This window comes from Pinus tabuliformis, chromosome 4_1 (genome assembly GCF_031772625.1).
Source record: "Pinus tabuliformis cultivar Carrire ecotype Pingquan chromosome 4_1, CPIR1, whole genome shotgun sequence".
NCBI lineage: Eukaryota > Viridiplantae > Streptophyta > Pinopsida > Pinales > Pinaceae > Pinus > Pinus tabuliformis.
In genome coordinates, this window is record NC_142303.1 from 657,884,042 (window position 1) to 657,956,130 (window position 72,089).

The window sequence follows — 72,089 nt, forward strand, 5'->3', positions numbered from 1 at the left end:
CAATTATTGGTAGCCAGTCTTGAGCGGGACTAAAAGCCGCAAACATATATTCATATACATGCCTGGAAATGCCGACAACAGGGTCATGCAAGTTCCCCAGACAATTTTCTTTACCGAAAACAGTAAGGAAGGTTTTGCCAATCAATTATCCATAGCCATATGTCAATATAAGAGACTGTGCAAACTAAATTAAGAGATGATGAGAAACTGCTAAGAAAAAAGAAGAAACCATAAAATCTGGGGCTATTATTGCCAGAAAACACGCAACCATCACTGTTAACATTTTATTCAGAGGAATAGAAACAGTACTCTGATATAATACTTAGCAAAGCCGCGAGGGCTACAAATATCATATTATTAGAAGAAGTAAGTATTAAGATTGTGTTTAAACATTGCAATCTGGTGAGAGATATACACCGAAGCTTTACCCATACATATTCTAGAATAATAAAGTCAAAATTACAACAACTCAGAAAAGCTGAGAGCATGCCCTCATAAATTAATATTGTGCAGCTCTGAAATCTTGGTTTGGTTGGGCTCCACCTGGAGCCTCAACACTTGCAACCAGGAAGGCGTAGGACAGGTCAGGTGTGAACATCCTGTCGCTATCTGCGACCAGCAATGGAAAAGAGGTAAGGCTGTGGGTCGTTGGGCTGTGTCAAGGGTACGAGGGAGAGAAACCCCCTCTATTACCTAACATGAAAGGAAACCATCAACACCGAAAACTGTTCAAGGAGCGATTGAAAAAGAATGTACTTGTAGGAAAGTCGGATGAGTCGAAATATTGGAAGGAGACGTCCTTTTTCTAGGAGCAGGCTTGGAAGGCTGGGTAGCACCACGCTCCATGAAACCAAAACAAACATAGTGTTCATTAGTCGAAAACAAACCAAAAACTCCTTAAAAGAAAATTACAGGAGCTGAGAGTGATGAATTCAAAAACATAGAAGGATAGCATATGTAAATTTTACCAGAAAATCTTCTAAACTATATAGGTGATGCCTCTGGATGGTTGCTCGGCGGTCTGAGGGACCCAAGACGATCCTCTGGTAGCATTGAGTTGGAACGGGTTAGGGCAGGCTCGCCAAAGCCTTTGCGGAAACCTCGAGAAGACTGAACTGAGTCTTGTGTCATAGGATAACCTGTGGTGGAAACGCCCGGGGCAGCACAGCCCTCAGATGACCATCAAACCATCCCGACCGTCGAGCAAGGCGGTGATAACCGAGGGCGCGAACTCCAGAAAACCCCGGACCTCATCCCTTCACGTGGATGAGCCGGCGAAATTAAATGCCATAGCCGGGTGTTAAGCGCTGGCACTGCCAGCAGTGAGCCCTCTGTACAGTGCATACGACAGATAATTGATTCCGGCAACGGAAAAGCGGAGAGATGTTAACCAAAATCTTTTCCGGTGGACCATAAGATCGGAGAGATTAAATTGAAAACATTCTTCGTACAGGGAATTAACGCCAGCTTTATGGCAATGTAAATAAAAAGAATTCAGTCCCAGGATGTGTGACAAATTGGTATCAGAGCCAAGTTTCTATATTTTCACCTCTGGGATAATTCCGAACAAGTTAAACATGTGGTAATAAACACAGCAAAAAAAAAAAATATAGCTGTTGTAGTCACAATTTATTTATGTTAAAATAAAATAGTTAATATTGCTAACTACTCTTCTAGTTCCATTTTAGGCTAATACAAAGGAAAACAGCAGAGAGACAACAGTCAGTAAGTATGCAAAGAACTGGCAGTGCTCCACATAGATCTATAGCAAGTCAAGGACCTGCCATAAACCCTGGGGATAACCCAAAGTTATGGGTACAACTCGGCGAGGAGACACGTAGCACGAACCTTGCAATATTAGAGACGGTACAGGAACTGAAGAATGAAATGGCTCGACTACGGGAGGATAACGCAGGTCTATCGATGGAACAAGAAAGGATTTTAAAAGTCTATCTGACAGACATAACCCGCCACCAGCCAATCCCAGTATAGAACAACAGAGGATGTCAGAGGAACAAAACCATCATACAGAGCTTGAAAGGTCAGAAGAGAGGGAGGAACGATCTGATAATGCGTCTAAACAGCAGACCTCAAAACAGCAACGGATAGAGATGCAGGGAGAATTTCGTAAGATTAAACCTCCGCACTTTGATGGGGAACAGGAGGAAGCAGCTAAAGCATGGTTAATAAACATGAACAAATATTTTCAGCTGTATGAATATGATCTTAACCTGAAGGCACGATTGGCCATCTTTCAATTACAGGGAAAAGCGACCCTGTGGTGGGAAGAAGTTAAGATCGTAAAGGGGGTAAGCGAACAGACCATAACTTGGGAGAAATTTCAAAAGTACTTCAAAGAAATATATCTGACCGAGCGTTTCTACGACGAAAAGGTAAGGGAATTTCACGACTTGAGGTTGGGACAGTAGACTATGGACGAATTTATCACCCGTTTTACTTCCCTGCTTCACTATGTGCCTTACATTAGAGAAGAAAAAGCGAAGGTTCAAAGATTTGTTAGTAGTTTACCCCTGTACATACGAGAAAGGATTGAGTTTGACAATCCCAGGACGATGGACGAAGCTATCCGCAAAGCCAGGATTTGCTACCAGCAGAATAAATAGAAAGGAGAAGCTCCGAATAAAAGATGGAATGAGAAAAGAGGTAATAAGACAGCTGGGAATAGTAAAGGAAATCGCAGTGGTGGAGGTAAGGGAATTGGCAAGGGACAGAACAACAGAACCATATAGAGGGGCTCATTCAAATCCAAGCCAACCGGTGAGTCCAGAGTGAGTGAACAGTCTGCCAGATTGGATGGTGAAGGGGCAGCCAGACCCTTAGTACAATGTTGGGGTTGTGGAGGACCTCACTACGTCAAAAACTGTCCGCAGCGGAAGGGAACCGAGCAGGTATCCCAAATCCATGAAGCATCAACAGTTGGCGATGTGGGACGTAGCGTGCCAAGGATTAATGCAGCCCTGGATGATCGTCAAGCGGAGTACCAGCCGACCATGGTGGAATTCGAAGGTAAAATTTCAGACCTTTCTGTAGTTGTTTTAATTGATTCGGGAGCCACATTAAGTTATATTAGTCCAAAGGTAGTGGAGTATTGTAAACTGTAGCCTGTTAAATTCAAGAATCCATGGCTAGTACAACTAGCTACGGGGGCCAAGAGGTGAGTGCTGGAAAAAGTTAATAACTGCCCTTTAACAATAGCAGGGCAGCTAGTAGTGGCAGATTTAAACGTGCTCCCCCTTGGCTCATACGATGTTTTAATTAGTATGGACTGGTTAGAAAAGCACTGGTCATTAGTGAACTGCAAGACAAAAACCATTTATTATAGGAATGAACTTGGTGAAAGGCAGGAGATGCAAGGAATTAAATGATCAGTGCAGGTTCGGCCAATAACAGCATCCCAGTTGGCAAAATGTCTCAGGAAGGGATGTCAAATTTATGCCATCCAGGTGGGCTATGCTGATTCAAAGGATAAAACAGCCACGCTGGATAACATCCCTGTAATACAAGAATTTGCGGATGTATTTCCAGAGGAGATTCCCGGACTGCCACCTAAGAGGGATATAGACTTTACCATTGAATTAATACCACGGGCAGCACCGGTATCGCGAGCACCCTATAGAATGAGCGTACCTGGGTTAATAGAATTAAAAATGCAGCTACAAGAAATACTGGACAAGCATTATATTCGTCCCAGTGTATCTCCATGGGGAGCCCCAGTGTTATTTGTCAAGAAAAAAGACGGAACTCTTTGAATGTGTATAGATTATCATCAGCTGAACAAGCTAACAATCAAAAACAAATATCCTCTACCCCGGATCGATGAACTTTTCAATCAAGTGAAAGGTGCAACAGTGTTCTCCAAGATTTATTTGCGCTTAGGTTACCACCAGATTAGGATTAAGGAGGAAGACATCGCTAAAACAGCTTTCAGAACGAGGTATGGGCACTACGAGTTTGTGATGCTACCTTTTGGGTTATCCAATGCCCCTGCCACTTTCATGTGTTTAATGAACAGCGTGTTTCATCAATTTTTGGACAAATTTGTGCTGATATTCATCGATGACATACTGATATACTTCCGCTCTAGGGAAGAGCAGAAGGAACACCTTAGACTGGTACTACAAACCCTCCGGGAACACCAACTATATGGTAAGTTCAGCAAGTGCGATTTCTTCAAGGAGGAAATACAATATTTAGGCCATATAATCACCAAAGAGAGGATTGCAGTGGACCCTGAAAAGATAAGGACCATAATGGAATGGCCCGTACCAAAAGATGTAGCGGATATCAGATCCTTTATGGGATTAGCCGGTTATTACAGACGATTCGTGGAAGGTTTTTCTAGAGTAGCGTACCCTATCACCTCCTTACAGAAAAAGGGAAGAGCCTTCAAATGGACCCCGGAATGTCAAAAAAGCTTTGAGCAGCTTAAGCATCTGCTCACCATAGCACCCATTCTGAGTATAGCTGATCCTAATAACGACTATGTGGTGTGCACTGATGCAAGCAAGGAGGGTGTGGGAGGTGTGTTAATGCAGGAAGGAAAAGTGATTGCTTATGAATCAAGGAAGCTAAAGGAGAACGTGCAAAAGTATTCTGCTTATGACTTAGAGTTGGCAGCCGTCATACACAGAGTGAAGATGTGGCGACATTATCTCATGGGGAGGAAATTTTTATTACTAACAGATCACCACAATCTGACCAGTTATTTCAGCCAACCCACTCTAAATGCGAGACAAGCACGCTGGGCAAATTTCCTAAGTGGGTTTGACTTTGACATTAAACACTTGAAGGGGAGAGAAAACCGGGTGGCTGACGCCTTAAGTCGGCAGGTACAATGTCTGTTCGAAATCTCCTCCAGTGAATGGAAAAATCCCTTCAAGGAAATGATAAAAAAAGCAGCAGAACAAGATGCTGAATACCAGCAAATAAAATAGCAAGTACAGTAGTCTACCAGCGAGGGAAATCAGCAAGAATATGAAGTAGATGATGATGGAATGCTGCATTATAAAAAGAGGCTGTACGTACCTAGTCAAAACAGTCTTAAAAATCTGATTTTAGATGAATTTCACATCAGCCACTATGCTGGACACCCAGGGTATCAAAAAATGATCACTGCACTTCGAAAAGAGTACCATTGGCCAGGGATGAAAAAGAATGTAGCTGAGTATTTAGCGCGGTGTTTGGAATGTCAACAAATTAAAGCAGAGCATCAACACCCGGCAGGGTTATTACAACCCTTACCCATTCCGAAATGGAAATGGGAAACCATATCTATGGATTTCATAACAGGGCTGCCTCGGACAAAGAAGAACAATGATTCTATTATGGTGGTGGTAGACAAGTTGAGTAAAGCAGCATATTTTATACCTGTGCAATCCACATACAGGGTTGTCCAAATTGCCCACATCTTCATGCAGAATGTGTTCAAATTGCATGGACTCCCGAAGACAATAATTTCTGATCGTGACGTGAAATTCACGTCTGCCTTTTGGAGGACATTATTTGCAGAATTAGGGACACAGCTGAATTTCAGTACAGCTTACCACCCCCAGACCGACGGTCAAACAGAGCGAGTGACCCAGGTGGTAGAAGACATGTTAAGAGCCTATGTAATGCAGAAACCAACACAGTGGGAGGAGTATTTACACTTGGTTGAATTTGCATACAATAATGGGTATCATACTTCGTTACAAATAAGTCCCTTTGAGGTTCTGTACAGGCGGAAATGCCGGACACCCTCAAGCTGGGGTGGACCTGAGGACAAATTAAGGTTAGGACCAAAGATGCTCAAGGAAATGGAAGATATGGTAAAAAGGGTACACGCTAATTTAAAAGCCACACAAGATAGACAAAAGAGTTTTGCTGACCGGAAGAGGAGGTTCAAAGAATACCAAGTCGGTGACCATGTTTATGTGAGGATCCAAGTCAGGAAAAGTACATTGCAATGGAGCGGGTGTGCCAAGTTGGCACCCCGATATTATGCACCATTCCAAATCTTGGCAAGAATTGAGCCAGTAGCTTACCGGCTCGCCCTGCCAAGTCACATCCGGATCCACAATGTCTTTCATGTCTCGATATTAAAAAATACGTTTATGACCCTAAACATGTGATCAGATGGCAGGACATACAGGTAAAGATTAACTTAAGTAGACCAGGCTAAAAGTTTACGTTAGAGGAAACTGATTGGAATATTGCTGGATGCAGGTCGAATCGGAAGGAGAAGTCTTGGTCGAGCCGCTGAGCATCCTCGACCGAAGAGAAGTACAGCTGCGCAAGCGAGCTATTACCCAAATTAAAGTGCGGTGGCAGCACTTTGGGCCTGACGAGGCCACTTGGGAAGATGAAGAGCTCATGAAAAAGGCTTACCCAGAGCTTTTTATGAACATTAGACATCGGGACGATGTCCAATCGCAGGAGGGGGAGATGTGATGTCCTCGGAGAATGTAAATATTTGATTTTTCACTGTGCTAAAAGACAGAACTAAGTATGACATTGTTAACTGTTTTAAAAATTAATAGTATTATTATTATTATTGTGTGCTTTAAAATATATATATATATATATATATATATATATATATATATATATAAGAAATATTTCTTGAAACGCTGGCAACTTCTGAGAGGGAAGTTGGGAAAAAAACAGTTGTTGAAACTGCAATCAAACCACCTTCCCTAACTGGAAAGGCTTCCAGAGAAAAGAGGGAAGGGAGGCAAAAAAACCTGCGCTGTAGGGACAGGTAGAAGAAAAGTGAAGAATTGGAAGGCTAAGTCTGGTAAGGACCAGATAGCCAAGCACTGAGTGCAATCTTGCTGAGGATAGTGATCCGGCAAGCGAAAGCTAGGGGGGAGACTCTGGTCTTGAAAGACGAGTCTCACGGTTGGGTGGTCAAACAGAGAAGCAACAGGAATTCCAGGTGAACCACTGAGGAATTTATCCGCCAGGCAGCGACCAGGTAAGTAGGAAAAATCCCTTGGACATCTGTTAAATTATCTGCTAAGTTTCTTGGTAGGAAATATGCTCAATACTTTATATATTTTTGCATAGGAATTGACTGAGGAGTCGGGTTTATTTGAGTTATTAATAGATAACTGAATATAGACAGTGTTCTTTGCCTCAATCAAATGCAAAAACAAAAAAAAACAAAAAAACAAAAAAAAACAGAGAAACATGTGCGGCGGCAAAAATACCTTGAGCGAGGAAATTCAAGCACAGAGATTAGGGTCTGAGGACTAATCACACAAACTTTTCTGAGCAGTGAATAGCCCTGAGCCGTAAAAGCTTCAGTTTCACTATAACCAGACAAGAGCAAAACTATAAAACTGGAAATTATTAAGGGTTACTTATAGACTTGCACAATGGGTATTTTACCCCTAGGAGAAACCCTTGCCAGAACTAAATGAAAAGGTATCATGCAGCGGAATGAAATAACAATAGGATTAAACATAGTATGGAGGATCAATGTTTAAAATCCTGGGAAAGTAGTTGAGTTTTGGTTGCGATTAAGGCAAGATAAGCAATCAGACACGCTATAGCAAAATACCGAAGGGTAGAAATAAATTGGAATTGTATTAAAAAGTAAACACACCGAGCCTGATAATTCACCATTGAACAAAAACTAATTTCCAATGAAACTGTAACAGAAGCAGACATTAAGCATTTAACGATTGATAGAAGTGAAATAACATCTTCCAGCAAACCGCAAACCTTGAAACAAAATTATTTACATTACTGCGACAGAACAGTAAATCAAAGATTTCTGGTAGAGTTATTAGATTCTGAAAAGAATTAATTCGAAATGTAAAACCAATTATTGGTGGCCAGTCTTGAGCAGGACTAAAAGCCGCAAACATATATTCACCACAACACATATATTCATATTCATGCCTGGAAATGCTGACAACAGGGTCATGTAAGTTCCCCAAACAATTTTCTTTACCGTAATAGTAAGGAAGGTTTTGACAATCAATTATCCATAGCCATATGTCAATATAAGAGACTGTGCAAACTAAATTAAGAGATGACGAGAAACTGCTAAGAAAAAAAAAAGAAACCATAAAATCTGGGGCTATTATTGCCAGAAAACACGCAACCATTACTGTTAACATTTTGTTCAGAGGAGTAGAAACAATATTCTAATATAATACTTAGCAAAGCCACGAGGGCTACAAATATCCTATTAACAGAAGAAGTAATGTATTAAGATTGTGGTTAAATGTTGCAATCTGGTGAGAGATATACACCGAAGCTTTACCCATACATATTCTGGAATAATAAAGTCAAAATTACAACAACTCAGAAAAGCCGAGAGCATGCCCTCATAAATTAATATTGCTCAACCCTGAAATCTTGGTTTGGTTTGGCTCCACCTGGAACCAAAACCCTTGCAACCAGAGAGGCGCAGGACAGGTCAGGTGTGAACATCCTGTCGCTATCTGCGACCAGCAATGGAAAAGAGGTAAGGCTGTGGGTCATTGGGCTGTGTCAAGGGGTACGAGGGAGAGAAACCCCCTCTGTTACCAGACATGAAATGAAACCATCAACACCGGAAACTGTTCATGGAGCGATTGAAAATGAACATACCTGTAGGGAAGTCGGATGAGTCGAAATGTTGGAAGGAGACGTCCTTTTTCTAGGAGCAGGCTCGGAAGGCTGGACAACACCGCGCTCCATGAAACCAAAACAAACATAGCGTTCATTAGTCGAAACAAACCAAAAACTCCTTAAAAAATTACAGGAGCCGAGAGTGATGAATTCAAAACATAGAAGGACAGCATAATGTAAATTTTACCAGGAAATCATCTAAACTGTGTATGTGATGCCTCTGGATGGTTGCTTGGCGGTCTGAGGGACCCAAGACGATCCTCTGGCAGCATAGAGTCGGAACGGGTTGGAGCTGGCTCGCCAGAGCCTTTGCGGAAACCTCGAGAAGACTGAGCTGAGTCTTGTGTCATCGGATAACCTGTGGTGGAAACGCCCGGGGCAGCACAGCCCTTGGATGACCATCAAACCATCCCGACCGTCGAGCAAGGCGGTGATAACCGAGGGCGCGAACTCCAGAAAACCCCGACCTCATCCCTTCACGTGGACGAGCCGACGAAATTAAATGCCATAGCCGGGTGTTAAGCACTGGCACTGCCAGCAGTGAGCCTTCTGTACAGTGCATACGATAGATAATTGATTCCGGCAACGGAAAAGCGGAGAGATGTTAACCAAAATCTTTTCCGGTGGACCATAAGATCAGAGAGATTAAACTGAAAAACATTCTTTGTATAGGGAATTAACGCTAGCTTTATGGCAATGTAAATGAAAAAAATTTAGTTCTGGGATGTGTGACAGCAATGACTCGAGATCTAAAGTCTGAGGTATTGTCAATAACGAATCCTCAAACCCTCCATTCCTTTGTCATGTCAAGCAAGCCAATTACTCATTCATCATGTTTGTTCAATTGTCCGTATATATTGTTATGCCTTTCCCCATCGACTTTTGTGAAGGTTAAAGTACAAGGACTTCAAAGGCCTTGCATGCTGTGACAAAGGCATGTAGCATAGAGACAGCATATGCCCCAATAGTGTGGAAAACAACAACAGAGTTGTGAACCCATTCTGTACTAAATACATCGCTAATGTAGGCCAGAGAGGCACGGGGAGCATCGAAACACTCAGCATTGTGCAACCATTCTGCAACAAGTTTGATACACATATATGTATGGATAGTGCATTGTAAAAAAGAAAAAAAATTGTTCTCAAATCATTTTTCTTTTATGGACATTGCAAGCATCTGCTGTGGCAGATTTGGCATCTGCAAACTCTTTACAACAGAAAAAAATTCGCACCACGTGCTTGATAAACAAACTTGGAATGCAAGTTCATTGGAAAATTGCATGTCGTTCTCTAAAATTGTGAGTTTTGTTGCCATATGTTGAGCATGTTTTATGTGACACAAATTTGGGTGCTTTGAGAGAATGATTAAATCACTGAGCACGTTCCTTTGTTGTGCCAAAATTGTTGTGTGCATGGGTCTGAACACCACCGTTGGCGAGAAGGTGTCAAAGTAAATATCCGGAAGATAAAGTAAATTATTTGGCTTTCGAAGGGATTGAATGCCTTCGAAATATATTTACTAGTGTGCATAGGAGAAATGGAGGTTCTGGTCATTTTAATATGCCTTCTCCATACATACTCTCACATTCCTCAGAAGGGGATAGGTAGCGCTACAATAATCAATGTAAGTTGTTTTCTATTCAATTTGTATCGCACCAAAATTATGTATTGAAGCAACACATATCTGCTTTCAAGTAAGTAGTGAGCTCTTGGAAATGTATAATTTTATTCCAACGTTAACTTGGGTATTGGTAAGGTTTTTGGGGCATGTAACACTTCATTAAGCACACTCACCTCCTTTAGTTTATAATCCTCTGTTCCCAAGACGAAACGTTGTTACTTGTGGCGCATAATCTATGAAATCAGATTTTTTGTTTGACCTCTCAGTCAACCCAATTTTATTTTGAATAGAGGTGTTATATCGATGTCATAGGCTTAGGTTTTGATAATGGCCAGGATAGATAAGAAGAAAGGGGTGACTTGGTAGGGAACATTGTTTGAACCTTGGTTTCCTAGGGATAGCTCCTGGCTAGGAGGGATTAGCAGAGATACCAAGTAGATGTTCAAATTCGAATTTTGTACTTGAGGCTAGAGGTCTTGGGCATCCCATTAAGTTGTTATATATAAACTGCGAGGCCAAGTGTGGCCAGAAGCTTGCCCAATTCTAGAAACGGAATTAAATGGCTTTCCAAACTATCTGGGACAAGCACTACATCGGGTTTTCTTTCTACCATTAGTAGCAGAAGTACAATAATACTAATAATGAGGTTGTGCAATAATACTAGTAATTAACAAAAATGCTTTGAATTTTGTCAAGTCTTGGGATATTCCTATATTCTGTAGCAATCCTTCTTTTATGGTGGTAAATATAGTTTACTTTTTGGTTACAACTGTTGCTAAAAGTTCTGAGGTTAAAACAATTTCCAAAACAAATCGAGATTCTTGACTTGACTTTAATATTTAATATTATTAAATATTTTTAGGCCGATAGGCCTTCCTTTGAGACAGACTTTCATCGTCCTTTTCATTCTCAGGTCTAAAGGTGGCGTGAAATTTGGATCCAGCGAAATGCGATTTGTAGAGGAAGGTCGGGCATTCAGGTTGACACGTGGCGTGAAATTTGGGTTCCGCCCCCTTGCCTCTGGAAGTTGCGTCACTGGCCAGACTCCGGTACCTCCACCTCGGCGGAAATTATTTCTAGGGTTCGGTTCATGCTTGCTACGGAAACCTGATGAGTCTCCACTACCTGGGCCTCAACGGAAATGGCCTCACCGGTAACTTGCCGCCGGAGCTCGGCAAACTCGCCGAGCTGCGATACCTCCTCATCGGCCACTACAACAATTATTCCTGCGAGATCCCGCCTCAGTTTGGGAACTTCAAGAAGCTCATCCGACTGGACATGTCTAACTGCGGGCTCACGGGTTCGATTCCCGCGGAGCTAGGCAATCTGAGCTCGCTCGACTCGCTCTTCCTCTTCTTGAACGTCCTGTCAGGCCCCATTCCTCCCCAGCTTGACAATCTGAGAAACCTCAAGTCGTTGGATCTTTCATTCAATGAGCTGACTAGACAAATCCCGGAAGAATTCAAGAACCTGGTCTCGCTCACGCTCCTGAATCTGTTCCATAACAGGCTCCATGGTGGAATCCCCGATTCCATCGGCGACCTGTCAAACCTCAAGGTGCTGAATCTCTGGAGCAACCTTGGGGTCCTGCAAATCTCGTCATTATTTAATATCATCTTCGAACAATAATAATTTGCAGAAGAATGCTGTAAGTCATCACCGTATTATCTGCTTTCTTACTATTTTCTTGTATTTTTCGTGTCTTTATTTATATCTATTGATGCTTCTGCAGGTTGATGAAGGTGGAGAGTGCACTACTGAACAGAAGAGAAGTAGCGATCAAGCCGGGCTTTCCAATGCGGCTTTCAAGAAGCCTAGAACAGAATCTTTTTCGGGCCCTCCGATGAAGGTCACAAGCTCCATTCCCACCCGGTGTAGTAATAACCTTAAATTTTACTAATTAAAGAGGCTTCTGCCCAAGGTTTTCTTAATATGCTCAGCGGACCCCTACCTCGGACTATAGGTAAGTTCGTTGGTTTAACAAAGATTTTGCTTAATGGAAATGAATTCACTGGACCTATTCCTACTGAGATTAATGAACTGAGACAACTGAGCAAGTTGGATTTCAGTAACAATAGATTCTCGGGGAAAATCCCAGATGGGATAAGCTAATGCAAGCTTTTATCATATATAGATTTGAGTAGGAATAATCTGAGTGGCCCAATTCCTTCCACAATCACCAGTCTGGGCATCCTTAATTATCTGAATATCTCGCGGAATCATTTCTCTGGAAGCATTCCTAATGAATTAGAGCAGATGCAGAGCTTGACTTCTGTGGATTTCTCCTACAATAATCTGTCTGCTGTTGTACCAAATGGTGGCCAGTTCACTTTCTTCAATGCAACTTCCTTCGTTGGGAACCCTGGATTGTGTGGGCTGTATCTGGGACCTTGCACAGTTCAGCCCAATTCGCCGAATGCTCATGTTAAGGGTTCTTTGATTTCTTCCACCGTAAAGCTAGTTCTGGTCATAGGTTTGCTATTATGTTCACTGGTTTTTGCCTTTGCTGCCATCATCAAAGCCAGGGCTTTGAAGAAGAGCAATGCTTCAAGATCCTGGAAGCTAACAACATTCCAGAGGCTGGACTTCACCTGTGAAGATGTCTTGGAGTGTTTGAAAGAGGAAAATATTATTGGAAAGGGAGGAGCAGGGGTTGTGTACAAGGGTTCGATGCGGAGCGATGAGGAATTTGCAGTGAAGAGGTTGCCTGGGATTGGAAGAGGGTCTTCTCACGACCATGGTTTTGCTGTAGAGATTCAGACTTTGGGCAAGATTCGAAATCGCCATATAGTGAGACTGTTGGGGTTTTGCTCAAATCAAGAAATCAATCTGCTTGTTTACGAGTACATGCCAAACGGAAGCCTAGGAGAGTTACTGCATGGGAAGAAAGGTGGGCATTTACAATGGGCTACCAGATACAAGATTGCTGTTGAGGGAGCTAAAGGGCTCTGCTATTTACACCATGATTGCAGCCCGATTATAATACACCATGATGTAAAGTCCAACAACATTCTCTTGGATTCCAATTTTGAGGCCCATGTAGCCGATTTCGGCCTTGCAAAGTTTTTGCAGGATTCTGGGGCTTCGGAATGTATGTCTTCCATTGCAGGTTCCTATGGTTGCATTGCTCCAGGTAAACAATCAAGCTTATCTCCTTGCCTTTAATATTATTTCAATGTGAAATTTCCATGCCCTCTGTTTCTCTGAAGAGAATCAATTAGATGAAGGCTGCTGATGGATCGAATGCTTATATGTAAGTTCTCATACAGTATTTTTCTTGTGTTATTTTTTCAGAATATGCATACACGCTGAAAGTGGATGAAAAGAGTGATGTTTATAGCTTTGGAGTAGTGCTGCTGGAACTAGTCACTGGTAGAAGGCCGGTGGGGGAGTTTGGAGATGGTGTAGATATTGTTCAATGGGTAAACAAGATGACTTAACTCAACCAAGGAAGGAGTTTTAATCAGTCTGGCATGAAAGTATTCAATGTCTCTAATAACCAGCTCTATGGAAGAATACCGGCTACTACAGTTCTGGCTATGTTCAATGCTTCTTCGTTCGCAGGAAATCCTGGGCTCTGTGGGAGCCCATTGCCCAGGCCCTGCGTGCTTAATGCAGTAGTGACCCCTTCTCCAAGTCCTATTATTACAAGCTTGCCAATGGAGCAATCTTTTAGGCCAACTGTTAAGAGGCATGAAAGGCTAAATCGGGGAAAAATAGCAGGAATTGTTGCGGGATCCATTGTTGGGGTGATTGTCATGATGTTCCTTATTAGCTTTTATGGTAAGAGGTACAGACAGCAGAAGCCTGGGGATGAGGCTGAAAACGTTGCAGGTGAGAAGCTTTCGATCGAGGAAACTGGTTCTGATCTGTATTATGCTAATACTGATGCTAAGAGCCTTCAGTATGAGCAACAGCGGAGTGGGGTTCTTATGTTCTGCGGTGGGGAAGCTCAGATGTACACTTTGGAGGATCTGCTCCGCGCATCTGCTGAAATTATGGGTAGAGGCACGCTGGGGACTACTTATAAGGCTCTGATGGAGAACAAAACGACTGTAACTGTGAAGAGATTGAAGAATTCTAACAAGATGACTAGGGATGAATTTGAGAGGCATATGGAGATGGTGGGTAAGCTTCGACACCAGAATATAGTTTCTCTGAGAGCTTATTTCCAGGACAAGGAGGAGAGGCTTCTTGTCTATGATCACTTTCCTAATGGAAGCCTGTTTTCTCTCATACACGGTATGTGCATAATTCCTTCTAAATGCCTTCTCTTCAAGCTGTCAAAATAGAAGTAGAGCATTTTTATTTGGTCCATGGTTTTTGTTTCTTAGCCTGATAGTCACTCATGTCTTCCATGGGGTTTGAACATTGCTCTCATCTATTTGAACCCAAGATCTTTACTATTGCTTGCAATCCATGTATACGAGTTGCAATTGTGTTGAATATACAAGCTCGGCATTGAATAGACTAGCATACAAATAGACTCTGGATAAAAATAAGTACCTTAGGAGTCTCCCTCTGTGCTCTGAGAACCCTTAGATCATAACAAACTCAAGGTCACAATACACATCACAGATATTAACAGATTATTTGTCCTCAGGAGCTGGGGTTTGGACCTCTTTGTATCCCATTCCCTTGACCATTTGGCAATCTCTATGGCTCTCTTTCTAGGTTTCATTTATACCTGAAGGGTTCTCTATGGCTTTCTTTCTGGGTATCATTTGGACTTGCTTGTTTATTTTATTTTCTTTTCCCTTCGAAGTCTACCAGAGATATTCCAGTCCCATTAACTTAGTTTGGTTACTGGGGGTCTCTGATATCAAAATTCCAATTTCGTATATAGACAATTTAATTAAATAATACAAACTTGCAGTGAATTTAAAAAAATTGGTTTGTAACTAGTTAATCAAATAAAGCTCAAAATCATCCCCCACCCTCAGCTTGCTTGTAGTCTGAATACTGATTCTCAGGATTTAAACCGTTGCCAATATGTTGAAACCCCATATGGTTGATAAATTGTTTCCAGATCCATTGCATAGGGTTTTTCTCTTTCTTCGATGTTTCGATCATCATCAGGATGAGACACATATGTTGGTTCCAAAGGTCGAAGAAAAAAGAATAACACTAATAACACTATGCAATGGATCCCAAGACAATTTATCAACAGAACTCATCTCGCAGAAGTCTCAAATCTGAAACCCTATATGGTGTTGTCATAAGTCATCCTTTTCTAATAACATGACTTTCAGACCACATATTTAGAAAACTGATATGAAACTACAATGAATATAGGTGTTTCCAGAAAATCACCAGAAAACATAATTTGAGGTGATGAACTGAGAAGAGAGGTTTATAATGGCCCAAGATGGTTGTCTAAACTCAGCATATGCAATTCTCCAAGGAAATGGACTGCTTGTTATGTCACAATCAACCCAGAAAGTCTTCACTGGCACAACCTTAACTGGTTAAGGGGGATTAAACTTCTAGTCAGGACCAAGCCAGTAAGACTTGTCAAGGCCAACTTTTTGAAGAGTTACCCTTTCAATAAGGATTGCATGCAAAACTAACGGGGATCATTGAATTACACAGGGTTTATATAATTATATAATATCATCTAATTCAAAGAGACAACTTTGTATGTGGAATTCCATGTCTGATTTATGTAATTTGACTGGTTTCTCAGGCTCAAAATCAAAGGGGAAGCCTCTGCACTGGACGTCCTGCTTCAAGATTGCTGAAGATGTAGCCCGTGGCTTGGCCCACCTACATCAAGCATCCAGATTAATTTATGGTAACCTCAAATCTAACAATGTTCTACTAGGAGGGGATTTTGAAGCTTGTATTACAGACTATGGCCTTACCATGTTTGACACTGTTGGGTCCCTATAACACTAGTGATTACCCCATTACTATTGTAGTTATACCCCTTATTTATATTGTTGTGCCCCTATTACCCCCCATATTGTTATTTCTGTGCCCCATAGAATCCCCCTATTGTTATTTGTGTGGCTTTATATTATTATTGTTAGGTCGGCTGGATTATATTGTGACTCCTTAGACTCCTATATATAGAAAGGAGGTTTTGTCATTTGTATCATCCAAGAATTGTTCATTTATGTAATGTAAAGGAGGTTGCCCCCTCGAAGAGGCTGAATTCTAAGGCGTTGATCTATCTTTTCTATCTTTTCTTGAGCTGGTTTCATAACATTTGGTATCAGAGCTTTGGATTCTAGGGTTTCGCTGCTCCAAACAGGTCATCGTGGAATTTTCACTATAACGTTTTTTCTGTGACGTTTCAAAAGTCATAAAAAAAACCCATTTGAGAATAATTGGCGCTGAACCTTGGGTCCGAATTTCAGAGCTTTTTGCGCAATATTTTCGGAGATATGATCTGAGGAAGTTGGCCTTTCTGCAGACTCCTGAATTACATTCAAAACAGGTGACCTGGGGAAAATCGTCATAACTCTCTCTTTGAGGATCGGATTGAAATTTCGTAAAAAGGTACAGAAAGAGGACGGACTGTAGTTTCTTGTATGTGTGTTTCAGATTCAAAGGTTGAAACAGTGACTCGTGGCACGTCGTACAAGTTCGCTCTACTGAACCAGTCTAAAAGCAAGTCACTGTGGGAGATTTCACATAACTCTTACTTGGAGAATCCAATTTGGCTCAGACTTGTGGCATTGGAAAGAGGACGCAGAAGGCTACTACAGGTAGCAATTTCAGAACTGGATGATCCGAAATTACAGAGATACATCAGATTCAATATCAGGCTTCTATAAAGTGAAAAAAGGTGTGTAGTTTTTTTTTTTAATTTTTATGTAAGCTTGGTTTAACGGAATTCAAAGGGCATAGTAAAGCATTATTATCGGTAACTGATGCCCCGAGGAAAGAAAATGCAAACACCTAGTAAGGAACCTGAAAGCTCTAGCATGACTCATGAAGAAGAGGAAGAAATGCTACATGATATATCAAAATTACAAGAACAAGTGCAACAAATGTCACGCTCACAAAAGCTAACAGAAGCTAAGATAAGTGGCGTGGAATCTAAGATAAATGGCATGGAATCTAAGATAAAGGGCATGGAAGCTAAGATGGAGGATTCGATGGTAAATTTGAAGATAGATTTGAAGACAGACATGGAAGAATTGAAGAACTTGCTACAAGAAAGGGTCACTAATGGTGAAAAGGTAGTAAAGGAAACTCATGATGAGAACAAAAGAAATGTTAATCATGATTCCATAGACTCTAATGTTGGATCGAAGACTCACCATGTTCCAAAAATCGATATGAGGAAGTTTGATGGCAAGGATCCCGCCACATGGATATTACAGATGGAGCAATTCTTCGATCTCAATAATGTGCAAAACACACAAAAGGTACGTATGGCAACTTTATATTTGGAACCAAATCAGTTTGTATGGTATCAATGGCTTTGTTCTCGTAAACAATTTATCACTTGGGCAATTTTTACGGAAGAATTGATAGCACATTATGAGGATACAAAAAGCAACACTTTTTTTAGCCAATTGATAAGTCTCAAACAAAAGGGTTCAATAATGGAGCACATTGAGGAGTTCCAAAAATTGAACATAAGGGTAAAAGATATTCCAGAGGAGCATAGGATTGATGTGTTCATAGGGTCTTTAAAGGATAATATCCAACATGATGTGCGCCTTTGGGAACCTGATTCATTAGAGAAGGCATTCAGGTTAGCAAGAAAAATGGAAAGCAAAATTATGGCAACTAGGAAGCATACCATTCACAACTATAAAGATGGAAGTGTTGTTGCCCATAGTCTTCCACAACCTACAAGGTTGACACCACAACAATTGGAAGAAAAAAGAGCAAAAGGGCTTTGTTACAATTGTGATAGCAAATACACAAAAGGTCATAAGTGTGCTGAGAAGAAATTATTCTACATAGATTGTGAAGAGGAAGAAGAAAAGGAGCAAGAAAGGTCAAAAGAAGAGGATATATTCCAGGAACAAAGCCTAGATGAAGAAAAAATAAATCCGACCATATCTTGTAATGCATTGGCGGGAATTACCACTCCTCAAACCATCAAGATAGAAGGACAAATCAAGAAGAAAAAGGTAATAGTGTTGATTGATTCAGGAAGCACCCACAATTTTATTCATTGTAGGGTAGCAAAAGAATTGAATTGCTTCCTATATCCAGCACCAGAGTGTCAAGTGATGATTGCAAATGGAGGAACAATAAATTGCTCTGGAAAGTGCCATAATATCAAGCTATCCATGGGAGAATATGTATTGACTAGCCCAATGCTTTCCATTCCAATGGGAGGTGCTGATGTTGTACTAGGAGTCCAATGGCTACAATCCTTGGGTACAATAGCTTTTAATTTTCAAGAACTTTTCATAAATTTTCTTCGGAAGGAAAGGAAGTTGAATTAAGGGGTATTGCAGGGAAACCAGGAAAGATAATCAGCTCTAATGGTATGACAAAGCTTCTAAAAAAGGAGCAAAGAGGTGTAATTGCACAATTATGTTCGCTAGATGTTTCCACATTGGAATCATCTATTTCTCCAGATCTCCAAAAAGTCTTGGACAATCATTCCAAGGTATTTGAGACTCCCAAAGGTCTCCCACCTATGCGTGATCATGATCATGCTATTCATCTGATTCCAGGAAGTGTTCCTCCAAACATCAGGCCGTACAGATATCCCTATGTCCAAAAAAGTGAAATTGAACGTATGGTTGCAGAAATGCTAGAGGCTGGTATAATTCAACCGAGTCAAAGTTCTTTCTCAGCTCCAGTAGTATTGGTGCACAAGAAGGATGGATCATGGCGCATGTGTCCAGATTATAGGGAGCTCAACAAGCTCACTATTAAAGATAAGTTCCCCATTCCTGTTATTGATGAATTACTGGATGAATTGCATGGATCAATTTACTTCACCAAGTTGGATCTTCGTTCGGGATATCATCAAATCAGAATGAAGATTGAAGACATTCCAAAAACGGCATTTAGAACTCATGAGGGTCATTATGAATTTTTGGTCATGCCTTTTGGCCTTACCAATGCACCTTCAACATTTCAAGGTTTGATGAATTCAATTTTCAAACCATTCCTTAGAAAATTTGTGTTAGTATTTTTTGATGATATACTAATCTACAGCAAGTCTTGGAAGGATCATGTTGAACATGTTGACAGGGTGCTACAACTATTGGAGGAGAAACAATTATATGCAAAAAGATCCAAATGTTTCTTTGGAGTCCAGGAGGTGGAATATTTGGGTCATATTGTATCTCATGAAGGAGTTAAGGTAGACCCTAGCAAAATTAAAGCCATTAAGGAATGGAAAATCCCCACATCCATAAAGCATCTGCGAGGATTTCTTGGGTTGACAGGGTATTATCGCAAGTTTGTTAAGAATTATGGGAGAATAGCAGCACCTCTAACAACATTATTGAAGAAAGATTCATTTTCATGGACTCCGGAAGCAACAAAGGCCTTTGAACATCTTAAAGAGGCAATGTGCCAAGCACCGGTCTTAGCTACACCGGACTTCACAAAAACCTTTATTGTGGAATGTGATGCTTCAGGAAATGGAATTGGTGTTGTTCTAATGCAAGATGAAAGACCCATTGCTTTTGAAAGTCGTCCAATCAAGGGAAAGTTTTTAAGCAAAGCTATTTATGAGAAGGAAATGTTGGCAATACTCCATGCACTTAAGAAATGGCGACCCTACCTAATGGGAAGACACTTCAAGGTAAAAACGGATCATGATAGCCTTAAATACTTTTTAGAACAAAGATTATCCTCTGAAGAGCAACAAAAGTGGGTCACAAAGATGTTGGGTTATGACTTTGAAATCATCTACAAAAAAGGGAAGCAAAATGTGGTGGCAGATGCACTCTCAAGAAAGGATGAGGATGTGGAAGCATTGTTGTGTGCCATTTCTATTATCCAACCAGATTGGATAAACGAAGCAAGGGAGGAATGGAAGAATGACGAAGAAGTGTGGGCACTTATTCGAAAGCTACAACAAGATTCCAGTACTTCTGATACATTTAGCTGGAAAAATGATTCGTTATGGTACAAAGATCGCTTATACCTCTGTAAGAATTCCCAGCTAAAACAAAAGATTCTTATGGAATTGCACACTTCTCCCTTAGGAGGGCACTCAGGATTTTTAAAAACTTACCACAGGGTTAAGAAGGAATTTTTTTGGGATGGCCTTAAATCAGATATTCAAAAGTTTGTGGCGGAATGTTTGGTTTGCCAGCAAAATAAAGTTGAAACAATTAAGACACCGGGTCTATTACAACCTTTATCCATTCCAAGCCAACGTTGGGAGGAGGTTTCAATGGATTTTATCACAGGTTTACCCAAGTCTGAGGGAAAGAGTGTCATCATGGTGGTAGTTGACAGACTTACCAAGTATGCACACTTTTGTGCATTATCACATCCATTTAAAGCCAGTACAGTTTCTACTGCATTTATGGAAACAATTCAAAAGCTACATGGAAACCCAAAGATTATTGTAAGTGACAGAGATCCCATTTTCACTGGAAATTTTTGGACAGAATTATTTTCTTGTCTTGGTACTCAGTTAGCTCATAGCTCATCTTATCATCCTCAATCTGATGGGCAAACTGAGATAGTAAACAAATGTTTGGAAGGATATCTTCGTTGCTTTGTATCTGATAAACAGACACAATGGGTCAAATGGTTGCCTCTGGCTGAATGGTGGTATAACACTTCCTTCCATACAGCAACAAAAATGACCCCATTTATGGCACTTTATGGGTATCAACCACCATCCATCACATCATATTTAAGAGAAAATTCTAAGGTTCAGGCAGTGGAACATCACATCGAACATCAACAACAAGTCCTCCAACTCTTAAAGGATAACCTCGTGTTGGCACAAAATAGAATGAAACAACAGGCAGATCAACATCGCAGTGAAAGAAGTTTTGATGTAGGTGATTGGGTATTCCTACGGCTACAACCATATAAGCAAATGTCCCTAAAGCAAGCTAAGAAGGATAATAAATTATCACCAAAGTATTATGGTCCGTACAAGGTGTTGCAAAAGATTGGTACTATGGCATACAAATTGGAGCTTCCTGCAGCTTCTCGATTGCACCCAGTTTTCCATGTTTCATGTTTAAAGAAGGTTATAGGTGACAAGCTCCCAATTCAAACAATATTGCCAGAACTTGACGAGGAAGGAAAAATTATATTGGAACCGGAAGCAGTCACAGAAACAAGAACTCGACAGCTACGAAATCGATCAATTTCAGAGTATCTTATCAAGTGGAAGAACTTATCCGCTGAAGATTCCACATGGGAGGATGAGAATTTTATGCAGAAGTATCCAGAACTACTCAAGCGTTGAGGACAACACTTTTTTGAAGGAGAGGGGCATGTTGGGTCCCTATAATACTAGTGATTACCCCATTACTATTGTAGTTATACCCCTTATTTATATTGTTGTGCCCCTATTACCCCCATATTGTTATTTCTGTGCCCCATAGAATCCCTCTATTGTTATTTTTGTGGCTTTATATTATTATTGTTAGGTCGGCTGGATTATATTGTGACTCCTTAGACTCCTATATATAGAAAGGAGGTTTTGTCATTTGTATCATCCAAGAATTGTTCATTTATGTAATGTAAAGGAGGTTGCCCCCTCGAAGAGGCTGAATTCTAAGGCGTTGATCTATCTTTTCTATCTTTTCTTGAGCTGGTTTCATAACTTTTTGAAGAGTTACCCTTTCAGTAAGGATTGCATGCAAAACTAACGGGGATCATTGAATTACACAGGGTTTATATAATTATATAATATCATCTAATTCAAAGAGACAACTTTGTATGTGGAATTCCATGTCTGATTTATGTAATTTGACTGGTTTCTCAGGCTCAAAATCAAAGGGGAAGCCTCTGCACTGGACGTCCTGCTTCAAGATTGCTGAAGATGTAGCCCGTGGCTTGGCCCACCTGCATCAAGCATCCAGATTAATTCATGGTAACCTCAAATCTAACAATGTTCTACTAGGAGGGGATTTTGAAGCTTGTATTACAGACTATGGCCTTACCGTGTTTGACACCGAGCAAGCTGAGGACACAGCCCTATTAGTCTACAAGGCTCCTGAATGCCTCAAATATAACAAGAGAATGGGACCCAAAGCAGATGTCTACAGTTTTGGAGTACTGTTACTTGAGCTTCTTACAGGCAAGATCCCATTGCAGTCCATCCTCAATGGAGAAGCCATGGATCTACAAAAATGGGTTCATTATGTTCGAGCAGAAGAACTTGAATCGGGTGTTATTGATGGCTCTGTCTCTTCCACTGACTGCCCTGAGGATAAGCTAATAATACTTCTAGATCTAACAGTTTCCTGTATAGCTCCAGCTCCAGAAAGAAGGCCAATAATGAGGCAGGTTTTGAAGATGATTGAGGAGGTCAAAGAAGGCCAACAATAAGGCAGGTTTTGAGGATGATTGAAGAGGTCAAGGAACATTCAGCTTCTTCATAGAGAGGTGGATCCCCAGTATATTATGTATCCATGGCTCAATGTCTTTATAGAATGCCATGTACTGAGGCTAGCTTATAGAAGTTCTATTATATCATGACTTCAGGTATTCAACTTATCCGTTGAACTCACTGAGGACAATTCATATTTCTGGTTGGAAGTATAGTGCACAGACTTCAAACTTCCATGTCTGGCTGATCAAACATGGTTATCACATCAACCACAACTTGAAATGTGGTTATATTGGTAATCACTGTATTTGGTGCAGGTTTGGCAGAAGATGATGGATATATCATCAACTTGTATTTGTGGTTTTCAGTAATTTATATTTATATAAAGCATAGTTTGATTTGCAAACAACCAGGAGCACCTTTGCTATGAAGATCATAGAGCCTACTTACCACAGGCATAGAGACTTTGATTTATAAACAAAATTAGAAATAAAATATAAATGGGATTTTCCCGTGTATCAAGTTGAAAAATGGAATTCTATATTTCCATCTAGTACAAGTCCAACAAAAGTGCAATTGCCATCGCTGTTTGTTCTCTCTCTTACCATGATTTGCGGTGCTATACAATTCCGAAGGGTTTATAACTTTATATTGGTTAGATATATGCATGTTTTTATAGTTTTTCAACATACATATATATTTTAACATGTACATATATAGTCTGTTGTTGTACCGAATGGTGGCCAATTCACTTTCTTCAATGCAACTTCCTTCGTTGGGAACCCTAGATTGTGTGGGTTGTATCTGGGACCTTGCACAGTTCAGCCCAATTCGCCGCATGCTCATGTTAAGGGTTCTTTGATTTCTTCCACTGTAAAGCTGGTTCTGGTCATAGGTTTGCTATTATGCTCACTGGTTTTTGCCTCTGCTGCCATCATCAAAGCCAGGGCTTTGAAGAAAAGCAATGCTTCAAGATCCTGGAAGCTAACAGCATTCCAGAAGCTGGACTTCACCTGTGAAGATGTCTTGGAGTTTTTGAAAGAGGAAAATATTATTGGAAAGGGAGGAGCAGGGGTTGTGTACAAGGGTTCGATGCGGAGTGGTGAGGAATTTGCAGTGAAGAGGTTGCCTGGGATTGGAAGAGGGTCTTCTCACGACCATGGTTTTGCTCAACCAAGGAAGGAGTTTCAAACATTTTGGACGAGAGGCTGTCTTCAGTTCCTTTGCACGACGTTATCCACATTTTCTGTGTGGCAATGGCATGTGTTGAAGAAAATAGCGTAGAGAGGCTACCATGAGAGAGGTTGTTCAGATGCCCAGTGAAATTCCAAAGATCAAACCTTCTGAAAATCCCCTACCTGCTTCAGAAGGAGATGAATCCCCCCAACAAGCCGGTGCTGCCCACCCTCCTGATCTCCTCTCTATTTGAATCCATTTTCAAATTTTCATTGTTAGGATACATGGTCAGTGCCAGTTAATATTGTCAAAATTCATACACAGAATATCAGTTAGCAATCGCCACCTCAAAATTCCTTTCAGGAGGGTGATTACTTTACTCAGATGCATTCTGTGAGTCCTGTTGTTTGTTGTGGGAGTGAAATTTATTCACTCATTTTCCTCTAGTGAGACACCATTTAAACCATGCCCTCTGCAGACGCCATATTCATGAAGGTAAGTCTTGAACTTGCTGAGCTGTCATGTAATTCAATTAGAATGAGCTGAGAGCACGTTTTGACTATACAATTTGTTTGTGCGATGTCATCAATGGATCATGCATGCCTGGGGCGACGAAGACTGTATCAAGACACTGAAGAGATGCAGGAAGGCGATCCCGGAGACGGGGAAGCTCATTATTGTTGACGTAGTGGCGCTGGACTCTAATCACAGAGGTGGACTCTAATCACAGAGGTGGTGATAATAATAATGGTGGCCAGAAACAGAAGCCGGTTGTGGATCCTAATTTAGTTCTAGTATTTGATCTAGGAATGGTAACGCACTGCTCTGGTGGGAAGGAAAGAACATAGAAAGAATGGAAGAAGATTTTATTAGGTGGATTCGGTCGTTATGAAATAATCATCATCCCTGATTTCCAGTTTGTGATTGAAGCATTTCCTTCTTGATTATCTGCTCTTTATAAGCTCATTTTTAGTATTTACAGTGTTAAAATGCAATCAAATTATTGTATTTACAAAATAAACGAAGATTTATCAAAGGCCTTATGGAGACATGAAACATCCGTAGCTAGTGATTTTCTTTAGTCTTACCTCGCACTCCTGAGAAGACAATGCATCAATGGGTCACAGGACGCTCCTCATCTCCTTCAGAGACATGGAGGATCCGTAGACAGTGCTGTCCTTTCATCTTACCTCTCTCTGAGTAGATAATGTATTAACGGGTCAGGGGGTTTTGTTTTTTGTGGTTCTGATATTGCTCATGAATGGATGCATTTATGGATTCAAATTTAAGGAAAATATGGGTTTATTGTAGCATATGAATGGGATGCATCCAAGCATTGAAATTTCAGAAGTTGGGTTTATTGTGCATATGAAATGGCATGTGTTCATGCTTTTGAAATTTTACTCAGAGAAAAGAAAAGATGGATTTGGTATTGCATATGAATGAGATGTATTCTTCGTATATGCTTGGCCATCTATAGAGGTTTCTTGATTTTGGGTATTAACTTAACCTCGTCATTTTGGGTAATTAACTTACTCTAAAATGAAATAAGACATTCAATGTGTACCTTGTAATCTAGATATAAACAAAACATCTAAAGAAATGTAATTGCACAATGATTCAGTGCAAGATAACAAGGTTTTCCACAGACCACTTATCTCTTCTAGAAAAATTCAACAATTTCAATTTAATAATCCTATCGGCCTCTCTTTGTACCTTTTGGGACAATTGCTAGTTTTTATAATTCCAAACAAATCAATTACACCGCCATTTAAAAATATGACGGTCCGTCGAGTGTTCAAGATAGTAGAAGAAAGATCATGCTAAGCTTATAGGTAATTTATTAAGAATATGAAACTATGCAACTTAAGAGCATACCTTAATGTATATGTGTGATAAGTTTCTAGGGAAATATCTAACATACCTTTTAGTAAAAGAAGAGAAATGGTACAATGGCTATGTAGATGCTTGACTAAATAAGTCACCTAATGCTTGAAAGGAGATGGTATAATAAAGAGTCCATAATTGTACCATCATTGTTATGTAATGATACATATAGCCATGCTTTGTCATGGATAGTTATACATGTTATTAACATAGTATGGTTAAGTAGTCATTAAGATAAATATGTTGAAGAAAAACATGCTTACTATCCATGCATATTAATGACTTATATGAATTTACCATGCAAGCACAGGTGTATGCAGTATTATAGACTCGTAGGAATAATGCAATTATCAAATGATTAATGGTGGGATGATCTTGATATTATGCATCCGTATAAGAAAGAGTCTTGAGCCTAAATCAAGCTATATATACATATACCTATGTTTTTCATGAATAATATACATGTTGTTACCATGGTTGGTTAAGTAGTTTTTTGAAGATGAACAGGTTGGAGAGAAACATGCTTAATATCCATGCATGTTCATGAGTTATATGAATTTACCATGCAAGCACATGTGTGTGAAGTATTATAAACTTGAAAGAGTATTGTATTTATCGAATGATATAGTATAGTTGCATAGTAGTAAGTCATACGAACCTTCCATGTAAGCACTCCCTCATGAATTATGGTAGTGATAGCCTCTTACATGTTGAGTCAGTGCTCAACAATCATAAAGATATGGGTTACACCAATGCCTATTAAAGAGGAGTATGTTTTGTAGAAGGAGATAGCATGATAAAATGCATGTTTTGTTGCTTATATGTTGGGCATAGTTGTATGTTGCAATCAATGTTTACAAATATCCATAGCATTGTTTTCCTACATGCAGGGGATTGAAATTGATTGAACTATATTGAAGTTATATTGGGACTGTTATATGCCAATAGTAAATAGGCAAGTATGCATGAGCCATCCTGGACCAAGAAAGTGAAGGTTATTAATCTTATCAACAGGAACAATCTTATAATAAAAAATGTTGTAAGGAGCAGATACCTTAACAGTAAGGCTGTTTGATTTTTTTAAAATTAATAGCAAGTAATGCAAATGGTGGAAGATATCATTACTTGAGTGGCATACAAAAATAAACTATGATTCTGGTCATAGATTAAACTAAGGTCATCATGCTATAAAAATAACTGATAGATGGTATAATTGCTATAAAAGTATTATACCCAAGGATGGTGAGAGCATGTTATAGTGTAAAGACTATATAACTTTACAAATTATGGTCAAATTAATCCTTTGATTAATTCATCTGTTCATAATGTAACTTTTTCCTCCATTGGAAGAAAGTATTTTAAAGGGGAAGTTTAATTGATTTCCAGGACATGTGCATCTTTTGAAGGATATGAATAGAATCCTTGAGTACAAACCATAGTAATTGGTGAATTAGTACAAATGGTATGATTAATTAGTGAATATGGTCAACATTTTACTCATATTTGTTATGAGATGGCATGGATGCTATGCAAGGGAAAAGGGTAATGTAATACAAATTTATTGAGGTAAACTAGTAATATCACCACCTCATTCTAATCAAATGATGAGTTGTATGGTTTCTAGTTAAGAACATAACTTAAGGAAATTAAATTATGATTAAAAGATCCTAAGAAGGGATAGAGGATGTGAAAGACAAGTCTTTATAAGACTAAATACCTTAAATTTGTCTTTCAATTTTAATGTGACTATGTTAATCAGTTCACATACAAAGTAATGATGTAAATTACTTTGGATATGGTTTAATAGATGAGTTATTTTAGTAAGAAAATGTTTCACATTTTTTTAGGAAAAAAAACCTTATCACGACATTATGCATGAGAAAATAAGCATGCATAGGTTGGAACCTAGGGGATTCTAGTTAAGTAAGTTAATATCTTAACCTAGATATGAAAAGGGCATAAAGAACATATCAATTCATGGGACGAGATTGTGAAGTAGGTGCAAAAATGTAATACAATATATTGTATACGACATCATGCATTAATAATGATCAACATCTTTGTAACCAAGTAAGGTATACTTGGAAATTGAACATGATGGGGTTGATGCATGAGAACAATTTAGGGTGGCCTAATGATTGTTGTATAAACCATGAATTCATAACTGATCTCTGAGTTTAAGGGTAATTTAAGGCACTAATGTGTATATACCCTTTGGTCACACGTCGCATAAAAATTTAAAGGGTGTGAAGCGATGAATAGTATAGATTTCACTTATAACCTCTATATGGGAGATGAATGTAGGTGCATATTGGTTATTAAATGAGATCATATATCTACACTGAAGTATGCATGACCAACAAGGTGTAGAGGTATGAGTATGGAATAATTTCTAAGAACTAACCAAAATGTTTTGATATCTACGATAGACTGAGTATCATAGTCAATAGTCTGCCTTATGGTACATTTCATTGTTGTTAAAAACTTGTACATGTGATAGATTTAATCCCAAAACTAAAAATTATGGGTATGATTGAGTTATAGTATGTATGATGACTATTATGATACTATTGTTACATGACATCTAGAATTGATTTACACATGACATGAAATTTTTTAGATGAACCATGATAAATGAATGTTGGTATGATACTAACATGGTGGAAAAATGTGTGGATAAAGTTAATGTCATGCAAATAATACCATGAGGATGGTATTATAGGTTGTACCACAGTTGGACTATGTACAATAGTACATATGGGACCATGTGATTACATATGCTACACGGTTGTAAAATGAAATGTGTATTGGTGTGTATAACATACCTTGTGTGTAGGTATGCAGTAGTCATTAGATGGATGTCTAGGCAAGTAAACAAACCTGGAGATTTCCTTGAAGAAGTAAGTTTGGTATAAGTAACTATGGTTCATCATTTTTTGGCATACATACAATTACGATGGAAATATGTATATAAATATATTGTGATATGAAATAATCTGTTATGACCTTGCAGGCATATTAATGTGGAAAATATGCTAACTAATCTGTATTGTATGCAGAGAGACTGCAAGAAACAGGTGTTTGACAAGAAGACAAAGGCCTGAAAGAATGCAAGTAGAGGACATGCATTCTTCAGATAAAATAAATGATCAACAATAGTTATTTAATAGTAACACATTATGATATTTATCATAGTTAAACTTTGCATCAATAAATTCTCACAATTGGTTTGAAAAAAATGTGTGGCAGGTAGCTATAGAAGGAGAGATGCTGGTAGCACTCCTTGAGATAGATGTAGCTATGGAAGGAGAGATGCTGGGAGCACTCCTCGTGGTAGATGTACATCAGAAAATTTTCATCAAATGGAAGAGCCATGAAAGTTGTTGATTTGGAAACCAGCTACCTGTGAACGACGATATGATGCAGTGATACACCGAGGACATTGTAAAATTTGAGGGGGGGAGTATGTAACAACCATCCCTCGTGTACTACATTATTGTAAACCTAAGATAAGTTAAAGCTAGGTATGATATCCTCCCTTGTGTGTTAAAGGTTGTAGACCTAAGCTGAGGAAAGCTAGGTTTGATACCCTCCTTTGTGGGTTAAACTATTCTACACCTAAGCTGAGGAAAGCAAGGTGATATGTAATAAGCAAATGTATTATTAATTAATAAAATAAATCACTTCGAGGGTGGAGCACCAAGAGAGAGGAGATTCTTGCCAAATCCCATGAGGAATGGGATAGAGATGAATATTTCATGATAAACTTGTAGATGTGATTCTAGATAAGCTCAGATGGATTGGATATCCATTAGATGGATGGGAGATAAAGATCCATCGAACATAAAATCTTTGCAGGAGATAAAGGAAAGCTTTTATGTGGAAAAGCATCATGGGAGATAAAGACGAGCTTTTCCGGATAAGACCTAGGCAAATAGAAAAATCCATAAAGCGGGACACTGCTAATGGTAGCTAAATCATGAAAGAGGATATTAAATACCTAGTGCATTGGTCAATTAAGGACATTTGATCCTTGGAAAGATCTTCGGCTCGAGGGGAATCAGAGGTGATTCATGGCTGGGTGGTGGTGCTCCTCCTCTAAGTGAGATTTAGTTGGTGTCGTTATATGGAATAGTTGTACGTTGATTCTTACTCTCTCTTTTTTATTCATTCAGTTGTTTTTATGAGAAGAGTTCTTACATTTCCTCTTCATGAGAATGTTTGATGAAAAATGTATGCTTATGACAATTTGATGTGATACACTTGCTTGATATGTGTTCATTACCTGTTATGAGATAAAATCATTTAGAAAAGATATAAGAATGGTTAAAACTTATCTCTTCTATGAGAAGGATGGTTGTATTCTAGTGTAAAGATAGATGTTACATTAACATCAAGTGGCAACTCTGGCACATAGTGGTGGTTGCATGCAGATCAGATGGTAAAGTGCCTTTAATGGAATAGTTTGTGATGGTTAAAGGATTTATGGTATAAATACTCAGTAAGGTTGATCCTCATTACTTATGTTGTTTAAGAGTAATCCTTCCGATGAAAATGATGGATTCTTATCATGCATACATATTATGATGCAGTGGTAGAACCTATTAAGTGGATCAAAATGTAAGTAGTTGATTGAATTATAAATTTTGACAACTGCATCTAAACGCCCTTATTTTGGTATTGGTTAGGGATGGTGTAGGTATTCTTGCATGTGCATAATAGGTAAGACAATAGTAGCTTTGATTATGCCTGAAGTAAGATGCATATCCAGGCTATCAAATGTAGATGTAGGGAAATATTTTACACAACGTTGCATGCAATAATGCATTAAAGTAGTTGTAAGGGTTGCATGCCAGGAGCATGTGATATTACATCCATGGTATAAGGTTCTCTACCTTGATATTACACTGTGGTTATGATTCTTGTTTAAATGGAATCGTGATGACAGTGAAATCTTAATGGCAATCACAACAAAAATTTGAAATTTATAGGGCCTAGAGGCTATTTTCCAGGTAGGCGAAAGAGGTACATTACATTGGTTCATCCCAACCTATGGTTGGGTGTTCTTGGAAGTTCCTGACTTGGTTGGATTATGCATACATTAATAAGAGCTCATTTTCCTTTGGTTTTCATGTGTAAATGTACTTTTTAATATGTGGTTTTAATAATCATTGTATCATTGCTATTTTTCTAGTTATAGGCATGATTTTATGACAGATATTAGTCAGGACTTTCATTAAGTTTTGATTATTAAATGAATTGATAATGAATGTATGACCTAATAGATGATAATGTAGCTATTGCAATAAGGCATAAATTCTTCTTGACAATTCTCAGATAAGTATGAGACAAATATGCTCAGATCTGTGGTTATTACCCATAGATTACATGTTTGTGATATGTTTGATGAAATGTTTATCATGGCTAGTAGGGGTCAGGTTAATTCCTTGTACCAATGTTTGCATTAGTAGCTTTAATTAATTGTTATGTATAATTTCTGTAAGTTTCATGAAGTTCTAAGTAGAGGCTTGAGACTTGACCCTAAAAAAGTGGCACAAAATTGAGGTTCGTTGGCTCAGAACTACCTGAAGAAGGTCACAGTCACATGCAAGCCTTATTGTGGGAGTGACAGGAGGCTCTCAGTCACATGCATGAGTTATGATGGGAGCGACTAGGGGTCTAGCTCAACAAAATGACAAGGTCTCTTAGGGGTTGGCCACCTTGAAGGGTTGGTTGTATCCTGAAGATTCTATAGCTTCTCAGAAAGGTCAGATTGCTTTTTTTTTGTCAGTTCCACTTCCTTAAATGTACATGGGGATTTGAATCACATCATAGTAAATCTTCATCACATGTTTACCCCAGTGGACTGGTTAGCTTGGGTAAATGTGGGAGGAGGGTGTTATAGAGTGGTATCAGAGCCAAGTTCACCCCTTAGACTGGATGGGTGGAATGTGTTGGTCATGCATACATGTCAGTTGCATATGTGTTCTTTATGTTTGTGGTTTATGTACTTGTTGTGTAGAAATGGTTATAATTGTGTCGCCATGTGAAAGTATATGGTGTTGTTGTTGGATGTATTTTTTGTGAGTTCTTGTCATTTATGCACTTGGTATGCATGTCATTGTCTATACGTCATTGTGCACACATTGACATGGTTATAGTTTTCGTGTGTGAGGTCGTGGTATGTGGTTGGTATAGTCATGCATGGTAACTGGATGATGGTTGAGATGATTTTTATATAATTCTATGATTATATTTATACATGCATTGTGCTAATCTAGTTGATCTTGTAGATCAGATATCCTCCCCTGAACTATACTGAGGTATGTTGATTATGTTATGTTTTGGTTTAAGATGACATGGTATACTTGAAGAAAGAAAATCAAAGAGTACTAGAAAGACGGTAGACTACAATTCACAAGACTCTCCCTATGTATCATATGAGTAGCATGGTAGTGGGCACTCTTCTGACATAGCAGACACGTTAAGAAGATTGAAAGCATAAATAAGAAGTTGCAAAGAAAACAACGACATAATCATTCAGGCACAGGAGAAACAAGAGGAGGTTAACACAATCATCCCTTAGAGCTTGTCATACTTGTAGAGACATGGACCACTTAGGATCATTCTTGGATAGGGGGACATTACTAATGCAGCCTATGGTAGCAAGCCTCATGGTGGGCACATCTCGGACATAGATGACATGGTGAGAGATGGTAGGTTCTTGGATAGTGGACACAGGCTTTACTCTAGTTCGGGTTCAGACAAGTATCACGGTCATCATCGCTATCATCCTTACAGGAGGAGTGACAGAGGATATTTACATGATGATTTCAAGAAAGAAAAACCACCTACCTTTAATGGGGATTTGAAGAAGTCAGAGGATGCAAAGCCATGGATACTTAGGATGAGGAAGTTCTTTGAGTTTCATGATTACAAGGAGAAAGTGAAGGCCATAATAGTTATCTTTAGCCTCAAAGGGAAACTAGACATGTGGTGGAAAGATGTGAAGAAGCATAGAGACATTAGGACAAAAGAGTTGAGTTGGCATGAGTTCAAGAGACTTTTCGGGAAGAAGTACCTATCACGAGAGGTACTATGACAAATAATCCAAGGAATTAGGTGATCTAAAGATGGAATCGATGACGGATGAGGAGTATATGACTAAGTTCCTAGAGTTATTGAGGTATCTATCATATCTTAAGTATCAAAAAGCCAAAGTTCAGAGATTTGTTAGTGGATTTCCAGTAGTGTTTAAAGATCCGATTGAGTATGATGAGACTCAGTCACTTGAAGAAGTTATTGAGAAACTGAAGCACTGTTATGAGCAATGAAAGCGCAAGAGAGAGTCTCATCAAGGTTGGAAAGGGAAAGAGAAAGCTAAAGGTAAATGGAAGTGAAAGAAAATAAGACCTCAGGATGGAGGAGAGAAAGAAAATTTTGCACATTAGAAGAACTTTAATGGACCTCAGCCTAGAGAACATCAAAATAAATGTGATGGTAAGAGAAGGTTGCGGTGTTGGACATGTGGTAAGGATCATCTCAAGAGAGATTGTCCACAGAATCAGGGTGGTAGGCCTCGTATTTATAGTGCACAGGATGTGCAGATAGTTATGGATGTTGGGTAGAGCATTTCACGAATTTATGCAGCGCTGTATAACAAGCAGGTGAATCACCATTCATCTATTATCAAGATAGATGGTAAGCTTTGTGATCAAGTTGTTTCTATTTTGATTGACCTTGGATCTACTTATAGTTATGTAAGTCCTGAACTGGTGGATAATTGAGGTTTGAATAAAGAAGTGCATGCAAAACCTTGGTTAGTGCAGTTGGTTGCAAGTATAAAGAAGAGAACTCATCATTTGGTAAGAGCTTGTACATTCGAGTTGAATGGTATGCCTACCTCAACACCTTTGAATGTACTATTGTTGGGATCATATAGTATGAATTTGGGTATGGACTGGTTGTATCTTCATACGACTAAGGTGGAATGCTATGACAAAGCTATTGAATTCTTGAAGGACAATGGAGAACAAAGAATCTTGTAGGGTAGGAAGAAATCTACATTAGTTAGAATGGTGACAATTGTGTAGGAAAAGCGCAGTCGCAAAAAAGGGTGTGTGTTATTTGCAGTGCATATTTTTAGTGATAAAGGTAAGGATGTTGAGAATGTAGAAGTTATGAAGAGGTATCCAATCTCGCATCAGTTTCAGGATGTGTTTCTAGCAGATATTTCAGGGATGTCACCTCATAAAGGAGTGGAATTCTATATTGAGTTGGTACCACGGGAAGCACCAACATCAAAGGGAGCATACAGGATGATCACACCAGAGTTATTATAGTTGAAATTGTAGTTGAAGGAAATTCTTGACAAAGGATACATCAGGCCAAGTGTATCACCTTATGGTGCGTCAGTGTTGTTTGTGAATAAGAAGGATGATACTCTCATGCTATGCATTGATTACATGAAGTTGAACAAGGTGACCATCAATAACATGTATCAGTTGTTGAGGATTGATGATTTGTTTGACAAGTTGAAAGGAGCAGTAGTGTTCTTGAAGATTGACTTGATATCCATATATCATCACTTACGCATTAAAGAAGAAGACATCTACAAGGCTTATTTATGGACCAGGTATAGGAATTGTGAGCTTGTTGTAGTTCCTTTTGGTTTGAGTAATGCTCCAACTACTTTCATGTGCTTGATGAATAGTGTGTTTCATCCTTATCTGGAAAAGTTTGTCATTGTGTTCATTGATGATATATTGATATGCTCTAAGAATGAGGAAGAGCATGCCAAACACTTAGAAACAGTGTTGGGATTGCTAAGAGAGAATCAGTTATATGCCAAGATTAGCAAATGCAGTTTCTTTCAGACAAAAGTTGATTACTTGGTGCTTGTTGTTTCCAACGAAGGCATATCAGTGGATTTGGAAATATAAGAGCGATGATGGAGTGGTCGCCAATTTGTTATGTATAATCTACGACTGCAGGCATAAGTATTTTCCCTATGCCTGGTGGATTGACCTAGAACAACATAAAGACAAAGGGACTAATGTTTTCCTTAAATTAAATAGATAACGAGATGAATCCTACCTAGAATTTGTCATATGATTCTATCATTCCTTGTCCTGAATGCCCCAATCCTAACTTCAATTGTTATTATTAGAACCTACATAGTCAGATAACACAAGCCAACGATCCACGAAATATATGTAGCATTATATAATCAATTTATTCAATAGATCAACATGGTACTGAAATACATGAGACCATAACATCATATATAGGAAAACAAAGAACTCTTTGCATTAATAGAAATGGAGTGAATTACAAAAAAAAGGTGTTGATCCCGTAAAATAGCTCCTTTAAATTGACTTGACATTTCCTTGTCACAAAGTGCACCTCTAATAACCCTAATGCATGTAAAGATATCTCTCACATCAGCAACATAAGGGTAGAATCACTCCCCAAAATCCAACAACAACCAACCAAGTCCTTATGGAATGAGGTAAATATATAGCAAGGAGAGGTAGTTCATGAATTCCTATCAATTTACCAATCTAGGCTTGAGATAAAAAGGTGATGGGATGACAGCTCAAGGGATAAGTTGGTGATTTCTCCAAGGTGGAATTAGATAGGATTCGAATGTTTATCCAAGGTAAATGGTTGAAATAACCTTTGGAAGCTTCTGGAAGATGAAGCTTCGGAATTTTTTTTATTTTTTCCCAAATTTCTAGAATCAGTGCACCCCCACAGTTATGCAGGGTGCACTACATAACACCTTCAGAGAACGAGAGACTGCACTGCAACAAAATTTCTAAGTTATGCAGGGTTCCCTGCTCCTTAAAATCACTGAAATGAAGGAGTTAAGGGCAAAAACTAAGGGATTAGGGAGATTCATGCTTAGGGCTTTGTGAAAGGATGATGAAAACATGTTGAAGGATGTGAATTGATCCTGTTTGAAGGCATATTTACCATATGCGACAAAATGGCCTATAATCCTAGGTATGGGCATTATGAGTTTGTTGTAGTTCCATTTGGTTTGACTAATACTCCAGCTACTTTCATGTGCTTGGTGAATAGTGTGTTTCATCCTTAGCTGGCCAAGTTTGTCATTTGTGTTCCTTGATGATATATTGATATATTATAAGAATGACGAAGAGCATGTCGAACACTTAGCAACGGTGTTGAAATTTCTAAGAGAACATCAATTGTATGCCAAGCTTAGTAAATGCAGTTTATTTCAGACAAAAGTACATTGCTTGGGACATGTTGTTTCCAAGGAAGGCAAAGCAATGGATTCGAAAAAGATAAGAGTAATCATGGAGTGGGCAATTCCTATAAACGCGGACGAGGTAAGATCATTTATGGAACTAGTAGGTTATTATAGGATGTTCATCTAGAACTTCTCTTGTATTACATATCCTATTACGTCACTCTTGAGGCATGATGAGAAATATGAATGGACCGAGGAATGTGCAGCCAGTTTTGAGCAATTAAAGTAGTTGTTGACAAACATTCCAATTCTAAATATTGAAAATCCAGATAAGGATTTTGCAGTGTGTACGGATGCCTGCCAGAGAGGACTTGGTGGAGTCTTAATGTAGGAAGGAAAGGTAGTGTGATATGAGCCACGAAAGTTGAATGAGAACGAGCTTAATTATTTGACACATGATCTTGAGTTGGCAGTGATCATTTATGCATTGAATATGTTGAGGCACTATCTTCCTGGCAAGAGGTATGTATTAATGAGCGATCGCAGTGGATTGTAGTATCCATTTGACCAACCGAATCTGAATTTCAAGCAAGCTAGATGGTTGGCCATGATTAATGAGTGTGAATTTAAGATCTAATACATTAAGGGATAGGAAAACAGGACTGCAGATGCTCTTAGTAGGAGAGTGTAGGTGAATCATATAGCAACTATCAGTTATTATGGGACAGATTTACAGGATTAGATCTCACAGGCAGGACAATAGGATGACAGGTACATGGATCTTAGGCACAAGTTACAACAGGGTATAGGTAATCACGATGTTGACTATCTTTCACAACTGGTGGTTTGGTCAGATTTAGGGACATGATCTATGTTCTAAATGACAGTGAGCTCAAGAATACTATCTTGCGAGAGTTCCATGCAAAACCCTACGCAAGGCACTCAGGATACCAGAAGACATTAACATCGGTGAAAAAGTTCTATTACTGGTTGAATCTAAAGAAGGAAGTGGAAGAGTTTGTGGCTATATGCTTGGATTGTCAACACGTAAAAGCAGAATATAAGCACCCAGGTGGATTACTACAGCCGATTCCGATTCCAGAGTGGAAATGGGAGGTGATTTCCATGGATTTCATCACATGTTTTCCAAGGAAATCTAAACAACATTATTCCATCATGGTCATGGTGGATAGGTTCAAAATTATAATTAACTTGTCAAAATTTACATTTAGATGAAGCTTATGAAAAACTAACCTATTTATCATAGAGGAGATCTCTTCATGTTGAAAATGAAATTATAAAAACTTTATATGAATTTGTTATTTTTAGAGAGACAATTAACTTGGAGGGAAAATAACAATAACAATAATATTTCATAGTTGTAGTTTTGACTATATTTTTTTATATTTTAATTTAATGTAATATATAAATTTATATCATAAAACATTTATGTGAAATTATAAAAACTTTATATTAATTTGTAAAGACAATTAACTTGGAAGGAAAATAATAATAACAATAATCTTTTATAGTTGGAGTTTTGAATATATATATATATATATATATATATATATATATATATATATATATATATATATATAATGTAATATTGAAATTTATATCATAAAATATTTATTTATTTATAATCTTTATTTATTTATAATATCTTGGAAAAGTAAAAAATATAATTCTTAAAATTTGTATTTGATATAGATTTTAGTTTTTATCTTTAATTATTAATAAGAATATTTTATAGATAATTATTAGCAATTAAAATAAAATTTTCATTTTTTTTTTATTTTGAAACAAAAATATCTCTCCATATAAATCTTATTAATTATTACTCAGTAAAATCCATCTTAATATTTAAAAAACAATTAAAAGTAAAACATGCTATTAATAATATTGTTTACACTTAATATTTATATAATTAAAATAAGTTATCAATTTAATATATTTATAAATATGATTACATTGATGTGATAATACATTTTTTATATAATAATATTTACTCTACCATTTTCCCTCCTTAGTAAAAATAAAGAGTGCACTCAAAATTGCCTATTCTAAATGGAATCATAGTACACATTGTACTACGTTGATTCACTAAATATAGTCCATAGTGTACTATATTGATTTACTAATGAATTTTTGTATATAATAGAATTTACTGTCAACACTGTAATAAAATTTGTTATTTCTTTATTTAATTTTTAATATTACCCATCTATACATATTAAAAATAGAAAAATAGAAAAATATTTAAAGATTAGAAATCAAAATATATGATTAATCAAATTAATTATAATTTAGTAATGAAAAGAAAATTATATAGATGATAAAATTTAGTTGATCGTAATTTTGTTTATTATTATTTTTCAACCTTTAGTTTTTTTCATTCTATCAGAAATCTAGTTGGCAACATAGTACATAGTGTACTATGTTGATTCACTAAACATAGTACATAGTGTACTACATTGATTCACTAATGTATTTTTGTATATAATAAAATTTACTCCCCATTTCTTAAAGCTGTAATAAAATTTGCACTTTCTTTTTTCAATTTTTAATATTAGTCATGTATACATATTACAGGTAGAAAAGATAAAAATATTTAAAGATTAGAAAAGAAAATATATGATTAATCAAATTAATTATAATTTATTAATGAAAAGAAAATTATATAGATGATAAATTTGATTTAATCATAATTTTGTTTAATTATTATTTTTCAACGTTTATTTTTTTTCATTTGGTCACAAATCTAGTTGGCATTTATGGGAAGAATAAAATTTAAACTTTGTAATCTACTCAATTCAAATACCCAAAAAAATTAAAAGTACATGAGTTCTTTGGGCAGGCCTCAATTTCGTCTTGACAATTATTTTGTGTTGAATTTAGTGTTTTTTTTCCCAAAATTTTGAGAGTGAGAGTGTTTGAACTGTTTTTTTTTTTAATCTTAGCAATAGAGTCAAGACCATAAGAAAAAACTGCTGAAAATATATGATTAATCAAATTAATTATAATTTATTAGTGAAAATAAAATTATATAGATGATAAAATTGATTTAATCATAATTTTGTTTAGTTATTATTTTTCAACATTTAGTTTTTTTCATTGTTAGAAATCTAGTTGGCAACATAGTACATAGTGTACTATCTTGATTCACTAAACATGGTAGATAGTATTAATTCACTAATTTATTTTTGTACATAATAAAATTTACTCCCCATTTCTTAACAGAGTAATAAATTTTGCTCTTTCTTTTTTCAATTTTTAATATCACCCATGTATACATATTAAAAATAGAAAAGATAAAAATAATTAAAGATTAGAAAGGAAAATATATGATTAATCAGCTTAATTATAATTTATTAATGGAAAGAAAATTATATAGATGATAAAATTTATTTAATCATAATTTTGTTTAATTATTACTATTTAACATTTAGTTTTTGTTTTTTCATTGTGTCAGGAATCTAGTTGGCATTTCTGGGAAGCATAAGTTTGAACTTTGTAATCTACCCAATTCAAATACCCAAAAAATTTAAAAGTACATGAATTGTTTAGTCATAGCACAATTTAGTCTTGGCAATTATTTTGTAACTGAATTTAGTGTTTTTGTTTTTCATCTTTGGGTTAGCCTACCCAATGACCAAAATTTTTAGCCTTAAGGGTTAGCTCAAGCCAGACATTTTAATTATTAATTAATACTCTACCATTTCTACAGCTTAGTAAGAATAAAGGGTGCACTCAAATCTACCTATTCTAAAAGGAAACATAGTACATAGTGTACTATGTTGATTCACTAAACATAGTACATAGTGTACTACACTGATTCACTAATGTATTTTTGTATATAATAAAACTTTACTCCCCATTTCTTAACACTGGTAATAAAATTTGCTCTTTCTTTTTTCAATTTTTAATATTACCCATATATACATATTAAAAACAGAAAAAAATAAAAATATTTAAAGATTTGAAAGGAAAATATATGATTAATCAAATTAATTATAATTTATTAATGAAAAGAAAATTATATAGATGATAAAATTTATGTAATCATAATTTTGTTTAATTATTATTTTTCAACATTTAGTTAGTAATTTTTTTTTCATTGGGTGAGAAATCTAGTTGGCAACATAGTACATAGTGTACAATGTTGATTCACTAAACACTATATTGATTCACTAAACATAATACATAGTGTATTATATTAATTGTTTAATGTATTTTTGTATATAATAAAATTTACTCCCGATTTCTTAATGCTGTAATTAAATTTGCTCTTTCTTTTTTCAATTTTTAATATGTTCCCAAAATTTAATCCACTTCGAATTGAATGGGATCGACTTAATAAATAGCGTCCACTTCGAATTCCAATCGATGAATGGGATCGACTTAATAAATGTTTGGGCGATCTGCCTTTTTACATAGTACGTAGTACATAGTGTACTATTAATTCATTAGTGTACTATATTTTGGGCGATCTGCCTTTTTACGGTTACCGGCTTTTCCCTCTCTTCCCGTGAAATCGAACCCTTGGAGCTATAAATCCGCTTCAACCCCTCCACATTCTATGCGCTCACATCTCTGGCTTGTTGCCGCTGCTTCTTAGGCTTTCTATTTGCCATCCATTTCTGAGATGGAGAATCGCGGGAGCTTTGCGGGAGGCGGGTGGCGGCTCTATTTCCTCCTCTTTAGAAATGGTTGCAGTTGTTTCTCGTTAGACTTTGACGATGTTTGTGGGTGGCGTCAGTGGCATGTTTATATTGCACTGCTTATTGCTGCTGTATCTGCTGTTTTGGCCTCCTGGTTGATCCCGGGAGGATGTGCGTGGGCGGGGAGACGCAGGAGGTCGGGCGGCGTACCCATTCCTGGTCCCAAAGGATGGCCCATCATCGGAAGTCTGCTAGACATGAGCATCGGTCTTGCTCACCGCAAGCTCGAATATCTGGCTCATCTTCATGGCGCCAAGAAGCTTATGGCCTTTAGCTTAGGGTCCACGCCCGCCGTTATTACATCGGATCCTGAAGTGGCCCGGGAGCTGCTCAACTCTCCTCATTTCGCCAACAGACCCCTCAAGCAATCTGCGCAGCAGTTGTTGTTTGGGCGGGCCATTGGCTTTGCACCCAATGGGGACTACTGGAGGCTGCTCAGGAGAATTTCTTCCGCGCATCTTTTCGCTCCGCGCAGAATCACTGCTCACGAGCCTGGTCGCCAGGCCGATGCTCTCGGAATGCTTCTTGATATTCAGAAGGAATGTCAGTCCAGCGGTGTTGTTAGGGTTCGACGACACCTGCAAGGAGCTTTGCTGAACAATATCATGGGCAGCGTCTTTGGAAGGAGGTTCGATATGTCATGTACTTCTACTTGTGAAGAAGTCAAGAAGCTGCGGGAGATGGTGGATGAGGGGTTCCAGCTCTTGGGAGCTTTCAATTGGGCGGATCATCTACCATGGCTGCGACCGCTGGACCCTCTTCGAATCCATGCTCGTTGCGCCCGCCTGGTGCCGCGTGTGAGAGATTTTGTTACAAGTATCATCGAAGAGCACCGACGTACAGAGCGGAGTAGGGAAACCGGTGATCAATCTGATTTTGTTGACGTTCTGCTGTCGTTGCAGGGAGAAGATAAGGTGGATGAGGAGGATATGATCGCTGTTCTCTGGGTCCGTATTTTCACACTTTGATATCTGTTTTTTACTTTACTTAACATGCAATCTGATCTCTGTATTGTATTTTACCTAACATGGAATCTCCGAAATTTATATTTATATGAATAATGAGGTGAGTTTGCCTTTGGGGAGGGGCATTAACTAAGTTTGGTTCTAATTTTATTTATGTTATGTATGCATGCAGGAGATGATTTTTCGTGGCACAGACACGACCGCTCTGCTGACGGAGTGGGCCATGGCAGAACTGGTGCTGAATCCAGATGCCCAGAAGAAAGCTCAGGCAGAGTTGGACGCTGTAGTGGGGCGGGACCGCAGCGTGAATGATTCGGATATCCCTAAGCTGCCGTACCTCCAAGCTGTGGTAAAGGAAGCGCTGCGAATGCATCCGCCTGGACCGCTGCTATCATGGGCGCGGCTATCAACTGCAGATGTCAACATCAATATAGCCGACGGAATGTGTGTTCCGGCGGGCACGACTGCCATGGTGAATATGTGGTCGATTACTCACGACCCCAATATTTGGGAATCACCTCATGAGTTCCGTCCGGAGAGGTTTGTGGTGGCGGAAGGCGGCGAAGACGTGGATGTGAGGGGTAACGATCTGAGGCTTGCTCCTTTTGGTGCTGGTCGTCGTGTGTGCCCCGGGAAGGCTCTGGGCCTTGCCACTGTTAACCTCTGGGTGGCCAAGTTGCTCCATCATTTTGAATGGCTTCCTCATGCTGAACATCCGGTTGATCTGTCCGAGGTCCTGAAGCTGTCATGCGAAATGGCTCATCCTCTTCATTCTGTTCCCGTCATGCGGGTGCCGTTCGCTTTCATTAAATCCTCTGTCCCTGTCTCTGTCTAGTCAATTACACAGGCTCGTAAAAGAAGCTATGTTAAATAATTTCATACCTTTGTCCGATCCATGCAGACTTCTGTTAGCTTATTATTTTCTTTTCGTTTCGATGGGTGAAGAGGTCCATCCAGATTGCAAAATCTAAGACAAGAGATCTATAAAATCTAAAACTACAATATAAGCATTGTAGCTACCCGGTTTCAGAGGAAAATTATGCTTTAAAACCATGGAAAAATACATACGCTTTCCCAAGAATCATGCAACTTCTTATAGCAGCACGCATTTCATTTTGTGTCGTTTTTCTTTGCCATATTTCGTTTCGGTGATTGCCTTTGTCTCGTCGAAGGATCTGTATTGTCTCGTCGGAGAATCTGATGCAGTTCTTCGTCAACTGTATTGTCTCGTCGGAGGATCTGTTGCAGTTCTTCGTCAATGCAAAATAAGCGAGAAACGAACGAACAGGTACGCGAGACAGGTGGCGAAGCGTTTGGATGAGAGGTATCAACACGTCTGCCGAGATCGATATGGCGGCGTCCACGGCTTCTTCTTTGAGCCACATTCTCAACCGTATGAACACACAGATACGGCAGCAAGGTACGCATGATTAGGGGCCCGCTGCTAAAATATTGCTTCAGCCTGTTGAATCCCGAAGCAGCTAAAACCAAAGCGGCGCACCATGGTTTGTTGTTTCTCCTTTAAAATAGAGACAAGTGCGGGAAAATAGAAATGTGATATAAATTAGCGATTGCCCCAAAAGTCGTAAAAAGAGGACAATAGAAACGTTAGATTGAAAGAATTGTATTTTGGTTTAAAATAATAAATGTTATAATAATTTAATCATTCAAACTAAATTTAATCAATAAATTGCTCAAAATAAAATAAACCCTTAATCAAACTTATACAAATTATTATTATTTTTAGTTTCTCACAATTATTTATATAATAAAATTCAATCAATCATTCAAAATAAGGTAAATCAATAAATTTCCCAAATTAAATCCCAAGTAATCAAAATTACTTGAGAATATATATGTATAACCCAATAAAAAAATTATATTTATATGTTACAAAAAAAAGTAAAAAATTCTAATTGATTTAAATAAATCCGAAACCACTGAAATTAAAAATTACTATTTATGATTAAGCGTTGGAAATTTTAACATAATAGGAACACATTTTTTTCACCCAAATTAAAATTATTTTTTAATAATAAATCAAACGTTGGAAATATCAACATGACAGAATTTTAGCACAGGGAAAAGAACTTGCTAAACAGTGGAAGATTTTATTTATAATTTATAATATTTAACTATTCAAATTGATATATCAAATTAATTTTTTTATATTAATATTTATAAATAAATAAAAGAAAAGAAAATATTAATATTAATCATTTATATATTTTTAAATTTAAATAATTTTTTTTAATAAACTATATAAAAATAAGAATCTAATTTTAGAGACATGTTAAATAAAATAAAAAAATAAGCTAAAAAGAAACCCTACTTTTCCTAAACATCTTACTTTAAAAAAAACCAGCAACACAACCAAATCAAATGAAAAACATAGAATTAATTAGCCGGCCATGCTTTATACATAAGATGTGGCATGGGAGATGTTAGTTGACATCCTCATTACTGTAAGTGGCATTTGCAAGGTGTGTAATGGAAAGTTTGGTTTCAGTGGACGTTAACCATCATCATCATCAATAAAACATGAACTCAAACATTTGCATTTCATTATATGAAATTAAAATCTTTAATTTTAAATTGAAAATCATAGGTTGAACTATCCATTTAAAAAAAAAAAAAAAATAATTTAAATGTTGGAATATAATAAATGTCATTATATTTTTAGATATTATTATTATGTTAGTATTATATATAATAATGTGTATTTCAAATTAATTTAAATATATTATATTTTTTAAGAAATTTAATTTTTTATATTGAATTATATGATATTTATTTTTATACTTGTATATTAATCTATAATTTTATTTAAAAAATGTGTTTTTTCATCAAATATAATAAATATAAAACTGTAAATTTTAATTGAAATTAATTCATTATAATTATAAGTTATAAAAATGTTTTTTTTTTTATCAAATATAATAAATTAAAATTTACATATAAAATTGTAAATTTTAATTGAAATTAATCCATTATAATTATAAGTTATAAAAATGTTTTTTTTTTCATCAAATATAATAAATATAAAATTGTAAATTTTAATTGAAATTAATCCATTATATTATAATAATTGATTGTTTTAGGTACACGATGAACTGACAGATGTAACCAGCACAACACAACAATGACAATGACAAAGGTAACCAACAATAAAAAGGTAGACTAGCCTAACTAATTATTACTTGCAATTGCCCTTGCCCCAAAAAGTGCAAAACATACCGATAGGTTGTTTTTTAAATTGGACAAGGAACGCATTTGTACATTGGTTTTGTTTTTTAAATTGGAAAAATTGTAGAGGTTTTTTAAATTGGACAAGGAACGCATTTGTACATTGGTTTTGGTTTCCAAGTGTGAGCTGGTTTTGGTTTCCAAGTGTGAGAGCTGAGAGCTTAATGGATGTTTTTTAAATTAGAAAAATTGTAAAGGTTTTTTAAATTGGACAAGGAATGCATTTGTACATTGGTTTCCAAATGTGAGATCTTAATGGATATTTTGAAGCACACATCTTTGAAGCACACATCATTCATCGTATCGTTCCGTTCGTTCATCGTATCGTTCAACATTGTTGACTGATCACCTTGAACAACATAATACCTTCCAGACAACAACATAATACCTTCGTTGTTGACTGATCACCTTGAACAACATAATACCTTCCAGCAGACAACAACATAATACCTTCCAACAGAATAGTATTTCTGTGGGGAAAATTAGTCTTCGACTCTTGCCAAATGGTCTTAGAGACCTATAGAAGCCAAATGGTTTTAAAGACATACTACACTACTATGGTCTGTTCTTTGTTAATTCCCGCAATGTACTTAGTAGATTGTCACACCCTTGCTAGAAATGATGGACATTCAATTAAACTTGAAGGTTATAATAATTCACGGTGTTATGTTACAACAAATGTTAGTGAATTACTCAATGCTACATACCTTTTAATCAAATTTTATAAATTAAAATCTCATTGGGTTTATTTCTCCGGTTAGAGTGCCTTCCAATTTTCAATTGGTTATCGATTTTGTGCATGAACTTATATAACATAATTGTCCCATAGTAATCAATGAAGCGATCAATTATCATATTCTCCTTCTCTTCTTTTGTGAGTTCATGTCCTTTTTTTGTGTGTTGTCTCAAAAATCAACATGGTTTACAAACATCCTAATGTTTTGAGTGGACACTCCATCCATCATCAAGGGATCCAACTAAAGCTTTTTAAAAAATGGAAAAGAATGAGCCGTTAAATAGAATAAATAGGAAATGAAAAAACTAGTCATTAGGAATTAGTTATAAAATAATAATACTATTAAAAAGTGGTCTATTAATATTAATACTATTAATAATTTAGATGGAATAATAGAAATTAAATAGAAAGAGAAAGGATGAAAGAGAGGGCAAGTTAAGCAGAGCAATTACTGATTTCCTATTTATTTGGTTTAAGGTCTCACTCTTTTCTATCCTTCAAAATGCTTTAATTTGATCCCCGATGATGACCGTGATGTCCACTCAAAACATCAAAATGTTTCTAAACTCCAGCACATTTAATTCCAGAAAATCACATTACATTTATTACTCACTGTGAAAACCTTCATGCTCAAAATCAATGTGGTATCACAGCTACAGCAATGGTAGAGATATCATTTCCAACAAAAATCTTCTGCAGCTGATTGTCATGATGTGCAGACCTTTTGTCAGCCTATCAGTGGCATTTATTGGAGCCAGCATATTGAAGATTGGCGCAACAGCATCAGTAATGATATGTTTGAGTTGTACGTTTGAGCTAAGAAGAATTGCATGGCTTAATTTATTGCAGACACTAACATTGCTTTTCCATTAAATTATTGCAGTTGTTTGTATTTTTATTACCATTATGATGCTTGGAAATCGTACTATCATTTTGTAAGCTGCACAGATGAATAGATTAATAGTATAATGTATGGATGTTGTATGCATTTACCACATAAACACTGCAACAGATGAAATGATGCTGTAAGAATGCTGAGGTGACATTGCGTTTTTTATGTGCTAGATAAATTGTGTTTACTACAACTTTTTTGCATCTGTTGGATACTTGTGTGGTTTTCCAATTGGTGTGGCTACTGATTTTGTGGTTGTTCATTGCAAAATTTTGAAGAAAAAGCCTTCCAGGTGTAGAATTTGATGATGTCACACAAAGCATTTCTCCGGATTTGAGGTTTCCTTACCACTGCTATTGAATCTGCCACTTCTGCTAAATTTGCTGCTTTTTCATGAAAAGTTAACATAACTAGGGAACCATTTTTGCTTTAGAATATGAAACATTGAAGAGACCACTCCAGAAGATGATGTTGCTGCCATCATGAAGAAGTAGTTAATGGTAATAAGAATACATTTCTAATAAAAAAAATCATCATTTTAGTTTGTTTTCTGGAGGCTTTTGTGACCAGATGGCGATTACACAAGTTCATTGTTGCTCCTATCCAACGACTGCTATTGATGTTCGCTGTTATCTGAAGGCAACAGGTTGTCTCTTTAGATTCCAGGGATTCTTAACATTTGATCATCAAAAAAACAAAGACGAAAAAGTTGAAGGTAGAGTTCGTTGTTGCTCCTATCCTTGGATGCTATTCATGTTTAGTGCTATCTGGAGGCGGCAAGTCGTATCTTCATATTCACAGTATTCTTAAAACTTTATCATCAAGAAAACAAAGAGGAAAAATATGAAGGTATCGTATATGTTATTTTCATGCTATTGATTGGAGAAAATCATTGTTGTTTGTATGGTATGTCGCATGAATATGGATGACTACTAGTTGATTGTAGCATTGGAAGATTGTTGGTACGATAAGAGAGTAAATTTATTAAACGGAAAGTGTTGTTTGGTTTGCTAGTCACACATTGAAACCTCTGGTTGACAGGGTGAAACAGTTCATTAAATGTTCCCTCAGTACAACCAACAAAAACTGGGTTTTGGTGTTTGAAGTCAGGACTAGATTCTTTGTCCTTGCTTTTCTCCAAAGAGTTGAAACCGACACACAGGGTTGAGGGTTTATTAAAACTGATATGCGTCTAGGAAGGAGCAGTTATGGCAGGACTTACACAAGGAGGAATGCTTTCTGACTGCCATAAATTACATGGGAAGAATTATGCTGTTAGGGAATAAAGGATGAAGACAATTCATACATACCACAATTTAAGAGAGGCTTTGACGATTGTCACCCTATCAATTGCAGACGACATATTCCCCATGTCCAGGATGTTGAGGATACCCTTCAAGATTGGGAAAAGCTTTTAGTAGTACATGAAACTCTCAAATTGTGACGCTTGATAATTTAAGAAGAAGGTTCAATAACCAATCAACTGACATGTTAGAGATCAGTAAATTGCAGGTTGACAGAGGATAGAAGAGAGCATTGACCTTAATTATTTTAAGTAGTTTGCCTTGTTCTTTCAAAGATTTTGCAACGACTTTGACAATTATAGTAACAACACTGTCTTTGTCCTTTGAAGAGCTTGAAGAGCTCTCGCTGCAAAATGAGCAGCACAATAAACAATTTTGAGGAGGAAAACAACCAAGGAAAACGATAACGATTTTGTTGCCAAACCGACAGAAAAGGAAAAAGAAAGCAGAAAATATTTCAGAACAATGTAAGAAGGAAAATTTCAGACCAAGATATGACAGAAAACCCAATCAGAAACAAATAAAGCAGGAGAGAAAATTTTCATTCAAATTAGAATAATGTTTGATTTGTTTCTATTGTGGTGAGACAGGCTATTTGAAGAAGAATGTAGGGAAAACCTATATGATCTTTCATGTGAAAAGTTTAATAGACAAAAATAATTATGTCGATAATAATTCAGTTGATAGGAAAGAGTCAAAGGACACATGGTACGACTCAGGTGCCACACAACACATAACAAACATAAAAGAATGGTTCACTTATCTTTTATGGACACAAGTGTAGAGAAGAGATTGTAACACACACTTGGAGATGGCAATACACATGAGGTCCACGAGTTGATTGTGTTCCTATAAGAATACCCAATAGTGAGATACAGATTTTGTTCCTATTAGAATACCCAATAGTGAGATACAAAACAATAGTAATGTCTAGTTTGTACCTGGTTTAAAGAAGAGTTTGCTTCCTATTAGTCAAATTGCTAAGCAAGCCTTTAAAATTGAAATCAACTCCAACAAGTGTGTCACTAGAGATTAGCAAAACTGCTACAGGGCAGTTGCAATGGGTTTTGAAGAAGCAGGCTTATTCACATTTGCTGATATTGTAGTAAAACAGTGAGAAACGGATGCATTTGAGACAAACTTTGGCATGAGAGGTATTGGCATTTAAATAATTTTTTATCTTGATTTGTTGAATTTTTATCTGGTATGGGCATTTAATAGTTTTTATAGTCTGACTCTGCACTAAGTTAAAGAAGCAGATGGAGTTTGTACATCTTGTCTAGCCAGAAAGAGACAACAGTAAAAATTGGAAAAGGAAGCAGTTTGGTAGGTAGATTCCAAAAAGTCAAAAACACAAATTGTTGCATTGAAACCACTACATTCTTTCCATAGATTCCAAAAAACTAAAAACACAGATTGTTGCATTCTTTTGAATGGAAATTCAGAAACATAAAATTAGACAATCAAATGGCCAAAATTGCAAAAAACTAAAAACACAGATTGTTGCATTCTTTTGAATGGAAATTCAGAAACATAAAATTAGACAATCAAATGGCCAAAATTGCAACAACAAATTGAAAAGCTCAAAATAGTTCCTTTCTAGAGAAGAGCTCAAGTGAATTCCTTTCCACCAAGTACACCACAACACCAATAGGTGTGAAATTGTTGGCATTATCTTGATGCCAGATTGCTCATCCTTTAATGCCAGATTTCTCATCCTTTAATAGGTGATTTACTGGTCTGAATGTTCAACTATTACATTAGTCCTAACAGATAAAATAAATCGATAATATTTGTTTTCTGCAGAAGCAATTTCATCCTACACTATTTGCGCTTTTCGCAGCCACAAATTTCATCCTACAGGCTACAGTGTTTTATATTGCTCAAAACCAAAATCCAACAAGAAAAACACCCATTTAAAGTTCGTCATTGGAATCATCATCATCAATGTCTCCTTCAGAGGAGGATCCCCCTGATTGTTGATAAACTGTTGATAAACTTTGGTCACAAGAGGGTTGCAAACATACTCCACTTCCTTTAGCTTCTCCTCGTAATCTTCCTTTTCGGCTGACTGATTCTCGTCCAGCCATTTGAGGGCCTCCTTCAATGCTGCATCTATTTTCTCCTTATCACTGAAGTCAATTTTCTCAGCAAGCTTGTGTAGAAATTTCTGTTTTCCCACCCCGGTTTTCAGTTTCTCCTTATTTCTCCCATATAGTTAAATACCCTTTCCCATAACCATACATTTAACAAGCTGAAAAAAAAAAAAAATTGCTGAAAACACAAATTCTGAAAATTTTACAGAATGTTGAAAATTGCAGAAATAAAAATCAGCAGTAATAAACAGCCATTAAAACACATTTAAACACTGAGATTTTTGGTCAATGTGACCCTGGAAAAACCCCCTACAACTCTTGGGGAAAACCAGTTTGAGAGCTCTTCTTTATTTCTGAAAATTTCCTTTTTACAGTGAGAATTATTCAGCAAAAAAATCAGCAAGCAAATTTACAACTTATCTCCTTTCCCGTGCCTCACAGCAATCTGGAAATTACAACAAACAGGACAGCAATAAATGTTGTACGGCCTCCGTTTTGTGTGCAGAAAAATCAGCAAACTGCTCCTCGATTTTTGTGCAAAAATCTGACTTTCACTATGTGCTGAATCAGCTGTACAAATCTGCTCAACTGTTGCCTTGGAATGTGTGCCAAGATGCTGTCTCCTTCTCCTCCCTACTCAGGATTCTCTCTTGCTCTCTTGCTCTCCTTCTCCCAATCTGCTCATGAAAGAATGAATGACCTTTTCCTCCTTTAATATAACTCCAAGTGACTTTTGGGTGATCCAAGTGACTTTTGGGTGATCTCTAAATCCAATGGCTGAAATAGATTTAGATCAATGGCTGATATTAAATGCTCATTTAAATCTCACTTTCTATTTTTTAATTCACCCCACTTTAATAAAGACCCACTTAGTCATTTATTTCCAAAGTCACTTTTCCTTTCTAATTTTTCATTGACTTTATAAAAGTTACTTTAAAATTAGACTTAGTAACTTTATCACTTAAAGTCACTTTTAAATTAGATTTAACTTTATAAAATTATAAAGTCACTTTAGGAGAAAAATTAAATTCTTTTGGACACTTTTCCCTAGGCCAAAGATCAAACCCTAAGGGAACCACCTGTCCTCCGGTACCAAATTTCAACACTCCCTCTTACCGAGGAAGGTGTTCCTCACCACACCCATCTTGTCTCTGAAGTAGACATGCTTGCCCCGTGGTAAGGCTTTGGTAAGGATATCTGCAACCTGCTCATCAGTGGAAATATACTCAAGCTTCATAGCTCCCTTCTGAACATAGTCTCTGATGAAATGATATTTGATCCCGATATGCTTTGACCTGTCATGAAATACTGGATTCTCCGTGAGTTTAATGCAACTCTGATTATCACAGTAAATCACTGAAGGTCTCAACGGCTGACCAAATAAGCCAAACAACATCTTGTGAAGCCAGATAGCCTCACAACTAGCTAGATTGGCTGCCATATACTCTGCTTCCGCTGAACTCAGTGCTACTGACTGCTGCTTCCGGCTGAACCATGACACTACTGCTGAACCCAACCCAAAACAGCACCCTGAAGTGCTCTTCCTATCAGAAGCACAACCTGCCCAATCAGAATCAGTGTATCTTGCCAATCTCACTCCATCTCCCTGCCTGTAGTCCAGACCATAATCCACTGTCCCCTGCAAGTACCGCAAAATGTGTTTTGCAGCCACCCAGTGAACCTTCCTAGGCTCACACATAAACTGACTCATCGTGTTGACTGCAAAACAGATGTCTGGTCTAGTGTTGACCAAATACATCAAGGAACCAATCAGCTGCCTGTACAATGTGGGATCCACCAACTCAGAATCCGAAGCATGAAGCTTCTTCCAGTTGGTGATCATCGGTGTCGACATGGGTCTACAATCCTCCATGTGGAATCTGCTAAGGATGTACACAATATACTTCACCTGCCCCAGGAAGAAATGCCCCTCCTCCTGCCACACCTCCAAACCCAAAAAGTAATGCATCAAGCCGATGTCCTTCATCTCAAACTCCGCCGCAAGATCTCTCTTGCAGTGCTCTATGAGTCTCTCTGCACCTGTAATGATCAAGTCATCCACATACAGCACCAGAATGAGAGGCTCCTCACCAATCACAATAAATTAAAGGTTCGGATCTGCCTCACTCTTTGTGAAACCCATCCCCTGCAAGTATGCATCTATCCTGGAGTACCAAGCTCTAGGAGCTTGCTTCAGGCCATAAAGGGCCTTCTTCAATCTGCACACATGGGACTCCTTCCCATGCACCTCAAAGCCCTGTGGCTGCTCAATGTACACCTCCTCCTGTATAAAGCCATTGAGAAATGCGGTCTTCACATCCATCTAGTGGATCTTCCAACCCATCTCTGCTGCTATCGATATAATGGAGCGGATCGAAGTATATCGAGCCACGGGAGCGAAGGTCTCCTCATAATCAACTCCCTCTACCTGGGAGAACCCTCTAGCCACAATCCTCGCTTTGAATTTCTCAATGCTGCCATCTGCAGCATGATTTACCTTGTAAAGCCATCTGGAAGTAACCACGGATTTTCCCTCAGGCCTCGGCACCACCTCCCAAACATCATTCTTCATGATAGAAGAATACTCCTCCTGCATGGCCTCTCTCCAGACCTACTGGCTAGCTGCCTCATCATAGCTAGAAGGCTCAGAGTCAAGGATGCTGGTAACCATCGCCATATAGCTACAAAACCTCTCAGGTGGTCTACTCTCTCTATCCGGCCTCTTCGGCTCAGCAACAGATGTGGCATCTCTCAAGGTGTCCTGAAGCCACTTGGGCTTCCTCTTCCCTGAGCGCACTTCTCCCACCGGAGAATGAAACTCCTCCTCCTCATCATCATCAGTAGCCTGAACTCCTGACTGTCTGTCTGCTGTCCTCCTGCTTGCACCTGAACCTGTAGAAGCTGAGGTACCGTGTGAACTGTCCATCAGTGGACTCCCTAGTGAACTGCTCTGTGAACTGCACTGCATGCTGCCCGGAGCACCACCCCTCTGGCTCGATGAGCCACTGCTCACTGACGGACCTGACATCCTCATAGATGTACCTCCTGATCCTTCTGATCCCTGCCCACTGGATCCCTGCGACTGACTCAACTGCTGCTGAGGGTCTGGCTGATCCAGATACTCTAACTCTCGTGACCTCCTAAAGGCCCTGTCCTCCTCGAACTTCACATCCCGTCTGACAACAACTCTCCTCTGTGTAGGAATGTAAATCCGAAAGGCCTTTGAGGTCTCACTGTAGCCCACAAAGATACCCTTCTCTGCGGTGGGCTCTAGTTTGGTCCTCTTCTCCTTGGGTATATAGGAGTATGTAATGCATCCAAAGATATGAATATGACCAATATCAGGCTTCTTCCCAGAGAAAGCCTCCTCCGGAGTCATGTGCCCCAAGGCACGATGCAGACTCCTGTTCTGCAAGTAAACAGCTGTGTTGCAGGCCTCTGCCCACAAGAACAATGGCAACCCCTGATCATGTAACATGGCTTTGGCAGCCCCTATGATGGATCTGTTCTTCCTCTTTGCAACCCCGTTCTGCTGGGGGTTGTAAGGAACAGTGAACTCCCTCCTAATGCCTGCCTCCGCACAATAGTCAACAAACTCTCCAAGGGTGTACTCTCCTCCATTGTCCGACCTCAAGGACTTGATCTTTCGACCTGTCTGAGTCTCCACAAGAGCTCTGAACTCCTGAAACCGCTTGAAGACCTCACTCTTGGTCTTCACAAAATAAATCCAGGTCCTCCTAGAGTGATCATCAATGAATAAAACATAGTACTCATATCCACTCAAGGAAACATGAGACGTCCGACCGCTCACATTGGAATGAATCAAATCAAGTATCCCCGTCGCTCTGTTGTCACTGCTGGGAAAAGGGGATTTGGAAAATTTGCCCATCGCACAACCTCTGCAAGTATCAAAGTGATCAGTACTGAAATCTGGCACACCTGTAGTGATCTCCCGCAATTTCCTCAAGGCTCCATGATACATATGTCCCATCCTGCGGTGCCAAATCTCACACAGCTCAGAACTGCTAGCTCTGCTGTCGGTACTATTGCTCAATGCCAAAAGGGGTTGGAATGCAAACTTGTACACCTTTGCATGGCGTACACCTATCACTCTAGCTGAATCAGCTGGAGTGCCCCTGGGATACATCAACACCTGTCCTCCCCTGAACAGTACCTCATATCCTCTGTCCTCCAAAGCTGAGACGGATATGAGGTTCTTCCTCATCCCTGGCACATAAAGAACCTCTGACACCTTCAAAGGAGGTTTGGACTCCCTCTGAAATGTCACTGTCCCCACCCTGACTGCTCTAACAACTCTGTCATCACCGAGTACTACCTCAATATCAGTGCCACTCTCTGAAAGCTCTGAGAAGTACTCACAGACTCCTGTCATATGACGTGAAGCCCCACTGTCCACATACTAGATACCTGAAGATGCTCCGCTAATCGAGGGAAAAGCATGCTCCCTCTGAACCTGTGTGGTAGATGATCCTGCACTAGAGGACTCACACGTAGTGAACGCAAACTCTCGGTCAAAACGACCAGCAAAGTCCTCAATCTCTGCTGAAGCTGCCACGTCCTGGTTCTTCCCCTTCTTCTTCTTCTTCTCCGGACACACAACTGCATAGTGTCCCATCTTTTGACAATTCCAACACTTCACCTTGGAATAGTCCTTCTGTGTGTTCCCCTGTTTACCTTTACCTTTGTCTTTGCCCCCACCACTGCTTGTGGAAGCCTGCTTCTTCCCTTTGCCTTTCTTGCCTCCTGCCACCAGTGCTACATCCTCATCCTACTCAACTGGCTTGGCTGCCCCAAGCTGACCTTTCCTGATCTTTGTCTGAATGCAATCATCCCAAAACCTCTCCCATGTGGGAAGGGTCTCACGTGCACAAACCCCATCAGCAAAGTTCAACCATGAACGGGGGAGGCCATTCACTGCAATCCACACCAACTCAGTGGGTGGAATGGCCTCTCCAATCGCTGCCAACTCATCTCTCACATTAGTAATCTTTGTGAGATATCCAGCTGCACTATCATAACCCATCTTAATGTTCTTCAGCTTCTCCTTCAGGACCATCTTCCGGTTCTCATTGGTACTCTGGTAGAGATTGGACAATGTTGTCCACATCTCATGGGCATTGCTCTTTCCTCTCACATGAGGAATGCAATGGTCTTTGATTCCGTCTAGAATCAGCCTCTTACCCTTATTGTTCTTCTTTTTATACTCAGCCAACTGAGTAACATCAGTGGGCACAACAACAGGGTTCTGTACGATATGCACCATGATATCCCAGACTTCTGCCTCCTCAAAGATACTCTGCATTCTCTCCTTCCAAACGCTGTAATTTGTATGCCCATCCAGCCTATCCTCCACCCTCAATCCCAATGACATCTTGCTGTCCTAAAACTAAAAAATAGCACTGTTGTAGTGAAGATAAAACTGTTGTTTATGAAAAAATTAGCTTGCTGGAATTTTCTGAGTGAAAAATCAGCAATTGTAATTTTTTCCTTTTGCTGTCCCAAACTGCCCTTCAGCACTCAAGCTCTGATACCATGTAGAAATTTCTGTTTTCCCACCCCGGTTTTCAGTTTCTCCTTATTTCTCCCATATAGTTAAATGCCCTTTCCCATAACCATACATTTAACAAGCTGAAAAAAAAATAAATTTGCTGAAAACACAAATTCTGGAAATTTTACAGAATGCTAAAAATTGCAGAAATAAAAATCAGCAGTAATAAACAGCCATTAAAACACATTTAAACACTGATATTTTTGGTCAATGTGACCCTGGAAAAACCCCCTACAACTCTTGGGGAAAACCAGTTTGAGAGCTCTTCTTTATTTCTGAAAATTGCCTTTTTACAGTGAGAATTATTCAGCAAAAAAATCAGCAAGCAAATTTACAACTTATCTCCTTTCCCGTGCCTCACAGCAATCTGGAAATTACAGCAAACAGGACAGCAATAAATGCTGTACGGCCTCCGTTTTGTGTGCAGAAAAATCAGCAAACTTCTCCTCGATTTTTGTGCAAAAATCTGACTTTCACTATGTGCTGAATCAGCTGTACAAATCTGCTCAACTGCTGCCTTGGAATGTGTGCCAAGATGCTGTCTCCTTCTCCTCCCTGCTCAGAAATCTCTCTTGCTCTCTTGCTCTCCTTCTCCCAATTTGCTCATGAAAGAATGAATGACCTTTTCCTCCTTTTCCTCCTTTAATATAACTCCAAGTGACTTTTGGGTGATCCAAGTGACTTTTGGGTGATCTCTAAATCCAATGGCTGAAATAGATTTAGATCAATGGCTGAGATTAAATGCTCATTTAAATCTCACTTTCTATTTTTTAATTCACCCCACTTTAATAAAGACCCACTTAGTCATTTATTTCCAAAGTCACTTTTCCTTTCTAATTTTTCATTGACTTTATAAAAGTTACTTTAAAATTAGACTTAGTAACTTTATCACTTAAAGTCACTTTTAAATTAGATTTAACTTTATAAAATTATAAAGTCACTTTAGGAGAAAAATTAAATTCTTTTGGACACTTTTCCCTAGGCCAAAGATCAAACCCTAAGGGAACCACCTGTCCTCCGGTACCAAATTTCAACAGCTTGTCCTTGTCGTTAATTGTGTTTTTCATGTTATAAACATATGTTTCCAAACCGTTATGGGCATGAATACGTTCCTTGACCTTTTTGTCCTCCTCTGCGAACGCTTCGGCCTCTCTCACCATTCTTTCAATTTCCTCTTGGCTCAGTCTTCCTTTGTCATTTGTGATGGTGATTTTCTCAGATTTTCTGGTGCCCTTGTCCTCTACTTTAACATTCAAGATACCATTGGCATCCACTTCAAATGTAACTTCAATTTGAGGAACTCCCCTGCCAACATATTACAGGTTTGATTCTTCGGTCGACTAGACTCAACTCACCAAAAACAGAAACATGAACAAAGGAATAGAAACAAACCTTGGAGCCGGAGGAATTCCAGAGAGCTCAAATCTCCCAAGTTCTCTACAATATTTTGTTAAACTTCATTCACCTTCGAAGACCTGCAAAGGAAAATGACTAAGTCAATCATCCTCCCTACGCCCGTGCTATTGTAAAAATTGAAATAACCCATCAGGCAGTTTTTAGAAGAACGATATAAAAGATTTTAGACCAACCTGAATTGACACGGTTGTTTGTTGGTCCTGATAGGTTGTAAACACCTGAGACTTCTTTGTAGGAATAATAGTGTTCCTTGGAATTAGCTTTGTCATCACTCCACCAACAATCTCAATACCCAAGGTTAGAGGAGCCACATCCAGTAAAAGTATTTTTGCACATAAATAAGAGCAACAAGATTTCAAATCACTGGATAAAAAACCAAAACTTTGTTCAGAACTGAATAGTATAAAATGTAGAAACTGTGGACCTACTTTACCTTTAGTTTCTTCTCCACCTTCTCCACTAAGAATGCTACCTTGCACTACTGCACCAAATGCAACGGCCTCATCAGGGTTTACACCCTTGTTTGGCTCTTTGCCATCAAAACCAACGAGAAAAAATCAGTTACAACGCCTTACTTTCATTATTACTATAACTAATTCATTGTTATTGTAGTTGGCGACTAGAAAAACTCGGGCAGTGCGTGGATACGTGTAGCAAAAAAAATGACGTGTCTAAAGTTTAACCATACAAGTGTTTTACAAAGTGTGTGCCAGGTGTTAAAAGGAAAAAAAAGGTGTAGATGATTGAACTGATTCAAAGAAAAGCCTATCGACCTAAAAATATAAAGGTTAATTACTGTTAATGATTTTTTGGATCATTATTTTTTTTAAATGATTTTGTTGAATCCCCGTTCTGTTTCAATCATAAGTGAAAGACATCATATGGACATGCATGAGGTTAGGTGTATTACAAAGTTCAAATAGCTTTCTAGGAATAAATAAGGAAATTGTTAGAAAATAAGTTCAAGAGTAGTTTGAATTTTAAAAAGATATTGAATTAATAAAATAACTTCTACTCATTTATTAAAATAATTTATTATTATCAAAATAAAAGTGTGATTAGTCGAAGATGGTAGATTAATTGGATTGATGAAGTCAAAATCCCCATCTAGCAAAATATAAAATGATTTAATGACATTGTTTAAATCTTTTTTTTCAACTTAGAATTAGAGGTTATGGCAATCTCAAAAGATAATTCAGACAAATAGAAGCTAGTTTTCATATAGCAATCTCAAAAGATCATTCACACAAATAGAAACTAGTTTTCATATTTTGTTAGGATAGGCTTTTTTTGTTGGAACACCCTCATACACTGAGAGATCTTAAATATGATTGAAAATCTTTTGGGTTATACAATGAAGGAATATCTCATCAATGAATTTGCATGATAACAAAGCATCTATGATGATATAAATAGTCATTTCTAATTTCAATTGTCTTGTCATCTGCTTTGAGAGGAGGACATCATTGATTCTGTAGAGTAGTATTCTAGCTGTTCTAAGTTTTGGAGGTTTTTTAGTATATGTTCCTCTGAAATTTTCCCAAAATCCATTAGGATTTTGTTTGACTTATAAGTTTTAGTGCTATCGCCGCACAATCACATTGCCTTAGGGTTTTTTCAAGGTGCTAAATTCATCTATGCATTCAAAAATATATTTTAGACAAAAAAAAATCAAGATTTCACCAAAAAATGTTCTCTCTAACAAAAAACTACAAAAGTAAAATTAGTAAATGATGTTTTTTTGTAGATAGTAATTAATATTACAATATCAATGAATTTACAACATCATGTTAATTTTTTCCTAATCAATGGTTTGTAAATAATATTTAATATTACAATACTAACGGATTTACAACATTTTATATCAATATCACAGGATCCTGTGATAGGGTTCTCTCTTATGACACTCCTTCATGTGAAGTCACCGGTTCAATTAGGGGTGATATATTGGGCATGATGAAGATGTAATCCTCCCAAGCTTACAAAAAAAAATATATCACAAGATCAACATTTAAAAAAAGAATATTATCAATAAAATCATTTAAAAAAATAATAGTGCCAATAAAATCATAATACATTGGATTGGAATTGGCCATCAAAAATTCATAAAATATTAAAATATTAAAAAATATATGTATTTATGTACACCAATAATTTGATGAAAATTAAAACTATGTCAACTATAAATTTTGAAGTACATGAAATTAAGTCAAAATTCTATCAACAATGAAGTTCTAAATAACCTCATGTCTAAAAAGTAATGACTGTAATGTAATGTAAAGAGTAAATTCTGAAATTCTTAAAGATAACTTTGGGCCAAACTATGCACTATTTTGAATTCTTGTTCATTAGAACTGGTTAAGGATAAGTATACGTGACTCTTTTGACCCAAGAATTAGAGTAAATATACGGGACTCCTTCGATGCTAGAAACATCATTTTGATGTTTAAGGAGGAAGAAGAAGAATGATTCTATTGCCAATATCCTTTATTAATGGTCTTTGACATTGGTGGCTTTATTTCATATCTTCATGTTTTCGGATAGAGAAGAACCCCTTCTCTTAAACGCGGGCATTTTGAGCCTCACAAAGCAATGGAAAATGGATAGCAAAAGAAAAAGGATAGTATTCTTGTACCTGGTGACTTTTGGAGATTGATTTCCATATTGGTTGCACCACAAAAGGTGTCAATGATCTTCTTAATTAAGAACCATACCATCGACCTAATTACAAAAGCAAAAAATGAAAATATCATCAACAAAAATTAAATCAATGAGGTAATTATTCTTAGTAATCAAGACTCCATGGAAATTTTTTGATCACTTTGCATAGAGATAGCGGGATTGAGCCCTTTAGCAATAAGTGAAAATAAGTAAGAAAATAGTGGGAAACTTTGGTGCAGTAAGCTTGAGGAAATTTGAGCATGAACCATTGATTGATGTTAACCACCTAATCAGGTTTTGGTGGACAGTTAAAGCATGTCGAAGAAACCTGGAAACTCAATCCAATGGTTTCATTGTTTTATTTATATGTACAATTTACATCGTTCTTAATAAAATTGAATTCATTTTCTAATATTGTGATTCTAACAATGGTATCCGAGTAGTGGTTTATCTGCCCTATTAAATCACTTGAGCCACTAGTTTTGTGGCCTTCCTTGATATTCTGTTGAGTAGCTTGAACCACTAGTTTCATGGCTGGCATAGGCGCTTTTCTTTCCTCTTGCTCGTACTTTTTCCTTTGTGTAGTTTTACTTCCACTACACAAAGTTTATTTGTGGAGACTTAATGTGAGAAACTTGGTTCGTTTTCTCACCAAGGTCGGAGCGTTTTGCATAACATTCCTTGTTGAAGAGCCATTTTCTGTGAAGAATCTGTGTTTCCATTTTGTGTTTGACGAGGAGTTTTTGCACATTTGTTGGTTCTGTATTCTGCATGAAGGAGAGATGTTGTGCCGCTTTGAAGTGGACCTGCGCAAGATGAAAAATTGTTGAACGTGCTTTAGGAGACATTTTTTATGCATAATGGACCTTTTCTAATCGGAAGTACAATTGTTTTGCGTTGTCAAGGCCTCTTCTCTCCCCAACGAATGTAAGGAGAATAAAAGATATGTCTCTTTCCTGGTAAGTTGCTTCAAACTCATTCCATTGTGTGGCATCACATGAGCTCCATCCTAAAATAGGAAAGAGCACCGACATTTACCCCAAGAATAGCTCTAATTACCCTCGTGTCTCGATTGACACAAAACCCTCTTTCCATCATGATTGACTAGGCTTTCAGCTAGAGTTATTTGAATTTACTTCCGCTAGGTTCATTTTTGTGTGGTTCGTCATCCTGTACAAGTTTATGATGTAAATCACTATAAATCAAAAGGGTCCTATTCACTAGTTTTTTGTCTAATGCAATAGATGCATCGCCATTAGTAGCATGAAAAACCAGTGCACTTTTGGCACTCCTACTGGACCTAGTTTATAAATCCCTCTTCCACATTGGCCCATTTGATTCAGTGGTATCTGCGACACTCGGTTCATTCTTCAAAGTTGTGTGGAGAACAAAAATTTTTGTTTCAAATAATTTTAAGGCTTAAAATGTCAATATAGATTTTATTACGATGAATTTTTGAATCTTGTTGTTTCTAGGTATGCATGGGAACCATATACAACTCTAAATTAATAAAATGATGTGAAGATGCTTGTTTGCAGTAGAGCAAATCAATGTTGGCACTCTAGTATAGTTAGCTGTTTTTTTGTATATTTAGTTGTTTTATGTTGTCATTTTTAGAGGAGGAGTTGGGTACAAAGTCCATCTGAGAGGAGAACAAAAAGTTTATAGCTTGAAAATGGATGAGATAAAGACTGTGTGACTATTGGCATTGTAGAATGGTGATTATGTGCATAAGCGAGTAGAGTATGAAGGTTGGCTGGATTCCATTATGATGGTCAAAACTCATATCATGGACGCAAGGCCTGTAGCTTTTCTCCTGGAGTGGTAAGAGATATTTTTTTCTCTAATAATAAAGTTGAATACTGAATGTCGCCAGTGTGGATAGTGGATAGTATGATGAAAATGAAAAATTTGTTGTTAGTTATGCAGAGAATGTTAATTTTATTTTCATATTTACATGAAGAAGATGACTTCTAAAGAATACCCCAATGTTTGTAAAAGATGATTAAAGTGGTTTTCTATTAAGATATATAAAAGAGGTTGTTTTGGTTGGAAAATTTAACCTTACAAATTTAATGTTTGAGAAAGTTAATTGGATATTACTTCTATGAACAACATTTTTGTGTAGAACTTCGAGAGGACAATTGATTGAAAGGATCAAGGTGTTACAAAGGTGTCCATGAGTTTTTCTTTTGGGGTAATGGCATTTGATGGAGAAAAGTTATGTATGTGTCATAGGAAATGGTGTAGTATTTTGAAGGCTTGAATGCTAGTCATGCTTGTTGGAGGTTTCTGAATTTCTGTATTTTTTTATCATATTTGACTACAAATTTTTAACATTGAGGTGCCATCTATATCATCTATATTTTATTTGCTAAATTGTATTGTAAGTGGGTTCACTTTCGGTTGAACCTGACACCCTTGATTTTTTTATTGTAAAATGGCCAAACTTAAGGGAGTATTAGAGTTACTGAATACTCTACTCTCCATTGTTCATAAAACATTCATGATACACTCTCTCTAGCATATGAACCTATTTACAAAATTTTCAGGACAAGATTGTGTTTTTGGAGCTTCAGTCACAACTACAATGAGATGAACTAAAAATTATGAACTAGTTCTTGTTCAGGTCAAATCCATGTTTGAGCCTAACTCCCATCAACAATTGAAGATTGATTAAAATAATGGAGTCATTTCAAGAGCAGATTAGCAAGTAAATGTAAAGGTTAAACTTGTACTTCCCAAGACCTTCATCACACCTTGGGAAGAAGTTGCGAACAACAAGAATAGAATGAGTCTCAGATATAAAAAGGATGGTGTTCTCATATTCCAGAATATTCCAAGCTCATCCAATTTTGCAGTGCTAGATTCCTTCAGGATGGTCCATCGTCACATGCTCCTGTTGCACAACAACCACAGATTGTCAAATGGAAACATTGGGATTGAGTTGGCCATGTGAAAGATCAATGCTTTGATCTTCATCCTTGTGAGCATTGTGGTAAGCACACTCATCATTCACACATATGTTCCAGGCAAAAAACTCCTGCAAGAATGAAGATTCACCTTGGATGAATCACTTCTTGCTAAAGGTGTTCAACGGTCAAGAAGATATACCAATCATACCATAGAATTTTTTCTCAATTATTGACTAGTTTTGCAGCAAAGGTTTCATCGTCTTCTCAAAGGTATCTGACAAGGGGGAAATTGATGTTAAGTTAGCATCTTTGAAGGTTGATCACTCAAATATTTATCAAGTGAGTCTGAGCCACAACCTGAACCATTTATCTCAGTGTACAACTAGAGATAACCATAGCCATATTTAGAATTTTATCCAGAGACACAGTAATGCCCCATGATCATGTTTTTTTTATTAGTGGCATTCCTTAAACCATTACCCGCAGAAGATTTTGGTTTCTGCTACTGTTTTTGTTAGGGATCACTTCCACTAGTAGAAGACTTCATCTTCTATCTAGATTAGGAATTGTTTATGAACTGATTTGATAGTTCTAGAGTTTATGTATATCCTTTAACCACCACTAGTTGAGACCTTGAGTTCTCTTACCTTTGAGTTTGTTTGTGGCTTTCTCTTAGAATCCACCATTTCAGAGAGCTTATTCAGCCATTGGCTGTCATGCATTTTTGCATTTTAGCTCTCTTCTTTAACTCTCATACACACCCCTTCACATTAAGCCGGGGCAATGTTAGCCACATAATACGCCACGGTTCTAGTCGAAATTTAATGCATGTCCAAGAAACCTGGAAATTGAATCAAATAGTTTCATTGTTGTATTTATACGTACAATTTACATCATTCTTAATATAGTTGAATTAATTTTCCAATATTGTGATTACAAAAATTGAGACACCAAAAGAGGAGGACATCATCAACCCATAATTTAGTTTTAAAATGGTACACTAGCTCATATGTAGAAGCAACAACCTTAAATAAGTCCAAGAGAACCAATCATATGCCTTGGAAAGATCAATTTTGAGGATTGCCATTTGTTTTGATCATGTGGATACCTTGTTGAGCATATCCAATTGCTTCATGAATTAACCTACCTTAGAAAACCAAATTGTTGCAGTAAAATCACCCTTGAGAGTAATGGTTTTAGTCTCGGAATGATCACCTTCACCTTGGTAATAATTTTGTATAAACTGTTACAAAAGGAGATTAGCCAAAAACCATTAAAATTGTTGGGATAATTTACCTTTGAGGTGGGGGAGATGAATTCAGAGTAAAAAATGCTAGGCATATGCCCAAGCTCACGGATATGCTCCATGACTTGAAGTTTATCCTCCGTGACCACAAAAAAATTAGAAAAAAATTTGTGGCCTAGTTGTCCTATCTAGGATTTTCATTCTTTGCAGAATGGATAACCCCAATAAGTTCGTTTGTTTTCATATATTGAAATAGATCATTACTCTCCTCATAATCAAGTAGATTTCATAACAGGGCTAGAATCGAGACCATATCTCTAATATTTTCATGTTTTAGTTCCTCGAATAATTTTCCAAAATGGTAGACTCTATTCAAAATGGTTGACTCTAGTATCCCATGAAGAAATATGGAGTTAAAAATCACCATAATGTATAAGAGTCAGTGACCATGGAAAATATAGTAAATACAGGTAAGATTCCTTCAATATTGGGTAAAATTTAATACATGGATAAAGATCTGTAGATTTAGAGATTTTAGTGGACGTTTCAGAGACATCAGCTAAGTCTATCTTTAAGACCTAGGAATGGTAAAGAGCATATAAAGAATTAAAAGCGTCATTCAAAACCTAAATGGCCACCTGAAACTAAAGAAAATAGTTTATATAAAAATATATTATATTACACCTTGAATTAAAGAAATATTATATGAAATAGATAATAGTATTTATAAATGAATTAATACGTGAATAAATTAGTAAAATATAAATTATATATTATTAGATCTATAAAACTTAATATTATTATATAATACAATGATTATATATATAATAAACCTATAGTGTTTTCTAGGTTATATTATAGTATATTAATAATATAATATATACTAATATATATATTATATATAAAAAACTATTGGTATGTAAGTAGAAATTTAATACTATGCTAGTATATTAATTATATTAGATATTATCAATAGGCATTGTTAAGAAGATCACCTAGTGAAAACCTCCTTTACAATGCAAAATTTGAAAAAAAAAACTTAATATAAATCTCATCCATTTATAGATCTGAATGAATCTGTAATGGTTTTCTCTCTCTACACACATACACAATGTATAATTTGTACACACAATGTGTAATTTGTACACAAAATGTATAATTTCAACAATATTTACATTTTATTTTTGAATACTATGTATAGGGCATAACTTAAACTTCCAAGTCCAAAAAATCTTTGTTGGATTTTAGCGAAAATTGACAAAAGAAATTACACTTAAAAAAGAACCAAAACCTAAAATAATGAGATTGTTTTTTTAAACAATATGTTATATATGAATATTTGACATTAACATATTTTAAATAACATGTGCATTGAGATATTTTATGTGTGGACTACATTGTTGATATTAAAATGGTTTTTTGTTATTAATATATTTTTAGGTATATTTCAATATTGCTTAATCTTTCATATTAAAGTATTTATTGATAGACCATATGAAATTTATTATTATTATGAAGACTTTTAGATGTAACATATTAATTTTATATTAATAAGGGAATGAATTACACATATCCCTCTCATTGGAATTACGTGATATTTTTTATTTTACTTTTTAACTTTCAATTGTTTTATTTTTTATTTTATGTTTTTGACATTGAATATTTTACTATATACAATATTAAAATATTATATATATATATATATATATATATATATATATATATATATATATCCTATTTTGAAATCATTTTGAAAAGTTACTAAAAGGTTTAAACATCTTACTCACATTTTTTTTTACTTATAATTATTTTATCTTTTTTTAAAGTTGATATGAAATTATATTATGTCATAAGGACAATAAAATATTCTATTTATTTGGTGCAGGCTTCTAATTTCAAAAAAATTAAATATGGCGGGCTAGGCCCAAAATGCCCCTTTAATGTCCCAGAGCCAAGCTGGAACCACTGCAGTCGAGCCTTTATCAATATGTAACATCCCTCATCAAAAATCCATGTAATAAAGTTAATAAAGGAAAAATAATAACCAAGGTCATGGGACATGTAATCCAAACTGAATGTTGAGAAAAACATCATAGTGTGGGTGTTCATTTGGTTTATTATGGCTAGGGAAATTGGCAAAGGCAACGACAAAGGATTTGGAAAGGAAAAGTGGCATTAATTTTCATTTTATTTAATAAAATAAGGGAAATTAGGAGAAAAGGAAGGTGAGAGGTCAAAAGTTGCATGCGAGGAGGAAAATGAAAAAAATAGAAGTCTCATTGATAGAAAAGCTTCGGAGGATCAATTCACAACCTTTAATTAGTTCAGTATCTGAGATATCTCTCTATTCTCTCTACTCACTCATACTCTTGGACACTTAGAACATTCTTGGAGCACTAGCATTGGAGGAAGGAAGGCAAAGGAAAGACAAGAAAGAAAAGTGAAGCAAAGATCAAGCAAGGAAGAGCGAGATTACTTGTAGGTATCAAGTTCCATGTATTGTTTCCTTGCTAGTTTTCGCATGCATGGTACATGCGTGTGTATTTTGGTTCTCTTTCTATATTTGGCATGGGTTTTTTCAGGTGTGATATTGGTTTTCAACATTGCCTTTCCATTTCTGGATAGCCATGGTGTAATTGGGTTCTCTTGTTTTGGTTGAGCTAGATTGCCCAACGGTTTTTGAAACTGAGTGGGGTGGTCTTAAGGGAGAAACATAAGGCCTAGAAATCCCTAGACCGGTGAAGGTGGGGTTATGGTAAAGCCTGATTGTGTATTGCCCCATTAGGCCTAGGAATCCTCAACTGGTGAATGGCGGTATATACAATAAATCCTAGAGGGTGGAACCTCATTAGGCCTAGGAATCCTTGATTGGTGAATGGTGAGAAATATGGTAAATCCTAGCGGTGGAGACAGACAAATTCCTCATGGTTTAGGTGGAGAGATCAGGAGGCACCCATGCTTGTTTATGGTCTAGTGATCCAGTGGGATTGCGTTAAAGCCTAGTTGTATTAACGATGGTTTTGGGCCTAGCAATCCCTTGGTGGATATATGGTAAAGGTCGAGGAAGCCTTGATTGGTTATGTTGTTAGTCCCACATTCATGCTTGGAATATGGCATGGGGGTGATCGGTTGAAAGAAATATTTGGTTGTAATAGCCCTCCCTCATGTACTACATTATCGTAAACCTAAGCTAAGCTAAAGCTAGGTATGATATCCTTCCTTGTGTGTTAAAGGTTGTAGACCTAAGCTGAGGAAATCTAAGTTTGATACCCTCCTTTGTGGGTTAAACTATTCTACACCTAAACTGAGGAAATCTAGGTGATATGTAATAAGCAAATCTATTATTAATTAATAAAATAAATCACTTGGAGGGTGGAGCACCAAGAGAGAGGAGATGATTGCCAAATCACATGAGGAATGGGATAGAGATGAATCTTTCATGATAAGCTTCTAGATGTGATTCTAGTTAAGCTTGGATGGACTGGATATCCATCAAATGGATGGGAGATAAAGATCCATCAAACATAAAAGCTTTGCGGGAGATAAAGGCAAGCTTTTATGTGGAAAAGCGTCGTGGGAGATAAAGATGAGCTTTTCTGGATAAGACCTAGGCAAATGGAAAAATCCATAAAGCAGGACGTCGCTAATGGTAGCTAAATCATGAAAGAGGGTATTAAATACCATGTGCATTGGTCAATTGAGGACAGTTGATCCTTGGCAAGATCTTCGGCTTAGGGGGAATCAGAGGTGATTCATGGCTGGGTGGTGGTGCTCCTCCCTCTAAGTGAGATTTAGTTTGTGTCATTTATATGGAATGGTTGTATGTTGATTCTTACTCTCTCTGTGTTATTCATTCAATTGTTTCTATGAGAAGAGTTCTTACATTTCCTCTTCATGAGAATGTTTGATGAAAAATGTATGCTTATGACAATCTGATGTGATTCACTTACTTGATATGTGTTCCTTACCTGTTATGAGATAAAACCATTTAGAAAAGATATAAGAATGGTTAAAAGTTATCTCTTCTATGAGAAGGATGGTTTTATCCTAGTGTAAAGATAGTTGTTACATTAACATCAAGTGGTAACTCTGGCACATAGTGGTGGCTGCATGCGGATTAGATGGTAAAGTGCCTTTAATGGAATAGTCTGTGATGGTTAAAGGATTTATGGTATGAATACTTAGTAAGGTTGATCTTCATTACTTCTGTTGTTTAAGAGTAATCATTATGATGAAAATGATGGATTCTTATCATGCATACATATTATGATGTAGCAGTAGAACCTATTAAGTGGATCAAAACGTAAGTAGTTGACTGAATTATAAATTTTGACAACTAGATCTAAACACCCTGATTATGGTAACGGTTAGGGAAGATGTAGGTATTCTTGCATGTACATAATAGGTAAGACAATAGTATCTTTGATTATGCCTGAAGTAAGATGCATATCCATGCTATCGAAAATAGATGTAGGGAAATGTTTTACGCAATGTTGCATGGAATAATGCATTAACGTAGTTGTAAGGGTTGCATGTCAGGAGCATGTGATATTACATCCAGGGTATAAGGTTCTCTACCTTAATATTACACTGTGGTTATGATTCTTAGTTTAATGGACTCGTGATGACTGTGAAATTTTAATAGCAATCACCACAAAAATTTCAAATTTATAGGGCCTAGAGTCTATTTTCTGGGTAAGCAAAAGAGGTACATTATGAATGGTATCGGAGCATCAAGTTCAATCCCTTTTGCCTAAAGGCCAATCCATGTCTGCAGAATATGGCAAAATAAGGGTAATAATTGTTAACAAGGGTAATAATTGTTACCATACAAATCTGATTAAAGGGTTATAATTGCATGTCCATTAGTATAACAGGTCAAAATAGCATGCACGTAACATTCCATTTGGATTTGTATTAATAGTCATGGAAAGAATGTTTGAAACCAGGACCTCATCGAAACCCCAACCAACGATAGCATATCGTATTTAACCATTGACTTTAATTACTATTGACTTTGGCAAACAATGTTATGGGGAAAGAATCTCAAAATGATTATTAAAGTCATGACTTCAATCATATCTTGAAGATTATGGAGGACTACGACTAGATAGCGTACAAGACAAGAAGAATTACAACAAGCTCATAAAGGATTTGTACCACCCGGTTAGTCATATTTCTACTGCAAGGATGCTTCATTTTTTTTCCTATAGAGCTCATCCTGAATGCAAAGGGAGTCAGAAGTTTCTGCGATAATTATGAAGACTGCCAGATGGTGGATCCGGGGGTTTGAATGAGATAGAACCATCACAGAGTTGTTGTAATAGAATGAAGCATACATAGAACCATTAAAAGCTCATACACCTGCATCAGTTCAGCCAAGCCTTAACACACAGTCATCGAATGTTCGTGAGGCCATTAAAATTTTTGGCATTATCACACATGTTTGGTGCTATGACACAGGTGTTGTCCTTGATGGTAACTCACTCAAATGACAGATCACAATTCAGGCTCTCAGAATGAAGGAAAAAGAGATATACACAGGTTCCTCTTAACCAAGTTGCGTATACATGCGGGATTGCTGATCAAAAGGTGTGTATATGTATGCACACACTTTCATGCAAGGAAAAGCACGTACATGTGGGAAAACTTATTTTTTGGTCCATGGTATTTAGTCCTTGGTATTTGAACCTATGGTTTGGACCATGGTGTCTCATCCGAAGTGTTAAACCCAGGTATTGGGTCCATGGTATTGATTCTCGATGGTTTTGGACCATGGTATTGAGAAAGGCCTAAGACTATAAAAGGGAAAGGAGATCATTAGGCAAAGGAATTCACTAAAGCATTGAATATCTTATGAAGGGCAAGATCTAGAATTGGGTTATGGTGCATAGCTGGATCTGAACCAAGGAGGAAACTGAGTGCTAGAATAAGGATAAGCTCTATTGTTGGGTCAAGATCTTAAGGCTTGAATAGTAGTATCTTTGTGTGATTTTGATCTGTTATATTTGGCGCATGACTTGATCTATAAATCTGATAATCTGGGTATAACTGATATTTGAAAAATTGAAAATGGTAAATTATCTTTTATAGATCTGTACGTAGGTTCGGCATAGCAGAGGCGTGTATACATGCTAGTTCAGTAATTCAAAACAGCGTATATGCTGGTTTGCCTTAATACAAAAGCGTATGCATGCAGGTTTCACATATTGAAGTAGCGTACGTCTCACAAAATATGTTTTAGCTACTTCTGTTTATTGCTGCAGTGTTCTGGGTTCAGAATTGGTGTCTAGTTACTGTTACTATTTTCTGGGTACAGCATTCAGAGAAGTGACTATTTGATTCAGTTTTGTTTGGTGCAAGGGAAATTGGTTGATGCAGATACATTTGATGTTTGATTGATGTTATTGATGGATCCAGTTTGAAAATTTATGAAAAGTGGTCCCTGGAAGAAAAGAGAAGGTTGTAGCCTTCTGTAGGTTAGAACCTACGTACTAGTACATTAGCTAGTACAAAAGCTAAGGGGATTGTAGCTCCCTTCCAAGAGAAGCTGGAGAACGAGAGAAGGTTGTAGCCTTCTGCAAGTAGAAGCCTACGTACTGGATAAGACTGCACCAGTACAGAAATATTGTAAAAAGAAGTTTCTTATTAAAAGAAGATAGAGACGAATTGCAGCAAGTGGTTTTCACCCACATTGGGTTTCCACCTTATATCTTGTGTTCATGTGTGTGATGATCTATTCTGTTTTACTGCACCTGTTTACTGTTCTTAAGGTTAATGAAGTTCTGATGCACTGATTAAAGATCAACATTTGATGAATCATAAGTTTATTGATATACGCTAGTTGATTAAGACACATTTGCGTATATACGTAGTTTACCATAACTGAAGTAGCGTATACAATTCTGATTATGAAATGAAAATTAATTGATTTGATAATACTGTTTCACCCCCCCTCTTAGTATTATTTCCAACAATTGGAATCAGAGCAGGGCCTTCAAAAGAAGCTTGATCGCTTGAAGGAAGATCTATCATCATGAGTAACTATGAAAAAGAGGCATCGATCAAGCCACCAATCTTTGATGGGAGCAACTTCGTCTATTGGAAGGTAAGAATCACAGCTTATCTTCAATCTCTTGGTATAGAAGTTTGGGATATCGTGGAAGCAAGATACACATTTCCATCAGCAACTCCTACAGATACGACTGGTAAGAAGCAGTATGAAACAAATGCAAAGGCTGTCAATACTCTATTAGGGAGTTTATCTCAATCAAAATTCATTAAGGTTATGCAACTCAAAACCGCAAAAGAAATATGGGACAAGATCATTCTGAGCTATGAAGGAGACAATTAGCTAAAATGTGCAATACTACAAACTCTCAAAGTTCAATATGAAAATATCAGAATGCACAATGATGAAAGTGTGGCTAATTATTTCTTACGTATAGATGAGATTGTTAATCATATGAAAAACTTGGGTGAAGAGATAAAAGAAGTTACTTTGGTTAAAAAGGTTCTAAGATCTTTGTCTTCTAATTTTGAATCAAAAGTTTCTGCCATAGACGAAAAGAAGAATCTACAGAGCATTACCATGTCACAGCTGCACGGAATCCTAGCTGCTTTTGAAATGAGAAAAGGGGGACCATCAGACAAGAGAGAAGCCACATTCAAAGCTTCAGGAAAAGGAGATTACAATGAGTCAAGACATATGTCAGAAGGAGAGGAAGAATCAAACTTTGTCAAGAACCTTCAACGGGGTTCTGGAAGATTTAGAGGTAAGCTACCTTTCAAATGCTTTGCTTGTGGAAGAGTCGGTCACTATGCAGCCAAGTGTCCTCATAAAGATAAGCTTGACAAAGGTAAGGAACCAATTAGATGGAACAGAAAACATAATGTAAGTAAGAAGAGCTATTATACTCATGAAGACAGTGATGGATTTTCAATTAGTGATGAAGATGAACAATGTAATGATTATAGACTTTTGATGTCTTTTGAAGATGATGATTTCTTGGATGTTATAGATGAAGATGATCTCTATGAGGAAATTTCTAAATTTAAAATCTGTTTTGAAGAAAAGAGTATGATCATAGATACCCTGACATTCCAACTTGCTGAAAGGGAAAAACATAATGAAAAGTTAGAATGTGAAATTGTGGGACTTAGAAAAGATATTGAGAAAACAAAAGTTCTTAATCTTAGATTTTCTAAAGGATCTGAAACTTTAGATGAGATTATCAAAGTGTAGCATTCTCCTCTAATCAAGACAGGTCTTGGATACTCTGAAGAAACATCTCAAGCACAGAAGCCATCTACCTCCAAAAGTTGTCTTGAT

At 37.3% G+C, this 72,089-nt stretch overlaps 3 pseudogenes; all 3 read left to right on the plus strand.

Annotated features, from left to right (window-relative positions):
- The first annotated feature begins 11,244 nt into the window (after positions 1 to 11,244).
- On the plus strand, positions 11,245 to 24,370 carry LOC149177801 (uncharacterized; annotated as a pseudogene).
- On the plus strand, positions 13,698 to 22,704 carry LOC149177802 (inactive leucine-rich repeat receptor-like serine/threonine-protein kinase At1g60630 pseudogene; annotated as a pseudogene).
- A 16,224-nt stretch (positions 24,371 to 40,594) lies between the features above and the next one.
- On the plus strand, positions 40,595 to 42,511 carry LOC149177803 (cytochrome P450 78A4 pseudogene; annotated as a pseudogene).
- The last annotated feature ends 29,578 nt before the right edge of the window (positions 42,512 to 72,089 follow it).